The sequence below is a fragment of the Rhinatrema bivittatum genome, chromosome 4 (genome assembly GCF_901001135.1).
Source record: "Rhinatrema bivittatum chromosome 4, aRhiBiv1.1, whole genome shotgun sequence".
Classification (NCBI taxonomy): domain Eukaryota; kingdom Metazoa; phylum Chordata; class Amphibia; order Gymnophiona; family Rhinatrematidae; genus Rhinatrema; species Rhinatrema bivittatum.
In genome coordinates, this window is record NC_042618.1 from 164,291,538 (window position 1) to 164,363,360 (window position 71,823).

Sequence of the window (71,823 nt, forward strand, 5' to 3'; positions counted from 1 at the left end):
TGGGAGATTAAGTGGAAAGCTATGGAGAGAGATAGAACCGAGGTAATTCAGAATTTCTTAGTTTCTTCTTGTTGCTGTTAGACTGACGTGGCTCCCACTTTGGAAGATTTGTGAAATCCAGGAATCTATGGTGTTATCTTTGAATTTACTGGTGGGGTATTTGTATGAGACTACATATTACACTTGAATAGGCCAAGATAGCATGGCTTCCTTATCTCATTCTAAGGAGATTTTGACAGGTCTTCAGAAACAGGAGACTGGAACATTGACTAATGATACAAGAAATGGAACAGGATAAAGAAACCTTTTTTTGGGAAAATCACTTGTGAAATTCTCTTTAGAACAGGACAGTAGGACTTCCAGTGATGTCATGGACCTGAGAAGTTGCAAGACAGAGGAGCTCCAGCTGGGCCTATTCTTTGAATCTTTTTTTTTTTTTTTTTTTTTTTGTGGGCTTTCTGCGATATCATGGGTTGTAGATATATCTTGTTCAACACCCTCTTTCTGGTCCAAACGTGATGACTACAAAAATGCCTAGATCAGATAGAGAAAAAGGACAAATAGGAGAACCCAAGATAGTGTCCAAAATAAAAAAGGTGATCCAGGAGTTGAAAACTGACCTTATCTGAGATCTCTAAGAATGGATCGGTGGCACTAGAAGATAAACTAAATAAACTACAACATCCATCGATAACCTGAAAGATGGGATGGAAACACGCTCAAACCAAGTTGATGGTTTGGAGAATAGAGTACTCTCTCAAGAAATGGTGACATATCTGGAATCTGAATTAATGGCTCTTAAGAAAGAAAATGATACTTCAGGAACATTTAGAAGATCAGGAGAACAGAAACAGAGGCAACAATCTTTGGCTAATGAGCATTTTTTAGTCTGTCAAGGATTCTGATTTACTTCACCTGGCTCAAGTTTGGCTCCCGGAAGCTCTAGGGCTATCTTTGAAAAAAGAACCAATAATGATGGAACGTATTCACCATGTGGGCTGACCAGGGCACGCTAATAAGCTGAGACCAGTGGTTGTGAAGGTATTACATTTCGTGGATAAGACCAGATTGCTTACCGTGTATAAGAAGCAACAAACCTCTCCAATATGACGGTGCACAGTTGCTGCTTTTTAATGACTTCAGTCAAGTGTTGGAAAGCAGGCGGGCTTTCTCTCGGATCTGCATGGAGCCTTTCCACAAAGGTATTACATTTGTGCTGCAATATCTAGCTAAGTTCAAGATGTTCCACGAAGGTAAGACATTCACAGTGCTGATGGTTGAACAAGCGACCAAGTTCCTGGAGGAACTCTCAGCTTGACCATCATAACGCAGATAGTTTTAAGAGGACGTTTAGTTTTATATTGAGCAAATGTTGAGCGACACGGTCTCGACTTTTGACTATTCAGGCAAATCACAAATTGCAGATTTTTCTTTTCTGAGCTGCAAATCACCTGTATAAATCTTATAGAAGGCACTTTGGTTCCACCTTTTGTATATTTTTTTTTCTTTCTTTTGTGGGTGAGGAAGATGGTGTACAATGTCTTCCTTTGTTGAATTCTTTTATACCCTGTTCCGGTTGAGTATACCAAATAGGTCTTTACATATCTGAGTGTGGTCATTAAAGTATCTGTTCTGGAGTAAGGGGAAGACTCTAATCAGAGATGTGTTTTTTATTTCTCAATGATTTATTTTGGTATCTTTTTTTTCTTGCTTTAATGGTATGGATATTCCCCATTTTTTCTTCTTTTTTTCTGGAACATAAAGCGTTAAAAGCGGTGTTTTTCATTAACCACTAACATCTTCCTGTTTGAAATCTGTGATGCAGTAAGATATTTGGAGTAATTTGACTTTCATATTCTGTATTCAGCTGGCAGTAAGGTTTCTCACTGCTTGACCCACATATATTTTCTATCAATATCTGCAATAGTTTACTCTGGGAGTTTTTCTTACATTAGTTGAGTAGAGGAGGTTTTTTCTTTTCTCCTCTTTTCTTTCTTTCTCTACTCTGCTATTCTGTTGGCTTTGACTGTGCTAAGCATCATAGAGAAGACCCTATGTATGATGATGATCATTTTTGAATTGACTCAAGGTCATCAATATCTCCTCCTTACAATAACTGTTGATAGATCGGGCAGATGAGCAGAAAAACTAGTACTATGTTATAGGCCCGCTGGGCATATCTTCAAGAGAAGAGAAAATAAGACAACAAATGAAGATACGATCCCTAAGAGCTAAAGGAGCAGGTTTGCTGTTGGAGATTGGGTTGAATGTGGTCACTAATGTGTGTTGGTTGATTGTGTGGTATGGGTCTAATGCGATACATTGGATGTATTATACTAAAACTCTATTGTATTTGTGGGTGAATGTTTGAGAGGGAAGCTGTTTTGTAATTGGGATGTGGGGATGGTCAGATTTCTAAAGATGTTTCTTTACTACATGGATGAATTTGGGATGATAAGGCTGGGTGACATCCAAACCTCTATGTTGATTCTGTATTTTCTATATGCATACTTACTATGGTGGATTAAGTATGGTTAATCTAAAGGTGGTATCTCTCTTAATGTGGATGGAGTCCACTCTCTTATTAAGAGGAAACAAATCTTATACCTTTTCAAGAAAGAAAAGACATATTGTATGTCTGCAGGAGATTCATCTAAATGACACCGAGCATGGAAAGTTGAAGCAAGATTGGGTTGGGCAGTGCCACTATGCTTCCTACTCTAGTAGGCAATGAGAGGTGGCGATATTTATTCATAAGCAATGCCCTTTTATACTGGAGGAAAAGATAATAGACAAAGAGGCTCGCTATATTGTTTTGAGAGGATCAATAGTGCACTGTAAAGTGGTCTTATGTAAGATCTATGCCACTAACATATTTTCTCAAGCATTTTTTTCCATTTTGGTGGGTGTATTAGATCAAAATAAATTGATTGTTTATGGTGACTTTAACTCACCAGCATTTCTAGATCTTGATACTAGACCTATTTAGAATTAAGCTGGCTCACAAACCACAAGAGGGTTTTTTTTTCTTCAAACAGAACTCCAGCTGATGGATATTTGGCGTATGCTCCATCCCACAGAATTAGATTTTATTTTTCACTCCAAAGTACACAACTCTTTTTTGAGGATAGATTACTTTTGGATATCTTAGAAGCCTCATGAAAGGCTTCTAAGAGAACTAAAAAGTCATGGGATAAGAGGCGATGTCCTTTCGTGGATTACAAACTAGTTAAAAGACAGGAAACAGAGAGTAGGATTAAATGGTCAATTTTCTCAGTGGAAAAGGGTAAACAGTGGAGTGCCTTACGGATCTGTACTTGGACCGGTGCTTTTCAATATATTTATAAATGACCTATTAGTGAAAATTTGTAACCTATCATTAAAATCATCCATTGTACCTGAAGACTGGAGGGTGGCTAATATAACCCCAATATTTAAAAAGGGCTCCAGGGGTGATCTGGGAAACTACAGACCAGTTAGCCTGATTTCAGTGCCAGGAAAAATAGTGGACTAAATATCAAAATAATATAGAAAGACATGGTATAATGGAACAAAGTCAGCATGGCTTTACCCAAGGCAAGTCTTGCCTTACAAATCTGCTTCACTTTTTTTGAAGGAGTTAATAAACATGTGGATAAAGTTGAACCGGTAGATGTAGTGTATTTGGATTTTCAGAAGGCGTTTGACAAAATTCCTCATGAGAGGCTTCTAGGAAAAGTAAAAAGTCATGGGATAGGTGGTGATGTCCTTTCGTGGATTACAAACTGGCTAAAAGACAGGAAACAGAGAGTAGGATTAAATGGACAATTTTCTCGGTGAAAGGGAGTGGACAGTGGAGTGCCTCAGGGATCTGTATTGGGACCCTTACTGTTCAATATATTTATAAATGATCTGGAAAGAAATACGACGAGTGAGATAATCAAATTTGCAGATGATACAAAATTGTTCAGAGTAGTTAAATCGCAAGCAGATTGTGATAAGTTGCAGGAAGAACTTGTGAGACTGGAAAATTGGACATCCCAATGGCAGATGAAATTTAATGTGGATAAGTGCAAGGTGATGCATATAGGGAAAAATAATGCATGCTATAGTTACTGTTGCAACCATCCCTTCCCGTTGGCTTCATTCCGCCTACCTTTCTTTCTCTGCTCCTTCTCTTGCTGTGGATGGATGCCTGGCTGCCGCGGCGTCTGCCTGCCATCCTCTCCGGCGTCCCCGGACCGGCTTGGGTGCTGCCTCCCACCATGCTCCACTTGTACCTTAGAGCGCGCGCGCCACGCGGCCCTCAGTTTTATTTCCTACTTGGTGCGAACCTCAGGGGCGTCCCCCTGTGATGATGTCACACTGCTCGGATATTTAAAGCCTACACTGTTTGCTAGCCTTTGAGTTAGCAAGGGGATTCTTTACGGATGGGATCCGCTCTCCGTACCCAGCTACTCTGCCTCCAATCTCTATTGGACTCTTTTTCTCTAAGTAACTACCTGCCCTGGGGGGAACGCTGCAGGCATCATCTTGGCCATCTGAAGTCCTGGCCATTGGACTGCTTGGGGGCCTTTAAATTGTGGCGTGCAGCGGCAAATCGCCGCCAATGCACCTAAACCGCATGTGCAAGGGGCACGATTTTTCTCTCCATTGAAATGAGGAAGAAAAGAAAGGGAAAGTTCCAACTACTACATGGACCAGCATGTTTAAGGTTCAATTCAACACTGCAGGATCCTCAGAGTACAGAGTTGGACAATGTACCCTTAAGTCCGGTGGTAAGATCTCCACTAGGTCCCTTGGGCGAACTATCTCGTGAGAACTCCCCTGCAGGAAGTTTGACGATAGCTCTATTAGGAAATGAAGAGAAGCAGAACCTATTTCAGTACTCTGAGAATGTTTATAGAACCCTCTATGGACATCAGGAGCAGCTGTCTCCTTATGTGCTATCCCAGAACCTGTTCAACCTCCAGCTGCTTATGACACTGGGCCCCTACTTTTATGATCTGGGGTACTGATACGCCAACACTGGGGATAAAGCTTCTATGGCCAAGTCCAAAAGCAAAGAATGTTCAAGCAGGATTGTCTGAATGATCAGGAAGGCTGCTCACCAGGTAAAAATGTTGCAGTAATTTTGTTATGGAGTTTGACAGTTGCTTGGTTTTGCTTGCATTTACCATGCTTAACATAAGGGCTGGAGGTACCCTGCATGGAGTGGCAGTTACTACCCTTAGCAGACAGTTACTGCCCTTGGTGGACACTGAGGGGTAACCTGCATGGAGCGGCAATTGCTGCCAGGGGAAGCTGGCTGGGCAGACTGGATGGACCATTTGCTATTTTTCTGACAACAATACATTGTTACTGTGTTATTATGAAGGAGACAATTTGGTTATTTGGCTGCTTCTAGTGAGCCAGCTGAGATACCATTAAAAGAGATTTGGAGAATTGTCACTCCTCTTGAGACTTCTGTCTCAAAATTCGTTTCACAGCTTTGTCAATTTTGCATCAGCTGTGTCTGTCAAACTAACAGAGGTGGATAAAAGACTGGGACTAATAGAAACCAATTTAGGAGGTCAGTCTGAAGTTATGACTAACATACAATCTTCATTAGCCTCAGGAATTAAAGACAATTTGAGTCTTCATAAATGTAATTATATTTTAGTGTGTTTGTTGCTGATGTGTTTTGCTATTGTTTGTGCTTAGATAATTGCACCTATATTTTTACTTTGTGAACCACTCTGTTTTTCCCCATAGGAACCAGAATGGTATACAAGTTTGTGAAGGGGGTAGGGGAGAAGAGCGTTGCTGACTTTCAGAGAACGGCTGTTTGATACCGCGCTTGATGGAGGGCTTTATTTCGAGGTAACAGTCTATGGCAGGTTTCAGTATCTAAACGGAGGGCAGCTTCTCTATTAATGGAACGGAACCTCCTACCACATGGAGTGAAAAACCTAACTTCTAGCATTTTTTTGTTTTGTTTTCACTGCCAGGTTTGAGGCTTGCTTCTCTCTCTGAGGGGGTACCTAACCTCCAGGGACTTGGGATCGCAGTGCACTGAGGGGGCAGCGTCAGGAGCCGAGTTCTGTTGGCGGGAAGAGAGGAGAGCACGGGCGCCGAGTGCAGCCTCCAGCCCCCGGGAGAAGGGAGAGCCCGGACCCAGCCGCCTCCAGCGCGGGAGATGAGATCGGGGCCGGAGGCTGGCAGAGCCCGGCCCCGGCGCCTGCCGGGGGCAGCGGGGCTGGGGATGCTGCTGCCGCTGCCCCGGCTCAACGTGAGGCTGGTCTTCCTGCTCGCCAGGCTCTGCGGCGTGCTCAGCTTCTCCTTCCTGGCGGCGGCGATCGGCACGGATTACTGGTACATCCTGGAGGTGGTGGAGGGGAGCTCCGGCAACGCTAGCGGAGGGCCCCCAGGGGACCTGAACTCGCACTCGGGCCTTTGGAGGATCTGTGAAGGTGAATCTGTGTCCCCCCCCCCATTTAATAACGGAGAACCGCGTCGCATTGTAGGGGATGCATCGGTCTGGGCTTCCGTGCATCTAGGGATCCAGGGGTCTTTCTGAGTGTGAGCGGGGTGTGCCTGGATAAGAGGGGCGAGGAAGAGTGCACACGCAGAGACCGCCGGGGACGGGTGTGCTTGTATATTGGGGGGGAGGGGCTGGGGGAAGATTGCACATTCAGAGATCGCAGGGGATGGGTGGACCTGCATACACAGGGACTTCGGGGAGGGGGGGGGGTGCATATGTTGCACGGGTATAGGGACCGCACGGCTCCCCATCAGCCTCCGGCAACCTGCATCACTCTTTCCCTATATCCTCTCCACCCCTCCCCCATCCTTTGTTTTAGAGTGTAGCCCCTGTCTGAGTTTTCCAGGAAAGATGTCTGAGCCTATTGGCAGCGCTGCGCGCTATCTTCAGCGCTTTGGTTGAATGTTGCTGCCGTCTGCGCTTGCACCGCGCGTCAGAAAGCCAGAGGCAATGTCAGAGGATCCCGGAGTCCAGCGATCCTAACGTGGGGAGGCTGGGCACAGTGCACCCTCGGCAAAGACCTCTGACACCTTACTTGGGAGCATTATTTAAAAGAATTGATTACTTTTGTTGCGGTTCCTTTCGATCTCAGCATATGATGCCTATTGGCTGGAGGGGCACAGGGGAAATCTTATGGAGAGAAGAACATCAAAGAGTTGGGGTGGGCAACTGAGAATCAGAGAGAGGACATCGGGGTGCATTTTAGGAGAGACATGGCTGGGGGTCAGCAAGAACCTGGGGAGGTACAATGCCGCTCTTCATGCAAAAATGAAAGATTTGAATGGTGCAGAGTAGACTTCAAGGCATTTGGGCAGGTGTAAGCAGAAGGGTAGAAGGCTCAAAGCTTGGCTGGGATGAGGGGCGGGAATTCTGCCCGTCAGGCTCAGTTGCAATGAGAGAGATTTGGCAGTCACTCTTTGATGATCTTTGATCAGACCTCTGTACTGCAATGTTTAACCAGAACCCAAGACAAACGGTAATATGCAACACAATCGTACTGTTAAGTCGGTGGTTTTAAAATTCTTTCAGCAGCTGCCCTGAAAATTTCCCTGAAGTGCAGGCAGCAGCCCTGTTAGGAAGAATTGCAGTCCTCATGCTTGCCGCATCAGATTGGTCCGTGCTTGCAATAACATTACACATTCTTATTTTATTTTATGTAGTCACCCATTTCTAGCCTGTTTTTCTTAATTGTGTATTCTCTTTCTGTCTGCATAAAATTGTATGGCTGCCGTGTTAGTACACTTAAATGCACGAAAATAAAGATTAACACAAACAATATAAGATGACCCCTTTTTAATAATCTAACAATATATTTCTCGCTGGACTTTCAGGACTGACATTCTGTTCCTCTGATCTGAACAGGATGAGCAAAAGATAACATTGCCAAAAAAGTACAAGTGATAGATGATCAGTTGTCGTCAGGCAGTGACATTTAATCGCTGTGAGAGTTTGTCAGGTTCTTTCTAGGAGGACTGATGGCAAGTTTTTCTTGATGGGGGAGGGAGAACAGGATTGGGGCTTATTTGCTCTGCCTCTATTGGTCTCTGGTGAATGAGGCCACCAACTACCCAGGGTTACTCACCCCTAGCACCTTGTGTGCTCTTTGCTGTCCCCACACCTGTCCAGATAGTCTTCCCCGAGAGGCCAGGAACCCTTTGTCATCTAGAGGGGGTGCCTCTTCCAACCAGTGCTGCAGGTTTGCTAGTAAGGTCCTCCAACCAGCGTAACAGCAGCAGTCTTTCCTTCCTCTTTCTCTGTCTCCCAGGCTTGAGCCTGCTGCCTCCACAGTGCACCCAGGCCCGACTGACATCTGGGAGTATCTGCCCTATTTCCCAATTTTTAACTCCCCACCACCTGCCTAGCCAATCAATTGGAGCACCAGTCCTTGACCAGAGCCAGCAACATGTGCACCCAAGGCTGGCTATTAAGTGTTGTCCATTGCATGATGGTTGAGATTCCTTCCATCTCTGGGGGTGGGTGAGTGGGAGGCAACTACTGATTTCTGCCTCCAGAACAGCATGAAGAATTTCAAAACTATCTGTAATACAGACTTGTAAATACCTGATTTAAAAATGCACAAGAAACACACCTTTTCTGATGGAAAGGAAGCATAGGATTAGGAGTTATTATATGAAATGCCAGGGTGGTTTGCAAGAACAATGTCAGGAATTATTTTTTATTCAAACTATTTATTAAACATATAACAACAATACAACATACGCGGCGAGCAGATGCTCCAACGCCCGCCACACATAATAAAAGACACAATGAAATTTGATTACATTCATTATGTAAAGCACCCCTCTGAACCCTTAATGTGTCCAAAATCCCAGCAACACTGGGTCTGTTCTGCCACCGGCCCCCGGGGTGCCGACAGCAATGCTGGGCCTGTTCTTTGTTGCCGCGCCAGCTCCAGAAACTTTATTTATTTATTTATTTATTTATAAACTTTTTTATACTGACATTCGTGGGAAACATCACGCCGGTTTACAAGTAACTTTGAAAGATTAGAAAATACAATGAACAAGGAGGGGGGAAGGTGGTGCAGGCTGACGAAAAAGGAGGCGGCAGCTGGGAATTCAAGAGAGACAGTGGAGAAACAGATAGAAACAGTACCATTACAAGGTACAGATGGTAAGTAACCTTAACAAGTGATCAAAGTGAAACCATGGAGTATGTACAAGATTATCATGAGATATGTACAATAATAATCATTTTACAAAACTGTCATAATTTGGGGGAGCAAGGTAAGCACCATACAATGGGGGGTACAGTAGTCAATTTACACACTATGTATTATAAAGGCTGTGGGGAAAGAATTAAATTAAACATCGGCAGAAATTCTGTGTTATTCTGAGGGAACAAAGTGAGCACCGTATGATGGGGGGACAGGTAGGAAAGGGAATATGCTAAAGGATGGTATGCGGGGCTGTATGTAATAGAATATCTGGCTAGGTTTGGTTTGAGTCTGGGTAAGCTTGTTTGAAAAGCCAGGTCTTGAGTCCTAGTGAGGGAACCCAGCCCCGGGCGGCTAAACGCGCTACAGTAAATAAGGGGACGGAGCCTATTCAGCCTAAGCGTCCTCTCCGCACTGGGGTTCTGCAGGGGAATACAGACTCCTCGGAACTGAATTCAGATCCTGAAGATCCGAATGATCATCCCCAGATCCCGCAGGATGCGGATGACCTGGAGCCAGATCTACCACTGGCGGACAGGGGTTCTCAGGCGGCTGAGGGTGATGATCCCAAGGTAGTTCGCCTCTTTCGTAGAGACGAGTTGGCACCTCTTATTCCTCCTATCCTCTCTGAGCTAGGCATTGACCGCCCTCCCGAGGAATCCAAGCTCGGGAAGATGGACCCTGTCTTGTTGGGCCCGAGAGGTCCTGCTATTGCTTTTCCCTTTCATTTTTCTGCGTCAGACTTATTGTTTAGGGAATGGGATACCCCAGAGCTCGGTCTAAAAGTTAGTAAAACCATGGATAAGCTCTATCCTCTGCCAGAGGACGCCTTGGAGCTTCTGCGAGTACCAAAAGTGGACTCTGCATTGTCGGCTGTCACTAAGAAAACTACGATTCCTGTCACAGGAACAACGGCGCTCAAGGATCTGCAGGATAGGAAGTTAGAGGTGCAGCTCAAAAGGATTTTCGAGGTCTCGGCCATGGGAGTCTGGGCGGCTATTTGTAGTAATTTTGCTATGCGAGCCGGGCTCTGCTGGGTGCAGCAATTACAAGCCAATGAAGATTTCTCGGCCAAGGAGGCGGCTCAGGCGAACTGTTCGGAATCCTCAGTGGCTTATTGTGCCGATGACCTTCATGACCTCCTCAGGACGTCCGCCAGGTCCATGGTGTCGGCGGTTGCGGCTCGCTGGCTCTTGTGGTTGCGCAATTGGTCGGCGGATGTGTCTTCTAAGGCCCAACTGGGGTCCTTGCCCTTTAAGGGTAAGTTACTTTTTGGTAAAATCTTGGATGACATGATTCAGTCGCTGGGAGAGAATAAGGTGCATCGCCTGCCAGAAGACAGACCTCGGTCACGCAGTTCCTTCTCTTCTCGAGCCAGATTTAGAGGTAATCGGAGGTATTGCCCTTCTAAACTGCCCGCTTCGTCCTTTTGTTCGGCTCCGGCGAAGCCACAGACCTATACCCAGTCCTTTCGGGGCCGAAGATTTGGCAGACCGGGGGCAGCTCTCCCTTCCTCAGGTGCGAAATCCTCCCAATGAAAGACTGCTGGTCCACTCCTCACTTCCAGAAGTAGGGGGCAGGCTGACCCTATTCTTCGAGGAGTGGACCAAGGTAACCACGGATCAGTGGGTCCTGTCCGTGATAAAACAAGGCTACACTTTAGATTTTGCCCCGAGATCAGTTTCTCATCTTTCCCTGCGGGTATGCCGCCAAACGAGCGGCAGTTCGGGACACATTGCAGCGGCTGCTACAATTAAGGGCCATAGTTCCCGTTCCTCCAGAACAGCAAGGCATGGGTCGGTATTCAATATACTTTGTCGTACCGAAGAAGGAAGGATCATTCCGTCCCAACATAGACCTCAAGGAGGTCAACAAGTGTCTAAAGATCCCTCGATTCCGCATGGAAACTCTCTAGTCGGTCATTACCTCGGTAAGGCAGGGAGAGTTCCTAGCTTCACTAGATCTCACGGAGGCTTACTTCCACATAGGGATTCGTCAGGATCACCAGAGGTTTCTGTGGTTCTGTATCCTGGGACAGCATTTTCAGTTTCGAGCTCTTCCCTTTGGCCTGGCGACTGCGCCATGGACTTTCACCAAAGTATTGGTGGTAGTAGCAGCTCACCTCCGGAAGAAAGGTCTCCTAGTGCATCCCTACTTGGACGACTGGCTGATTCGCACAAAGTCAGAAGCTTTAGCCACAGATGCCATTCACAGAGTTCTGCAGTTTCTTCAGTCACTGGGTTGGGTGATCAATCTATCCAAGAGCAAACTTGTTCCATCTCAGTCCCTGGAGTATTTGGGAGCTCTCTTTGATACCCAGAGGGGCCAAGTGTTTCTCACTATGGATCGCATCCTCAAATTACAAGCACAAGTGCGAAGTCTGCTACTCCAGACTTCTCCCAGGGTTCAAGAATACCTACAGGTTCTTGAGTCCATGGCGTCAACTTTAGAGCTGGTGCCATGGGCATTTGCTCATATGCAGCCCTTGCAGTATGCGTTACTGTCCCGTTAGAACCCAGTATCCGAACAATTTTTTCTTCCATTGCCACTTACTCAAGTGGCGAGAAACAGCCTAGCGTGATGGCTAGTGATGGACAATCTCTCCAGGGGAGTTCCCCTGGAGATTCCCGAATGGACAGTGGTCACCACGGATGCCAGTCTCTCCGGCTGGGGAGCGGTGTGCCAGAGGAAGTCTGTACAGGGCCTCTGGTCCCACGAGGAGTCCCTGTGGTCGATCAATCGGTTGGAGACCCGGGCTGTACGGTAGGGATGTGAATCGTTTTTTGACGATTTAAAATATCGTCCGATATATTTTAAATCGTCAAAAAATCGTTAGGGCCACAATACAATACCAATTCCCCCGATTTATCGTTAAAAATTCGTAAATCGGGGGAAGGGGGAGGGCAGGAAAACCGGCACACTAAAACCCCCTAAAACCCACCCCCGACCCTTTAAATTAAATCCCCCACCCTCCCGAACCCCCCCCCCAATGCTTTAAATTACCTGGGGATCCGGCGGTGGTCCAGAACGGCGGCGGTCCGGAACGGCCCCCTCAATAGAATCGTGTTGTCTTCAGCCGGCCCCATTTTTCAAAATGGCCGCCGCAAAATGGCGGCGGCCATAGACAAAAACGATTCGACGGAGGAGGTTGTTCCGGACCCCCGCTGGACTTTTGGCAAGTCTTGTGGGGGTCAGGAGGCCCCCCCAAGCTGGCCAAAAGTTTCCTGGGAGTCCAGCGGGGTTCCGGGAGCGATTTCTCGCCGCGAATCGTTTTCGTACGGAAAATGGCGCCGGCAGGAGATCGACTGCAGGAGGTCGTTCAGCGGGGGTTCCGGACCGCCGCTGAATGACCTCCTGCACTCGATCTCCTGCCGGCGCCATTTTCCGTACGAAAACGATTCGCGGCGAGAAATCGCTCCCGGAACCCCGCTGGACTCCCAGGAAACTTTTGGCCAGCTTGGGGGGGCCTCCTGACCCCCACAAGACTTGCCAAAAGTCCAGCGGGGATCCGGAATGACCTCCTCCGTCGAATCGTTTTTGTCTATGGCCGCCGCCATTTTGCGGCGGCCATTTTGAAAAATGGCGCCGGCTGAAGACAACACGATTCTATTGAGGGGGCCGTTCCGGACCGCCGCCGTTCTGGACCACTGCCAGATCCCCAGGTAATTTAAAGCATTTGGGGGGGGTTCGGGAGGGTGGGGGATTTAATTTAAAGGGTCGGGGTGGGTTTTAGGGGGGTTTAGTGTGCCGGCTCATGATTTTAACGATTTTTCACGATAGTTTACACACCCAAACGGCAACAATACGATTCCCTCCCCCTCCCAGCCGAAATCGATCGTTAAGACGATCGAGGACACGATTCACATCTCTACTGTACGGTTAGCATTACAAGCCTTTGCCCCTCTCCTACAGGGGAGAGCAGTCCGGGTGTTATCGGACAATGCGACCATGGTGGCATACATCAACCGGCAAGGAGGGACTCAGAGTCATCCTGTGGCAGAGGAAGTGGCTTAGTTGTTCAGCTGGGCAGAACATCTCCTGCTCTGCATCGCAGCATCTCATATTGCCGGAGTGGACAACATACAAGTGGATTTCCTCAGTCGACACCACCTCCATCCCAGAGAATGGGAATTGTCAGAGGACGCGTTTCACCGCATATGCCTTGCATGGGGTACACCCAGCATGGATCTCATAGCGATGTTTCAGAATGCCAAAGAGAACCTTCGGGAGAAAGGTTGTTCTCACGCCGTCGAGAGCCGGGAGTGGAAGGGGTAGATGCTCTAGCTCTACCCTGGCCCATAGACATTCTTCTGTACGTGTTTCCACCCTGGTTGTTCTCACGCTGTCAAGAGCCGGGAGTGGAAGGGGTAGATGCTCTAGCTCTACCCTGGCCCATAGACGTTCTTCTGTACGTGTTTCCACCCTGGCCATTAATTGGCAGAGTGCCCTGTCGGATAGAGCGACACGCAGCGCGGGTGATTTTGGTGGCACCGGAATGGCCGAGATGTCCTTGGTTTGCAGACCTCCTCAACCTTGCGTCGGCGGGTCCCATTCGGTTTCCAGGGATTCCGGATTTGCTTCATCAAGGACCCGTTTGTTTGGAAGAAGCTGATCGCTTCTGTCTTGCGGCATGGCTTTTGAGCGGCTCTTTCTTGCAGGGAACCTTTCTTGCAGATTTCTGATTCTGGTGTTTCCATCCGATGGTTCCTTCCTTTCTCCCGAAGGTGGTATCTTCTTTTCATGTCAATCAATCAGTGGAGCTTCCAGCCTTTGGGGATCTGGATCCTCTGTCCCATGATTTGAGGAAGCTGGATGTTCGTAGAGCTCTTCTACGCTACTTGGAAGTCACCAATGATTTTCGCATGTCGGACCATCTTTTTGTACTCTGGAATGGTCCCCGGTGGGGTCACATGGCTTCAAAAACTACTATTGCTCGTTGGATGAAGGAAGCTATCAGCTCCGCTTACTTGCTAAAGGGCCGGGTTCTTCCGGTGGGCCTCTGGGCTCATTCTACTCGGTCCCAAGCAGAGTCTTGGGCGGAGGCTCATTTCATGTCTCCACAAGAGATCTGTCGGGCGGCGATGTGGAAATCACTGCATACTTTCACGGGTCATTATCGGTTGGATGTGCAGGCTACTAATTCGGACGGATTCGGAGAAGGTGTGCTTCAAGCGTGCCTCTCTGGATTCCACCCCGGACAGGTATAGCTCTGGTACATCCCAGCAGTCTGGACTGATCCGGGTACGTACAGGGAAAGGAAAATTAGTTTCTTACCTGATAATTTTCGTTCCTGTAGTACCACGGATCAGTCCAGACGCCCGCCCTGTCAGAGTGGATCAAATGGGGAGAGAGTCCGCTCACTTTCCCATTCTTTTCTGCAGATTTTTTGAAATCTTTTTTTTGACCTGCGTGGTTCTATAGGTTCAGATCTTACTGGGGTTCGGTGACCCGTTTTGGTAACTTTTTCTTGTTCAGGTGTTAGTGTATATAGTTATGGTATCTTATGGGAGCCATCTTGCTTTGTCATTACGAACTACTGGCGGACTGTAGGTGGCACTCTCCTATATAAGGCGGAGCTTTGTTTTTAAAACATCTCTGTCTCTATCTGCTAGAGTTGGGGGGGGGGGGGGGGGGGCAAAACGTAGCAGTCTGGACTGATCCGTGGTACTACAAGAACGAAAATTATCAGGTAAGAAACTAATTTTCCTGTTTTTCTGGTTGGCACCTCAGCAGTGCATGTAAATATACATATTGTGATATTTTATCTCAGAAGACTGTACTTCAAATACTCTTTTTCATGTAAAAATCTGTATGTCCTGGGGCTTTGAAAAAGGGGCGGGGAGGGGGCATGGGCATGGTGCCGATCCAGGGGCGGTCCGGGGACGGTCCTGAGTTCTCCGGCACAGCAGCCGTGCCGGAGGTTCGCGCGCCAGCAGCCGGCCGGTGCGCGCAAGTTACGCCTGCCTCAGCAGGTGTAACTTAGAGAACAAAGGTGGGGGGGAATTAGGTAGGGCTGGGGATGGGTTAGAAAGAGGAAGGGAGGGGAAGGTGGGGGGGGGGGGGGGGGGAGCGAAAGGAAAGTTCCCTCCGAGGCTGCTCCGATTTGGAAAAATACAATTTTTTCAAATAAAATACAATTTTTCAAAAGTATTGTTAAATACATCAAGTAGAGTTAATTATAGTTTTATTTGAGTGAAGTACGTTGATTTGGACACATGTTATTGATTGACCAAGGTGACCATTATTAATTGTCAAGCTGGTAGATTGTCATCTTGTTGCAGCATTGTTTTGTGCCAGGGTTTGGTGGTTCTGCAATGTATATAGGATAGTTTCACCTAAAGCTCAAATTCTGGGCCCATCTTTTCTGACTACAGCAGAGTGCTGTGTGTGTAGCAGAAATGCTTTCCCATACAGATGCAGCCTTCTGCCCTCTGACAGTAACATAATCCCATAATTGGTGATGGCAGATCATGCCCATGAATATGTAGGTATGACTTGACCACTTTTGTTCAGGCACTGGTGTTGTTCTAACGTGATTATTCTAACAGTGTTATCTGGAATTACCTAAATAACATTTTGCATGCTTTTCATGTTATTCAGAATAATGATGCAAGGTTGATAAATGGCTTTCATAAATGTGAGGATGCAACTCTGCTGCTGGTGGACCTTCATTGGCTGTCTGTATCATTATGCATCAGAAAATAGCTAAATGTGCCAAGGGGGTGTGAAGGGAGGGAAAGATGAATGTGCCATAGGGTGTGGGAGAGAGGGAAGGGAAGGTGGTGCCAGAGAGGTGAGGGAAAGGAAGGTAGTGATGGCAGGGGGGTGGGAAAGAGGGAAGATGGTGCTGACAAAGGCTAGAGGGCCTGGGGGGTTGGACAAGGAAGGTGATGATATACCAGAGGAATAGAAGGAGAGGGAAGGGAAGAACATGATAATGCCAGGGGAGAGAGAGACGATTAAGATAATGATGGTGCTGGAGGAAAGGGATGAGAAAGTGGGGATGATTTCAGGGGGTGGAGGGAGAAGGTAACGATGCCAGGGGTGGAGGGAGAGAGAAGGGAAGAAGGGGATGATGCCAGAGGAGAGGGGAGAGAAGGTGGTGATGACGATGCCAGAAGGGTGGAGAGGGAAGAGAAGAGAAAGTGGTGATGATGTCAGGTGGGTGGAGGGAGAAGATGGTGATGATGCCAGGGGATGGAGGGAGAGGGTTTGGGGGGAGAGGGAATGTGATAATGATGCCTGGGGAGGGGGGGGGGGCGGAGAGAGGTGGTGAGGATGTTGCCAGGGGCTGAAGGGAGAGGGAAGAATAAGCGGTGATAATGCCAGTGGGTGAAGGAAACATGGTGATGTCAGGAGAAAGGGAAGAGAAAGTGGTGATGATGCCAGAAGGGTTGAGGGAGAGGGACGATGATGTTGCCAGGGTGTGGGGGGAGAGAGAAGGGAAGAGAAAGTCATGATGTCAGGGGAAAGGAAAAGAAGGTGATGATGATGCCAGGGTGGTGGGAAGAAGGGAAGAAGAAAGGGAGGATAAGGTGATGATGTTGCTAGGGGGGTGGAAGGAAGAGAAGGTGATAATGCCAGAGGTGGGGGCTGACAGGGAAGAGAAGCTGATGATTGTGGAGGTGGTGGTGTGCCACGATGAAATGAACCCTGCGCCGACGAGCCACGACACAAAAAGGTTAGGAATCACTGCGCAGAAGAAAAGAGCCTGAAAATGAACAAATGCATCATTTCTCCTCTGTCCAGCCCTCAAGATATAAGACAGGATTGGTGGTAGGTGAGAGTTGCCTTGTTTTACCCTCTCTGCCTCCTTTTTTTCAGGGAGGAATGGCTGTGTGCCCCTGATAGACCCCTTTGGGACTGACAGCTCTGAGGTTCCACCATCGCTGAACCACTTAATCTGTGAGTCATTCCTAGCATCAGACTCTGTGTCCCTTTCTCCAGCTAGACTATTTATTTATTTGCACTTACTTTTTTTTAAAATTTACATTCCACCTTTTAAACACTTGATTGCCCATTTTCAATTGCGTTGTATGAGCTTGTAGAATAATTTAGAAAATAAAGTGTATCTGACTACGTGAATAAACTCATAGGCGTTGGAATGGGGTAGGCCATGGCATGACCACGTTTTTAACAATCATTTTTTTTATTTATATTCCACCTTTCATGACACTTCAAAGCAGATCACATTCAGGTACTGTATTTCCTCCTTCCCAGAGGGCTTGCCATCTAAGTTTTGATCCCGAGGCCATGGAGAGCGAAGTGGCTTGCCCAAGCTCACAAGAAGCATCAACTGGATTTGAACCCTGGTCTACGCTGGTTCTTATGCTCGAACCACTCAGCTACTCCCCCCACTCCCACCTGCAGAATTACTGCAGGTGGGAGTGGGGGGAGTAGCTGGGGGGGAGTGGGGGGAGTAGCGGGGGAGTAGTGGGGGGAGTAGCGGGGCCGGGTCAGACAGGCAGCGGCTATTTGGTGGCAGGAGGAGGAAAGCAGCGGTGCCTCGGCCCACGTCCTCCACCTCTGCAGTCCTGGGCCCGATTGCTCCTTTTGTAGCGCACAGGACTCTGTACAGTGGCGCCCTTCAAAGCAACAGTTGGGCCAGGGTTACATAGGAGGAGCAGGAAGTGGGCCTGAGGCACCGCTGCTCTTCCTCTCCTGCCGTTGATTTGTGTGGGAAGGGAAGGAGGTTGGTAAAGGAAGATAAAATGAGAAGGGTGAGGGAGAAAAATAGGGTTGGGGAGGGGAAGACAGAGAGGTGACAGAGCTTGATTGTCTTGATGCACCCACCCCCCAAAAAACAAAATGGTGCTCTGCTGTCCATGCATAAACTTATCAGGACTGGATGTGTCAAGACTGTGTCATTTCTCAGGTGGACACCATCCTCTTCCTCTCCTGATCAGTGCTGTCCTCTTCAGCTGGTCTCTCTTCCTCCTTCTCTCTCCTGCCTCTCTCTCTCTGTCTCCTTTATCTCTTGCTCAGCCTTCCCAGTCAAATTCTTTCTGGTTGTCTCCTTTATAGGCATGCATCGGGTGTTTGTGGTTGTCCTGCCCCTCAGCCTCATCCTCCTGGTTTTTGGCTGGATCTGTGGCCTCATCAGCTCCTTGGCTCAGAGCTTTCAGCTGCTGGTTCTGACGGGATCATTCTTCTTATTGGGAGGTGAGTGCATGCCCAGGTGTGAATGCACCTGAGCTAGAAGACTTATCCAGACTCTCCCCCCACTCCTCTCTGGCTCTGCCTCCTGAGCACTCTGTGCCAGAAGTAGAACATTTTAGTTCCCCTCTCCCCCCATCTCTGTTCCCTGAGCTCCTTGTGCCAAAGCTAGAAAACCCTGCTCCCACGCCTTCGTTGTCGTTTCAGGTCACTATGCAAAACTTCTGGTGAGCTTAGAGAGCTACTGTAGAAAAGTTTCAATTCATACTTGGGGTAGATCTGCCTTTCCCCCACTCCCTCATGAAAGAAGGTGAAGAAGAGATATCTTGCTGTCTGCCTGCCTCCCTGATTGTCTGTCTCTGTCAGGTTTCTGTCTGTCTTTCCTTCAGATGTATTCTGCATGGTTAGTATCCAGAGGGGAAAAGAAGAACGGAGAGGGTTCAGGGGAAGCTTTTAAATTCTGAATGCTGGTGCTTCATTTCTATTTGAAGCTTTTTTTTTTTTGGGAGGGGGCAAATTGGCAGTGATCCCAAAGTGTATCCAAAAAGAGTTTAAAATTCCCCAATCATTGAATTCTCAATTAATGTATTAATATACTGATGAAAAGAGGCTGGCGTTGCTCAGGTAGTCTGGTCTACAACAGCTTGTGTGTGTTTGCCTGTGTATGTGTGCATTTAGAGGAGCCTGTATAAGAACATAAGATATGCCACACTGGGTCAGACCAAGGGTCCATCAAGCCCAGTATCCTGTTTCCAACAGAGGCCAAACCAGGCCACAGGATCCTGACAAGTACCCAAACATTAAATAGATCCCAAAGTACTAATGCTGGTAACATACAGTGGCTATTCTTTATTGATTAATAGCAGTTTATAGACTTCTCCTCCAGGAACTTATCCAAACCTTTTTTTAAACCCAACCTTAACCACATCATCTGGCAACAAATTCCAGAGCTTAATTGTGCATTGAGGGAAAAATAATTTTCTCTGATTTGTTTAAAATGTGCTACTTGCTAACTTCATGGAGTGCCCCCTAGTCTTTCTGTTATCTGAAAGAGTAAATAACCAATTCACATTTACCCATTTAAGTCCTTTCATGATTTTGTAGACCTCTAACATATCCCCACTCAGCTTTCTCTTCTCTAAGCGAAATATTCCTAACTTATTTAGCCTTTCCTCATAGGGGAGCTGTTCCCATGCCCTTTATCATTTTGGTCATTCTTCTCTGTATTTTCTCCATTGCAACTATAACATTTTTGAGATGTGGCATGCGGTGACCAGAACTGCACACAGTATTCAAGGTGCGGTCTGACCAGGGGCATACAGAGGCATTATGACACTTTCCATTTTATTCACCATTCCCTTCCTAATAATTCCTAAGATTCTGTTTGCTTTTTTGACTGCCAGAACACACTGAGCTGATGATTTCAATATATTATCCACTATGATGCCTAGATCTCTTTCCTGGGTGGTAGTTCTTAATATGGAACCTAATTCGTGTAACTATAGCAAGGGTTATTTTTCCCTATATGCATCACCTTGCACTTGTCTACATTAAATTTTATCTGCTATTTGGAAGCACAGTCTTCCAATCTCACAAGGTTTTCCTGCAATTTATTACAATCCCCTTGTGATTTAACCACTCTGAATAATTTTGTGTTATCTGTAAATTTGATCACCTCACTTGTACCTCTTTCCAGAACATTTATAAATATGTTAAAAAGCACTGGTCCAAGTAGAGAACCCTGTGGCACTCCACTGTTTACATTTTTCCACTGTGAAAACAGACCTACTCTCTGTTTCCTATTAACCAGTTTGCAAGCCACAAAAGGACATTTCTTCCTATCCCATGACTTTTTAGTTTTCTTAGAAGACTCATGAGGGAATTTGTCAAACACCTTCTGAAAATCCAAATACACCACATCTACCAGTTCACCTTTATCCACTTGCTTATTCACTCCTTCAATAAAATGTAGATTTGTGAGGCAAAACTTTCCTAGGGTAAATCCATGCTGGCTGTGTCCCAATTGATCATGTCTATCTATTTGTTCAGTGATTTTATTTTTTATAACAGTTTCCATGATTTTTAATGGGTACTGAAGTCAGGCTCACTGATCTATAGTTTCCTGGATCACCTTTGAAGCCCTTTTTATATATCAGGATTATATTGGCCACTTTCCAGTCTTCAGGTACAACAGATGATTTTAATGATAGGTTACAAATTACTTGTAATAGGTATGAAATTTCATTTTTTAGTTCTTTCAGAACCCTGGGATGTATCCCATCCAGTCCAGGTGATTTGTTACTCTTCAGTTTGTCGGTCTGGCCTAATACATCTTCCAGGTTTACCATGATTTGGGTCAGTTTATCTGAATAGTCACCTTTGAAAATAGTCTCCAGAACAGGTATTTCCCCAACATCCTCCTCAGTAAACACTGAAGCAAAAAATTAATTTAGTCTTTCTGTGATGGCCTTATCTTCCTTAAGTGCCCCTTTAACCCCTTGATCGTCTAACAGTCCAACCAAATTCCTCACAGGTTTCCTGCTTCAGATATATTTTAAAAGGTTTTTATTATGAGTTTTTGCCTCTACAGCCAACTTCTTTTCTCTGTAGCCATCTTTTTTTCAAATTCTCTTTTAGCCTGACTTAATGTTTTACATTTAACTGTCCAATCATCAAAAAAGCAGTCAACTTAAATTTAAACTTATTTATGATTCATATTTAATAGAAACCATACTTTAAAAGAGAAACAGATGTTGTAAATAATAGGCTGCAAAAAGGACCATCATAATACCTGTACGTACAGGTTACTTTCAGCCCAGGTCATAATTAATCATTGGTCTGTCATTTTAACATGTATAAATTGTCCCTTTGTTCAATTTTTTAGATTTTTTTTTCTGGGAGTTACAGAAAGATACGGATACCGCCTTGAGCACCCCTGATGCAATGTTGGGTGTATTGGGAGCACGTTTTGCTGATGCTGGTACTTCTAATCATTATGGGAAGTGGCTTTTTTAATTTGCATAAAAAAATATCTGAAAAATTGAACGAAGGGACATTTTATACATGTTAAAATGATGGACCAATGATTAATTATGACCCGGGTATTTCGTGCTGAAACTAACCTGCACGTATGGGAGTTATGAAGGTCCTTTTTGCAGCCTATTATTTGCAACATCTGTTTCTCTGTTACAGTATGGTTTCAATTAAATATGAATTATAAATAACTTTACGTTTAGTGCTATTTTGTTGATTGGATTGCTTCTGTTTGCATTCACTTTTTGACTCTCTTTCTTGATATGTGGACTTACATTTAACTTTGCCAATGCTTATGCTTTTTCTTATTTTCTTCAGATGGATTCTTCTTCCAGTTTTTGAAGGAAGATCTTTTAGCTAAAATAACCTCTTTCACCTCACTTTTGGCCTTCCTTCCACCTTTCTTAATGCATGGAATACATCTGGACTGTGCTTCTAGGATGGTATTTTTTAACAATGCCTATGCCTGTTGTACACTCTTAACCTTTGTAGCTGCTCCTTTCAGTTTTTTCTATTTTTCTCATTTTATCAAAAGTTTCCCTTTTGAAAGTTTAATGCTAGAAGCATGATTTACTTATTGTCCCTCTCCCAGTCATTAAGTCAAATCTGATCACGTTATGATCACTTCTGCCAAGAGGCCCCACCACCATTACCTCTCTCACCAAATCCTGCTCTCTACTAAGAATTAGATCTAAAATTGCTCCCCCTCTTGTCAGTTCCTGAACCAATTGTTCCATAAAGCTGTCATTTATTCCATCCAGGAACTTTCTCTCTCTAGCATGTCCTGATGTTACGTTTACCTAGTCAATATTGGGGTAATTGAAATCTCCAATTATTACTGCACTATCAATTTGGTTAGCTTCTCTAATTTCTCTTAGCATTTCATCATCTGTCCCATCATTTTGGCCAGGTGGACGGTAGAATACTCCTATCGCTATACTCTTCTCCAACACACTTTCTATATCTGTGCCTCTGTTTGTGTGTGTGACCTTCTATACATGTATGTGTGGGAGCCTATGTGTGTGGGTCTATTTGCATGTATGTGTGTGTGTTTGCATTTGTGCCTATATGTGTGTGAGCCTGACAGACAGGGATTTGGGGATGGATTGTCTTTGCTCAGTGCACTTTCCACTGTTACAGGTGCCACTTGGTGGCCAAACACAGCCATGACATTGTGATAGAAGTGACACACAAGACTTATGTATATAGATCAAATTTTAAATTAGTGTCATATACTGAAGTATTTTGTGTGCTATATTACTTTGGCACTTCACACATAATTATATACCAATCATATATACCAGTCCATAGTTATTCTCAAATAATTTTATTTAAAAACACTTAATTCATCATGCAAAAATAGCACCACACTTTTATACCTTCACACATAAATTGTAGAGTCTTTGGCTATTGATTTTCAAACTATTCTTCCCAACTACTGTTTGTTTTTTTTTTGATAGAATTATTTGTGGGTTGCATTTGGCTTTCATTTTATTTTGATCAGTGATGTCAAACTGACAGAAGGAGCAGACATGGACATGAACAAGCAGGAAAATGAAATGTTAAAAATAGTTCATGTTACTGCTCTTCCACTGAATTATTTGAGCTCATTGAAATTGGTGAAGCAGAAAAGTATATTCAGTGCCTGAGAGCTGGGAACATTATGTCTGGGAGAAGGGAGAAAAGAAAGAAGGTATCTCGAGTGCAGAAGAAGTGCAAAATGCAGCCTGCGCCCAGGCTGACACCGGCACCCTGCTCTATCATATGCCTGCAGAGTCACAGAGCTGCTAACACGCTTAGGGGCGGATTTTAAAAGGGTTACGCGCGTAATATACGTGTGTAACCCTTTAAAACCCCTCCTGCGCGTGCCAAGCCTATTTTGCATAGGCCCGGCGACGCGCGCAAGCCCCGGGACGCGCGTATGTCCCGGGGCTTGAAAAAGGGGGTGGGGTGGTCCGGGGGCAGGGCAGGAGCCTCCAGGCACAGCGGCCATTTGCCACTGTGCTCGGGATTGTGGGCCGGCCGTTGGCCGGCAGGCGCAACTTCTAAGTTAAAGGTAAGGGGGGGTTAGGGAGGGGAAGGTGGGGGGGGGCGGAGGGAGTGGAGGAAGGTTGCGCGGCTTGGCGCGCGCAAGGTGCACAAGTTGCACATCCTTGCGCGCGCCGACCCTGGATTTTATAAAATGCGCGCGCATGTTATAAAATCGGGCATAGATTTGTGCGTGCTGGGTTGCGCGCACAAATCTATGCCTGCGCCTAATTCTTAAAATCCGGCCCTTAGGTTGATGGATGATCAGATATCCATCAACTTCTTTTTTCAGCTGTTTCTAGATATATCTCTATAGAAAACCCATCTGATGAACATCACTCTGCATCTCTAGCAGTTAAAAAAAAATAAATATATATATATATATATATATATATATATCATTGTAATTAATTTGCTTTCAGTTAATCTCCTTCTTCTTCTCTCCCCTCAACTCCCAGTTTTGCACTTCCCTGTTTTAATGTAACTGCAATTTTCCAACCATGCACGTGTTATAAGTTTTAGTTCTCTGTATAGCTCACACCCTGTTTATTGTAAACCGGCACGATGTGATACCCGTCATGAATGCCGGTATAATAAAAACACTAAATAAATAAATAAATAAATAAATCTCCTTATTCAAAACCTGACGATTGGTTTAAAATCTCTAGGTCAGCACTGATCCTCACAATATGAAACCCTCAGTCATCTTTTACTCTAAACGCTTGCTCAGTTTTCTTTTGAAACGTCTTGTTGCAGCAATGTCTGCCTGAAATGAGTGAAATATTCAGTAATTTCACACTCAGAATAAGCACTTCCTCCCCGCTGAAGCTGGAGAGCAGTGCTTCCTTTGCCTCGCAGTTTGTGCCTTCTCACATGTGCTGTATCTGTACAGTGTGAATCAATCTTCCCTTCGGGCATCGGCTTCCGAGCCCCTTCTTTCTGCACGCTGGCCCCCATCTGTCACTGGGTGGCCCTTTATGCCACAGGTGGGAGCGGGACTGCATTCTAGAACTGAAAGGTTGCCCTTTTTGGGAACGTGAATAGACAGATTTATTTTTGTGAATCTGCCGAGGTGTCGCTGTCCTTCATTGAACTGGAAGTGCTGGCTCGCTCTGTCCTGTGCTGTTTCTGTCCACATGCGAGGCCCAATATAAAAAAAAAAGGAGTGGGTTAAAACTGCGCGCACAGGGGCCAATGCAACAAGACGCACGCTGAAAATGGGCACTCGTATTGAGCGACCATTTTTCTAACGTACACGCAGCCACATCCGCCTGGGAGCTCGATGCAGTATTTAAATGAGGAGCTATGTAAAAAATGGCATGCCAGGGGAGAATTGTGCTCACAATTGCACCAGGTGCTCAATATCTGCATCTGATGTCATCCCACGTCCTCAGGCCAATTTCTTTGTTATTTCCCTGAGGTTGCTGAAGACTTCCAGGGTTAAGGCACCCCTTGCTATGGGCATCTAAATTGTGCAGCCGCAAGTTGTTTTTTTTTAAATCAAGCCAATATACAGTTAAAGCTGTAAAATTAAATGTCACAACAATACTAAGTAGGAGGACACACAGAAGTCCATTTTTTTTTTTTTTTGTGTCTCATGAGCTCTTGACTCACGAATTAACTTTACTCTGCCTCAGGGGCTGCAGTTAAATTTACTGCGTTAAAAAGTGTGCATTGGGTGCCTAGAGACTTCCTGCATCGGGAGGTAATAACTAATAGCCTCATCTACATGGAATTTATATGTGACGGGCGCTATCAGCTACACATTTGTTTGGGCGCTCGTTATTGCGACGGTTGTAATCTAGCGCATCCAAAACGTGCGTCCAACCGCATGTGAACGCGTGTGCTAGGCTGGGCGCACTTTATTGCATCAGCCCCATAGTTTCTTAACGCTCAGGTTAAAACATTTTTAACTCCCGATGTAATAAGCTAATGGTATGATGATGCATCAGGGCAGGGGCTGCTCAAGGCATGAGATGGCACTCCACCCTCAACCAAAGGTGCAGCATAGGTCAAATTATGGAGGGGGCCGGTGGGGGTTCACCCTTGGAGTCTGGCCCTTTCAGTGATTTGGAAGGCTGGTGAAAGGAGAAGGCAGAGGTTAGAGTTCCCAGAGGAGTGGCAGATAGAGTGTCAATGATAATATTTCTAGGGAGCTGGCAACTCCCTATCACCTGCCTCCCACCTGCCTCCCACCTTTTCCCAGCATCTTCCCCCCCCCTAGGGATGTGGGAGATGGGTAAATGGTGGGGATGGTCTGTGTTTGGTGCACTCTTTCAAGACCGGTGCAAGGGTATTAGGCACCCTAGACAAACCTTATAGCCTTGTGCCTGCACTCCCAACTCACAATTACAAATTCTGCATTTATTTTAAAATTTCATATTAAGGGGAAAGGAGGGGGAAGTGGTTAATAAGGTTAAAATTTGTAACCTATCATTAAAATCATCCATTGTACCTGAAGACTGGAAGGTGACCGATGTAACCCCAATATTTAAAAAGGGTTCCAGGGGCGATCCAGGAAACTATAGACCAGTGAGTCTGATATCAATGTTGGGAAAGATAGTGGAAACTATTTTAAAGATCAAAATCACTGAGCATATAGAAAGACATGGTTTAATGGAACACAGTCAGCATGGATTTACCCAAGGCAAGTCTTGCATCACAAATCTGCTTCATTTTTTTGAAGGGGTTAATAAACATGTGGATAAAGGCGAACTGGTAGATGTAGTGTATTTGGATTTTCAGAAGATATTTGACAAAGTCCCTCATGAGAGGCTTCTAAGGAAACTAAAAAGTCATGGGATAAGAGGCAGTGTCCTTTCATGGATTACAAACTGGTTGAAAGACAGGAAACAGAGAGTAGGATTAAATGGTCAATTTTCTCAGTGGAAAAGGGTAAACAGTGGAGTGCCTCAGGGATTTGAACTTGGACCAGTGCTTTTCAATATATTTATAAATGATCTGGAAAGGAATACGATGAGTGAGGTAATCAAATTTTCAAGATGATACAAAATTATTCAGAGTAGTTAAATCCAAGCAGAATGTGAGAACTTGCAGGATCTTGCAAGACTGGAAGATTGGACATCCAGATTGCAGATAAAATTTAATGTGGGAAAATTAATCCATGCTGTAGTTATACCATGTTAAGCTTCATAATAGGAGCTACCACCCAGGAAAAAGATCTAGGCATCATAGTGGATAATACATTGAAAATGTCAGCTCAGTGTGCTGCAGCAGTCAAAAAAGCAAACAAAGTTAGGAATTATTAGGAAGAGAATGGTGAATAAAGTGGAAAATGTCATACAATATAATAAACCTCCTATACCAATTGCCAGCACTTCAACAAAATAACAACCTTACCAATGAAAAGGCAACACTGCAAATGTTTCACCAGGCCCTAAAACACTAATACACCTCCTATTAGTAAAACAGAACACGTCAGATTGCTATAGATCCCTATACAGAAACTATACTCTTGCAAAATACCTCATCTCAGTCACATATATAGAACACAAACAGACCCTCACCAAATACAGAATAAAGAGCAATAATGTATAAATAGAAATGTGTAAACAAAAACTGAACTGGAAACCACCACAAACCAGACTCTGTATGTAGTGCAACAATGCAAAATCAGAAACATAAAACAAAGTCAAGAAATATAAAACATCAACCACAATAGTAAACTGTACTATAAGAAGGAAGTTTGCATGCACCTCCTCCCTCTTGCTAATCCATGACAATCTCAGAATGAGGTATCAGAAGTTCCTAGGAATGGCTAGGAGGAAATTTGATTTATTAATTTAATTATTGGGTGTTATTTGATGTATCTGCTATTATGAAACATTTTATTGGATTCTGGGAAATTCATAAAGTTTGATTTAAAATTTTTTATCCTTATTAGTTTTAGTTATTAGAAGTTATTCCATTCGGCAGCTGTCAGTTATTTTGAAATATTCTCTCATAAACACACACACACGTGCATTTGCACACACACATGCTCATACATATATGCACCCTTTTCACTGTTTTTTTCCTGACTCCCTCTTCCACCTCACTCATGCCCCCTCCCTCCCTTTCCTTCCCTCTCCTCTCATTCACACTCCCCTTTCCTTCTCACTAACCTTCCTTTCCTCTTCTCTTTCCTCTCACATCTCCTTCCTTCCCCTCACACATACCCCCTTCTTTCCCTGCTCGCATCCCATCCTTCCCCCTCACACCCCCTTCCCTTCCCTCTCAGTGACTCATCCCCTTTCCCACTCACTCACACCCTTTTCTTCCTTTCCCTCTCACTCATCCCCTTCCCACTCACCCTGATCCTTTCATTCACTCACCCTCTCACTCACGGTCTTCTTCCCTTACCTCCCATTTGACTCACCCACCACTGGGTTGTCTTCTCCTGGCCAGCTGGGTGCAGGAACCCCACTGGTAGGTCGCCATCGGGCCCATAGTGTGCACTTCTTCAGCAACTTGTTATTGAGTGCCACTGGATGAGTTCTCTTCTTGCTTGCAGGGTGTGGCAACTCGCCAGCACATTTTTAAGTGGCATATGTCGTCCTGCTTGTGGGGTGTAGGAACTCCGCTGACTTTCAATCTAACAGCTGTTTGGATGCAGGTCCAAAAGGCAGTGGGGCAGCTGCCACATGGGGGTTTTGGGGGGGGGGGGGGGGAAACTTGCTGCTGCTCCAAAACTTTACTACTTGAGGCAGCTACCTCATCCTGCCCCTGAATTGGGAGTTAGCAAAGTGCACTGACTGGAAAATGTGTGCACAAACTAGTGTGGGGAGGTTCCTTGTTCGGATTGGTGCATGGGGCTCTATGTGAGTTGGTCCCTTGTTTGGAACGATTGGATAAGGCTGTGTGGGGTAATTGCCAGGTTCTTGTGGCCTGGTTTTTGGCCTCTGTTGGAAACAGGATGCTGGGCTTGATGGATCCTTGGTCTGTCCCAGCATGGCAATTTCTTATGTTCTTATGTGAGTAGGTTCTTTCTTTGGATTAATGGATTGGGTGTTATGTGGCTAGGTTTCTTGTTTGGATTAAAGGATCTGTGTGAGTACATTCTTTGGGGCCAATGCAATACAGTGCGCTCAACCGAGCACACTGTTTTAACCCATGGTTGGATGCGCATTTTGGACGCACATTCACAACCCCTTATGCTCTAAGGAGATTAGCGCATCCAAAACACATGTCCAACCCCCCGCAAAACTAATAGTGCTTATCACATGCAAATGCATGTCAATGAGGCTATTAGCTATTCTCCCCAGATCAAAAAACAAAACAAAAAACGTGTGCCTGACCCGCACATTTTTACGCTCAGAAATTAACGCCTGCACAGAGCAGACGTTAATTTCTGAGCAGCCCAAAAAAGTGGACAGAAAAGCTTTTCTGTACATCCTCCGACTTAGTATTGTGGCGATATTAAGTCTGAGAAACCAAAAGGTTAAAAAAAAAAAGTGTGCCGGCAGTCAGGTTAGGAAAAGGGATGCTCAATTAACGAGCGTCCATTTTCCTAACCCGTGGCTGTGCACAGGTTAGGAAAAGGGACGCTCGTAAAACTGAACATCCATTTTCCTGACCCGCTGACAGCCACCTCTCCTGGGCAAGAAGCCGCTCAGGACACACCTTTGTCCCTAGCACCTCCTTGGCAGTGCGACCCCTCATTTAAATATTCAATCTCGGGACCAGGAGAGGTGGCTGGGCACGCCTTAGGAAAGCAGGCGCTAAAAAATGAGCACCCATTTTCCACCCTGATTTTTTGCATTGGCCTTCTTGTGTGCTAGGAAAGACATTTGCAAGTTTGAATTAATTCTGTGAGCTTTGCTCTGAGAAGATGTAGAGCTGGTTCCTGGATGAGCATTAAGTGGCATTTGATTCTTGCCCTACCCCAATCAGTTTTTGATATATAGACAATTACCCCAATTAGGCATAGCATGTTCTCACACCAAGAGTTAATTAGGGTTTTACATCAACATGTAAATCAACCTAGATTTTTTTAGTAATTGACTCATTCTATTTAACATTTTTTAATTTATTTAAAACATTTCTAGTCTACCATCATTAACATATCATGCCAATATCAAATTTACATTGTTTTAACATACAAACAATGTGAAAATCAGGACTATACAAAAAGACACAATACATTAAAAATATTGCTAAACCATCCACAGGAATGCATACACTAAATTCCTGAGGGCATTTCATGAGGCCAAAGAAAAAGCCTGCTTGAATATGCAAGTTTTCACGTTTTTTTGTAAAAGTTGCCAGGTCAGATTCTCCCTTAGAATCCATTGGCAAGGTGTTCCATAGCATTGGACCAACTACCAAAAAGATTTAATTATGGGTCTTTGGAAAACAAAAATATAAAATAAAAAAAACACACCTTAATTTAATTAAGCATACCCACTCCTTAAACAGCTTTAAATAACATTAACATTAAGATGCAAACAGAGGTCCAGCAGCCAGATGGAGGCTAACCCGATTTTGCACTGACACATGTATTATTATCTACCTGTTGATGAGGTGTCGTATATGTGTACCTGGTGCAAAGAGAATGAGTGCAATCTCTGGAGGAGCTGAGACGGACAGAGAGGTATATAGAGACCTTCAGGGACATAGTGGAGCAATCCTGTCTGGTAGCCCCTGTGCTGCTTTGAAAGAGCAAGGTCACCAGGAAGGAGACCATCTTGTTGTGGCAGGAAGTGATCTTATAGTTAGGACCTGCTCTCCAGTGATGTCTTACCCTCGTGCACTAAGAATGTGTCTCCAGGGGTACGTGCCCAGGAGGGAAGTTTTAGGACTGCTGTTGTGGTTGTAGTTTTATTCATTAGGAATGCAGATTGCTGGGTGGTTAGTGGGCAAGGGGTCACTTGTCTACCTGATGCAAAGGTAACGGACATGAAGTGGCACCTAGATATGATTTTAGAGAGTGCTGGGGAGATGCATGTGGGTATCAACATCATAGAAAGGTGCAGGAGGGAGGTTCTGGAGACTAAATTTATGATTTTAGGGAAGAAATTGAAATCCAGGGTTACATTCTCATGTGCTAGAGGCAGGCTGAACTCCAGAGTCTCGATGTGTGGATAAGAGGATGATGCAGGAAAGAGGGCTTTAGATTTGTTAGGAACTGGAGAAAGAGGAACCTATTCTAATAGGATGGGCTCCATAGTATCCAGGGTGTAACTTGGCTGCTGGTGATAACATATAAAAAGAAGAGAGAGCAGCTTTTAAACTAGATCATGGGAGAAAGCTGACAGTTGCTCGGAAGTGACGAATCTTCTAGGATTCTGGCATAATAGGGAAATTAGAATATCCCCAATACAGAGAGATTATGGGAAAGACAGGAGTAGCAGAGGTTCAATTAAATAAAAAGCCAGCAACTATGAAAGAGTCCAAATTACCTGCATCAACTGCTAATAAGCAGTTTGTGAATTAAAATAAAATACGTACTCTAAATTGTCTGTATATGAATTCCAGAAGTCTAAATATTAAGACTGGGGTTAGTGTATGGCACTTAATGAAGATATAGGCATGAGCAGTAGCGTAGCCACAAGTAGGCCTAGGTGGGCCACAGCCCACCCACTTGGCGCTCAGACCCACTCAATCCCAATCAGAGTTGCCTGGAGCCTGAGAAGAGAGGCCCAGTTACAGGGCCTTCACGGAGCTCATCCTGCACGGCCCGAGAAGAGAGGCCTATTGCAGGGCCGGCACGGAACTCATCCCGCATGGCCCGAGAAGGGGCATTGCAGCATGGAGGCCCGGAAGAGAGGGAGAGGCCCTAAAAGCGTGTGTTTATGAATGAGAAAGAGCATGGGTGTGAGAAGCCTGGATGTGTATGTATCAGACAGCGTGGGAATGAGAAGTCTGGGTGTGTGGGTGTCAATGTATGAGAAAGAGCATGGATGTGAGAAGCCTGTGTGTGTATGTATCAGAGAGAGTATGGGTGTGAGAAGCCTGTGTGTGTATGTATCAGAGAGAGTATGGGTGTGAGAAGCCTGTGTGTGTATGTATCAGAGAGAAAGCGTATGGGTGTGAGAAGCCTGTGTGTGTATGTATCAGAGAGAACCTAGGAGTGAGAAGCCTGTGTGTGAATGTATCAGAGAGAGTATGGGTGTGAGAAGCCTGTGTGTATGTATCAGAAAGAACATAGGAGTGAGAAGTGTGTGTGTGTGTGTGTGTGTGTGTGTATGTATGTGTCTATGCATGAGAGAGCATGGGAGTGAGAAACCTGTGTGCGTTTGTATGTATGAGAGAGCATGGGAGTGAGAAGCCTGTATATGTATATATATGAGAGAGAGCATGGGAGTGAGAAGCCTGTGTGTGTGTGTGTGTATGAGAGAGAGCATGGGAGCGAGAAGTGAGTGTGTGCGTGCGAGAGAATGTATGAGAGCATGGGAGCGAGAAGCGAGTGTGTGCGCGCGAGCAAATGTATGAGAGCATGGGAGCGAGAAGCGCGTGTGCGCGCGAGCGAATGTATGAGAGCATGGGGGCGAGAAGCGCGTGTGCACGCGAGCGAATGTATGAGAGCATGGGGGCGAGAAGTGCGTGTGCGCGCGAGCGAATGTATGAGAGCATGGGAGCGAGAAGCGCGTGTGCGCGCGCGAGCGAATGTATGAGAGCATGGGAGCGAGAAGCGAGTGTGCGCGCGCGAGCGAATGTATGAGAGCATGGGAGCGAGAAGCGCGTGTGCGTGCGAGCGAATGTATGAGAGCATGGAGGCGAGAAGCGCGTGTGCGCGCGAGCGAATGTATGAGAGCATGGGAGCGAGAAGCATGTGTGCGCGCGAGCGAATGTATGAGAGCATGGGAGCGAGAAGCGCGTGTGCGCGCAAATGTATGAGAGCATGGAAGTGAGAAGCTCGTGTGCGCGTGCGAGCAAATGTATGAGAGCATGGAAGTGAAAGCTCATGTGCGCGTGCGAGCGAATGTATGAGAGCATGGAAGTGAGAAGCGTGTGTGTGCATGTGTATGTATGAGAAAGAGCATGGAAAAGAAGCCTGTGTGTCTATGAATCAGAGAGAGCATGGGAGTGAGAAGCCTCTGTGTGTGTGAGTATGTATGAGAGAGCATGGAAGACAAGCCTTTGTGTATATATATGACAGTGAGCATGGGGGTAAGAAGACTGTGTGTATGTATGAGAAACAGCATGGGACTGAGAAGCCTATATGCATGAGAGAGAGAGCCTGTGTGTGTGTGTGAGGAAACATGTGGAATTGGAAGCCTGCAAGTGAGAGAGAGCATGAGAGCCTGTCTGTGTGTGTGTGTGTGGGGGGGGGGGGGGGGGAGTGGAAACCTGCATGTGGGTGGGAACCTAAGAACATATCATACTGGGCTAGACCAAGAGTCATTCAAGCCCAGCATCCTGTTTCCAATAGTGGCCAATCCAGGCCATAAGAATCTGGCAAGTACCCAAAAACTAAGTCTATCCCATGTTACTGAGGCTAGTAATAGCAGTGGCTATTTTCTAAGTCAACTTAATTAATAGCAGGTAATGAACTTCTCCTCCAAGAACTTATCCAAACCTTTTTTAAACCCAGCTACACTAACCACATCCCCTGGCAACAAATTCCAGAGTTTAATTGTGCGTTGAGTGAAAAAGAACTTTCTCCAATTAGTTTTAAATGTGCTACATGCTAACTTCATGCAGTGCCCCCTATCCTTCTATTATCCGAAAGAGTAAAAAAACGATTCACTTTTACTCGTTCTAGACCTCTCATGATTTTAAACACCTCTATCATATCCCCCCTCAGCCGTTTCTTCTCCAAGCTGAATAGTCCTAACCTCTTTAGTCTTTCCTCATAGGGGAGCTGTGTGTGGGAGTGAGAGCTTGGGTAAGAGAGAGCATGTGGGAGACTGTGTGTTTGAGTCAGAGCATGCAAGAATGGGAGCCTATGTGAGAGAAAGCATGTGTGTGAGAGAGAGAGATCTTGAGTGTATGTATATCAGGGAGGAAGGAAAGAAGATAGGAGGAGAGAGAAAAAATAGAAATAATAAAAGAGCCCCTGAAAAAGGAATTAGATAAAGACAGACAAGAGGAGAAAAGGGACTGGGACCAACTGATTAGAAAAAAATATGATCAGACAACAAAAGTAAAAAAAAATAAAATATTTTGACTTTCATCGATTAGAATATATCATCTATGGGAATGAATATTTCTTATATATTTATATTTTCTTTTTCTTCATTATTATACTGTTCACAAGAGACTTGTTTATTGGGCTTTCCATTTCAGTTCTGTCTGCATGTTTGTATCTAATTTGTAGTCCTTTATTCCGTATTAGGCATGGGTCTCTCTGTGATGTGCATGTGTGTTAAAGGTGCAGTATTTTGGCTAGCGTATAGTTTCTTTGTAGGGATTTTTATAGCAGTCCAGCTTGTTGTTTGCCCATTAGGTGGTGTATTAGTGTTCTAGGGCCTGGTGTAATGTTTGCGTTGCTGCCTTTTTGTAGATAAGGCTGCTGCTGTTTGAATCCTGAGAGTTACTGCTGTTATGTATGGTATGGCAAGGTTCTAGGTGCTTTATTTTATTTTATTTTTTTGTAGGGGTTTGCATTACTTCACAAAGTGTTTGGCAGTGGAGAGAATTTATTTTGCTGTTACTGAGGTAACACCAGAATTTGAATATATTGTTTTTGCATCTTGGGTTGTAATATGAACTGTCCTAGTTCCGTTCTGCACTGGTTGCAAATCTTACGTTCTTATGATTATTGTTGTTTTATTGTAGTTATGATATATTCTGCATTTTTGGAAAAAGAATTCATAAAAGAATGCATTGATATTTGTTTTATTACATGATTAGATCTGATGTTTTTGTCGAGTGTTCTTTGTTTATGTTTTACATGATAATGTGCATTTATAAACTACAATACATATAAAATAAATGAATACAGATTACTAAGGCATTTTTAATGTTGGTAAGTGCTTGAAATAATAGAATTAAAATATTTTAAAGTATCACTCATAATGCATGACGGCTGTTGCAGACTGCTTAGAAATCCATTATCAGGTGCACTCTAAGGCATTATTTATCAATAAGAGTACAACTAGTAAGGCCTACACCTGTATGCCTATTGCCCATCCATGTTAACTTTGGCTCCCCCAAAAATTCAGTAGTGAGGTTGATATTCAGCCACTATCTGGCTGATCAAGTTAGCCAGAAAAACATATCCAGTTAGCTTGTCTAGGATATTCAGCAGCGCTGCTGAATATACTCAGCTATATAATAGCTAGCTGAATACGTTTTTCTGGCTAACTTTATAGCCCTGCTCAATAGCAGGCCTAACTTATCTGGATAACTTAACTCGATAAGGCTGAATTCTGGCACTTATCCAGCTAAGTAGCTCCACCCCGGAACGCCACCGTCCCATTCCCTACTTAGCTGGATAGCTATTTAGCTGGACAAATAGTTATCTGGCTAAGTGGCGGCCGCTGGACACAGCCAAATATTTAAACAGCATCACTCAGCTGGAGAAGTCCAAACTTATCCGGCTAAGTGGCACTGAATTTCGATTTCAGAGACCTCTGTACTGATCCAAGATGAGACCACACCTTAAATATTGTGTGCGATTCTGGTCGGCTCATCTCAGAAAGATGTAGCAGAACTAGAAAAAGTGCAGAGAAGACAACGAAAATGATAAAGGAGATGGAACGACTTCCCTATGAAGATAGTCTAAACAGGTTAGGGCTCTTCAGTTTGGAAAAAAGACGGCTATGAGGAGACATGATAGAAGTTTATAAAATATTGAGTGGCATGGAACAGATACATAGGGAATGGTTATTTACCATTTCAAATAGTTCTGAGGCTAGGGGACACTCCATGAAACTAACAGATAGCATATTCTGAACAAAGTGGAGAAAGTATTTTTTCCTCAACGCACTATTAAGCTAGGGAATTTGTTGCCAGAGGACATAGCATAGCTGGGTTTAAAAGAGGTTTGGACAAGTCTCTGGAGGAAAAGTCCATACACAATTATTGAGCAGGTAGATTCAGGGAAAGCCACTGCTCACTCATGAAAATGGGCAACAAAAAAATGGAACTACTCTTTGGGATCTGCCGAGTAACTTGTGATTCAGATCGGCCACTGTCAGAGACAGGATGCTGGGTTCAATGGATCTTTGGTCTGACTGAGCATTGCATCTCTTATGCTTTTATGTTTTGTGTAGATAGGTCCTTTGATGGATAGGGGGGTGGGGGGTTAGGTTCCTGGCACTTATCGGTGGACGGGGCTGTGTGTGGCTGTGGCGCAACTCCTTTTCTTCTGCAGACGTGAGCCCTTCTGCCTATGTCTGCTTGGGGCTGTAAACAATTGTGTACCTCAGCTGTTGCGTTAGACCTCTCTGCTGCATTCTTATTCTGGGAAGGGTACTTGTCCTTCTGCTTACACGAATGCTTCAATTCCCTTTTCTAAATAAAAGCCAGCCTCATCTGTGAAGAGCTGTGAACTCTTGAAAAGCTTGACTGAGCTTGGGCTGCAGCATGGGGGTCTGCTAGTGATGGAGAGATGCAAGGGAGGAGGTCAAGTACCTGAAAACAAAGAAGCATGTGCTAATGCTAGGCTTGATCTTCTGATGGCCTTGGTAGTCAGTGTGGGAGGTGCTCCTGGTCTCTATGAGAGAACAGTCATCAACCTTCCTAAAAAAAAAAAAAAAAAATCAAGGACTGCAAAGATGGCTGCTTAGTTGTCAGTGTCAGCAGAAACCCAAAACTGGCTCAGCTCAGAAAATCACCAGTACCCATCACTTCTTACAAAAAGTTAGGACAAGACATGTGAGCAGAAAGTACAAAAAAGTGTGCGAAGGAACCTTGCACTGCTGCTGCCCCATGCTGTACCTGATATTTGGTGAAGCAGTGTGCACGAGTGAAGCTTGCATTGTTGCTGCCTGTACTGAACCTGTCCTGTGGTGGAGCAGTGTGCACGAGTGAAGCTTGCATTGTTGCTGCCTGTGCTGTACCTGTCCTGTGGTGGAGCAGTGTGCACGAGGGAAGCTTGCATTGTTGCTGCCTGTACTGAACCTGTCCTGTGGTGGAGCAGTGTGCACGAGTGAAGCTTGCATTGTTGCTGCCTGTGCTGTACCTGTCCTGTGGTGGAGCAGTGTGCACGAGGGAAGCTTGCATTGTTGCTGCCTGTGCTGTACCTGTCCTGTGGTGGAGCAGTGTGCACGAGGGAAGCTTTCATTGTTGCTGCCTGTGCTGTACCTGTCCTGTGGTGGAGCAGTGTGCACGAGGGAAGCTTGCATTGTTGCTGCCTGTGCTGTACCTGTCCTGTGGTGGAGCAGTGTGCACGAGGGAAGCTTTCATTGTTGCTGCCTGTGCTGTACCTGTCCTGTGGTGGAGCAGTGTGCACGAGGGAAGCTTGCATTGTTGCTGCCTGTACTGAACCTGTGCTGTGGTGGAGCAGTGTGCACGAGGGAAGCTTGCATTGTTGCTGCCTGTACTGAACCTGTCCTGTGGTGAAGCAGTGTGCACGAGGGAAGCTTGCATTGTTGCTGCCTGTGCTGTACCTGTTCTGTGGTGGAGCAGTGTGCACGAGGGAAGCTTGCATTGTTGCTGCCTGTGCTGAACCTGTCCTGTGGTGAAGCAGTGTGCACGAGGGAAGCTTGCATTGTTGCTGCCTGTGCTGTACCTGTCCTGTGGTGGAGCAGTGTGCACGAAGGAAGCTTACAATGCTGCTGCCCCATGCTGTACCTGATCTGTGGTGGAGCAGTGTGCACGAGGGAAGCTTGCATTATTGCTGCCTGTACTGAACCTGTCTTGTGGTGGAGCAGTGTGCACGAGGGAATCTTGTATTGTTGCTGCCTGTGCTGTACCTGTCCTGTGGTGAAGCAGTGTGCATGAGGGAAGCTTGCATTGTTGCTGCCTGTGCTGTACCTGTTTTGTGTTGGAGCAGTGTGCATGAGGGAAGCTTGCATTGTTGCTGCCTGTGCTGTACCTGTCCTGTGGTGAAGCAGTGTGCACGAGGGAAGCTTGCATTGTTGCTGCTTGTACTGAACCTGTCCTGTGGTGGAGCAGTGTGCACGAGGGAAGCTTGCATTGTTGCTGCCTGTACTGAACCTGTCCTGTGGTGGAGCAGTGTGCATGAGGGAAGCTTGCAATGTTGCTGCCTGTACTGTACCTGTCCTGTGGTGGAGCAGTGTGCACGAGGGAAGCTTTCATTGTTGCTGCCTGTGCTGGACCTGTCCTGTGGTGGAGCAGTGTGCACGAGGGAAGCTTGCATTGTTGCTGCCTGGGCTGGACCTGTTCCGCAGTGGCATCTCTAGACAGAAGTATTTGGGGGAGTGGGAACAAGTTATGTACAGAGGAAGGCAAGCCAAAGTGACATTTCCACATATCATACCCATCCCCAGAGCAGGGCCCCCTGCCTTTAAATCTACTAGATAAGGGAGCCCTGACCGACGTGCCGCAAATGCGCAGTAGAGAGCAGCTCTACCGCACATGCGCGGGCGAGCACGTCGGCCAGAGTGCCAGAAAAAAAAATGGCGCTGGGTTGCTAGGAGCAGGAGCGGCGGTGGCAGCGACGAGCAGGAGCGGGAGGAGCAGTAGCAGCGGCGACGATGAGCAGGAGCGGGAGGAGAGTAGCGGCGGTGGCGCGAGCGAGGGACAGCCCCCGTTATCGGTTGTGGATGAGCTGAAAGGGGAGGGGAGGAGAGAGTGGGGGAGTGAGTGAGCTGAGGGGAGGGGAGGAGAGAGTGAGGGGAGGGGGTAGGGAGGAGAGAGTGAGCTGAGGGGAGGAGAGTGAGGGGGGAGGGAGGAGAGGGTGAGGGGAGGGGGGAAGGTGAGAGGGAGGGAGAATAGAGGGGAGAGATGGGAGGGAGGGAGGAGAGAGTGAGGTGAGGGGAGGGGGAGGGAGACTAGAGGGAGGGAGGGAGAATGAGGGGGAGGGAGTGGGAAGGAAATGGACCGACAATTTTTTTTTAAATGTAGCCCATTGTTACGGGCTTAACGGCTAGTTAGATATAAAAGACACATTAAGAAAAGGTTCCAAGGCCCTTTTGTGCAATTTTTAAAACTCGCCCAGCCAGTTTTAACCTCCTATTAAAATTATTTGTCAGCCTCATTCAACCAATTTTATATTCTTATAAGTGAAGCCTGGAGTCTTAATATAAATTCTGCTACTCCAGGTCTGTAACACATCCACAGAAATTCTCCCAACAATGGACCTTACAGTTAACCCTTACAACTCACCATACAAAAAAAACCAAAAAAACAAGTCAAATTCTGTTGATCATACCATAGCAGCACGAACTCTGAGGATTCAAAACAGCAATAACCCTGCCTTTGGAAAGGCAGCACTGCAAATATTACAGCAGACCCCAACACCAATACACCTCCTACTGGGGAAAGAAAACCAATCGAATTGCTGCAGGAGAAGCCCTCAGCTTAGTCACACATGCAGAACATGGACAGACCCTCACCTGTTACAGAATAAAGGGACACAAATTAGAACCTGAAAAGGAAAACCCAAGAAGCCATGGTCTGTGAGCGGGGCAATACTTGAGAAAAGGAAACAGAAATGCATTTCATCCTGCACTTTGCAAAACAGAAGAGTTGCATCGTTTTCAAAGCTGACATTTTCTCTTTCTTCTCTGTATCTGTCCTTGACATCGAGCTTTCCCTTTCATCTGTTTCTCAATTTCTTACTTCTCTGCCTATCTACTCATACCTGCATTTTACCCGTCATTCTCTCTCCCTCCAGTCCACAGTCTCCATCCTTTCACCTCTCACCTACGTACCAGCTTTCCATCTCCCATCCCTCCCCAATCTCCTATTCCCCGTGTTTAGTCCTCTACTTCCACCCTCCTTACTCACCACCTCCCTAGCACTAATTTACTTTTCTCTCATTCTCAGCCCCATCTCCCTTATTGTCATCCATCCTCTTCTGCCTTCCAGCCTCTCTTCCTTCCTACCCTGCTTTCCATGATCCCTCTTTCACCTCCTCCCCAGTCCTATTTCTACACTCTCACCCCTTCACAGTCCTGAATCGAAACACAGCCCCTCCCAATTCTTCAGGCAATCTATCAGCACTTTTTCCCTTCTCACCCGCTCCCCCCGACTGTTTCTCTCTTCCTGCCTACTCCCTCCCTCGGCTCTTCCCATCTTCTCACCCCTCCACGAGCTTCTCTATAGACCCCTCCATCAGTCCCCCCATTTGTTTCGATCTATCCCCCTCTCCCATCAGTCCCCCCACCAGTTTCCATCTCACTTCTCTCAACTCCGTCAGCCCCCACAAACCAGTTTCTCTCTCTCTATCCCCTCCCCCTTTCAGTTTCTCTCTTCCCCTCATCCTATTGATGCATCGGGCTGGACTGCCACTCATCAGCCGGCTTGTGCTACCGTCCATACCACTTCTCTGGAAACGGGCAGTTCAAGGGTTCAGAACTTGCATCCAGAACATGCTGTGTAGGCTGATCTTGTTCATCGTGAAATGATGCTGGCCGGGAGATGCTGGCCAACGACTTTTGAGCACATTGACCCCCACCAGCTAGACTAAGTGGAGGAGCGGGCACAGCAGCACAGATAACAGCTGCTTCTCTGGCTGGCCCCGGTGCACTGCGTTTAAGCGTTATCTCATTTCCTACTGCCACTGGGGCAGTCTCGCGAACGAGCAGCGTGATCTCGCTGCTCCAATCGCGAGACTGGAGCTGTGGCTGCCCGATAGTGGTGTTTAATTTATTGCACTGCTACTCCTACTGCTGGCTCAAGGGGGGAGGGAGGGGGAGAGTCCGCTTCTAAGCAGTGCATCTGGGTTACCCCTGCCCAATCTGATGGCTGAAAGTGGGGTGGCAAGCCATGCTGTTCTGTAGTGCAGTGCGTGTGTATGGTGACGGAAGCTTGTGCTACCGCGCCGGTGCTGTCTCTCTCCTTTGGTGAGACAGTGTTTGTGTGTGAGGGAAGATTGCATTTCTGCTGCCCATACTGTGTATCTCAATTTACAACTCTGTCCCTTATCATTTCAGCTTTTCTCTCTTCTTGCTGTTTCGTGTGGTAAAAATGGATCTCTCTATGTTCAATGTTTCTCTTCCTCAGTGCATATACAATAGAGGTTCGCTTTTTTGCTGCTAAAACTTCTGTCCCTTTCCCCTTGTATAACTTTCTTTCCACTGATCCTGTATAACGCCCTTTTCTGGTACTATTTTTGATCCTGTGCTTTCCTTTATTTCTCACATAACCATGCTTGGTTGTGTTGTTGTTGTTTTGGTTTGTTTTTTTTAAATTGAACTTTTTGGCCCAGCAGTTTCCTTTTCCTCTTTTGGGCTTTCAGTTCAATCAGAATGGATCGCTGTGGGGTAATGGCACCATGAGCCTTTATAACTACCTGAGCTATTTCCTCTATTTTTATAACCTTACATAGTGACCATCCTTGGTCAGGAGCCACAGAGTGCAATTCCCTCTGGATCCTGGTAGATTTGCATCCTAATTCCTGTTCATAGGTGTCACCACTGAGAAGCTGCCTCTAAAGCATCCCTAGTTCTGGTTGCCCTGAAAGTAAAAGGTGGGTCTGGGAGGAAAAGCCTGGATGAGCTCTTTTCTACTCTTAGCCATTAATTTTTCAATATTCATAAAGTTCACCTTTTATCCACAACTGAATGACATTCCTTTCTCTGTCGGCAAGCAAGGCAGAATTATCCATAACATGTGGGTGATGTCATCTGATGGTGCTGAACAGACCCCTTTCTCTTAGCTCATAGAGCTTTTGCTCACTGAACATGTGCGGGAGTTTCCTGCGTGAGCACTGCCTCGCGAGACCCCTCAGTCTTTTTTTCTCTGAGCTTCTGCACAGACATGTACCCTTTCTCTCTAATTAAATATTTCTCATTATTTTCCAATTTCTTTTAAACTCACTCACTGAAGTTGCCTCACTGTCTCGGCAGCCCTTCAACAGCCCTTTTCAATGCTACCAAGCAAAACAAAAAACCAGGAAAAAAAAAAAGTGAAAATGATGTCCTCCTCAAGACTCAGTATGTCATCAATCAACATACATCTCAGCAATGCCAGATACAGGATTTAGGCACCCATAAGCAGAACTGGAGAGTGGGGGGTGGGGTACAAGACCCTAGAAATCAGATATCAGGTGATGTCCCTCTACCACTACCACTCTCGAGTCCCAAAGTGCCATAGCAGCATCTCTTTGAAGTGGATGACTGGAACAGGCTTCTCCTTGGCATAGTTACATTCCTCTTTGGCCTGGGTAATAGGTGCCTTCAAAATCTGGCACCCTAGGCAATTGCCTATGCCTAAATCTAGGCTTGCAGCTCAGTGATATTGTTGCTTATCAAGTTGAAGTGGATGGCAAACCGATATTCATGCATCCTGGGATCTCAATGTGGTATTGGCACAACTCAAAGTTCTTCACTGGAAAGTGGTATTTCTAGTTGCAATTTTCTAGCTGATGTAGAGTCAGTGATCTTCAGACATTGGATTGTTAATGACTGTACCTACAATTTTTTCACAACAGGATAGTGTTCCACATTCACTCAAAATTTCTGCCAAAAGTGGTTTTGGCTTTTCATCTGAATCAAGTCATTTTGCCTATGTTCTTTCCAAGGGGAGAAGACCCAATATTCTTTTAACTGCAGGAGAGACTTGCCTTATTTGAAGAAAACTAAACCATATTGTCAGTCTTCACAATTTTTTGTTTCTTATAATCCCAATAGCCTGGGACCAGCAGTTGCTAAGTTCCTATTGCCCAATTGGCTAGCAGTCTGTATCACATGTTGCTATGTTCTGGTTTGCTACCAGATCACAGATTCTATCAAAGTTCATTAACTGAGAGCCATGGCTACCTCAATGGCTCATCTGTGAGCTATTGCCTATCGAAGATATTTGCAAAGCTGCAACTTGGTCATTAGTTCACACTTTCATGTCCCACTACTGTCAAAAAGTAACAGTAACCTTTGACAAGTAGTTTTGCATAGCCTTTTCACCCAGTAGTCCACGATCTGGGTGGGCGTGCTTTTTAGTAAGTGCTCTGCTTCAACCCTCAGCATGGGATTCCTCATGTCATGGTTAATTTAGCCCTGCTAAGTTTGCTTACTATAAACAGGGTTCTCTGTAGACAGCAGTGTGAATTAGCCTTGCTAAATACTCACGCTCCTCCCTGAAAAGTCAATTACTGAACTAAATCTAAGCTCTACTTCAACTGAGGGGTTTATGAGGCAGTATGCTTTCGGGAATTTCCACACATGCTCAGTAGAGCAAAAGCTCTGTGAGCTGAGAGAAGGGTCTATTCAGTGCTATCGGATGACGTCATCCATGTGTCGTCATTAATTCATCCTGCTGTCTATAGAGAACTCCATTTATAGTAAGAAAACTTTCTTTCTTCAGGCTCTTTTCACATCCTGTCTAGATTATTCTTGCTGGCTTTCTTGACTCCTTTCTCTTCAAAACTGAGTAGGCTGCTTAGTGCTTAATCTCTCAGCATTCTCCATACATCTCATCTACTTGCTTCCCTGGAATCTCAGTACAATTCAGATACTTATCTGATAATTCAATGCCTGCATGGGCTCGCTCCCTCTTATCTCTCTTCCTTAATAAATTGATACGTTCCTCCTCATGGCTCTGCTATCCACTCTCCCTTGTATCCAGAACTCATCAACTGACTTTTACTTCTGTCTCCTTGCATCTGTAATGTTCTTCCTCATGACATCCAAGAGACAACACAGAGGTCCATATTCAAAAGCCATTTAGATGGATAACATAACATAGTTATCCATCTAAATGGCTTACCTAGCTATATTCAGCCAATAGCCGGCTAATAATTAGGATAAGTTAACAAGCTAATTCCAATATTCAATTAGCCGGATGACTTAACTGGCTAAACCTGGTTGAGTCAAAGAGCTGTCCTAAAAGTAGATGGCTACAGTTAACTGGTTAACTAATTAAGATAGTTGGCTATATTCAATAGTGTGGATGCACTATTGAATATGCCTCCAAAGTTAGCCAGATAAGTTTGTTCAGCTAACTTGGTTATCCGGACTGTATCTAAATATAGACCTCATAGTCCACACATTTCAAAGCAAGCATCAACACTAACTCATCCCCCTTCCCTCCCTCTCCCTTTTGACTGATCTCTCTCCACCGTTCTGTCACACCCTCCACCAAATCTTATTCTTCTTTCCACTGGCATATTATCATTCGGTGCCATCACCACGTCTTCTTCTTACGAGTGGGGTGTGGGAATCCTGGCAGCATGTCACCAACTGGCGCCATCATATTGGGGCTTCCTGTGGGCAGGATGTAGGCACTCTGCTCGTTTTTCATATACTCACACTGCTAGCATTTGGTTGCAAGTGAGGCAGCTGCCATGGGAGTGTTTTGGGACCACCCCAACATTTTGCTGCCTGAAGCGGCTGCCTCATCCTGCCTCATTATAGAGCTGTCCTTGCAGCAGAGTCAAAAGCAAACATGCTGGTGCAACTCTCAAATGCAGTGGGAATTACCTGGAGGTATCTGAGCCCTGGCTATGAATTGATAACTAATTCAAGAGAAAGGAACAAAATGCAGAACTTGTTATCCCCTTAGAGAGGAGCCAATCAACAAGGATCAGATGATCCACTGTATCGAAGGCAGCACTTCTTAAAGATCACGGAGAAGTAGAACTGAATCACTCCCTTATCTGAATTCAGGTATAGATCATCTAAGATTGCTTCCAAAGTTGATTCTATACTATGAAAACACCTGAAGCTAGATTGGTAGGTATTTAAAATACTACATTCATCTATATATTCCTGGACTTGACTAACAACTACCTTTTCCATCCATTTGGAAAGAAAATAAATTCAGCTTCTTCAACACTGGTTTCACTGCTGTAATCTTTTAAGACACGAGGCAATTGTTCTATCCTAACGGATTTATAATCATAAAACCGGAGGGGGTCTTATACACAGATCCTTTCTAATTTTAATTAAACTGGGTGGGCTTGGGCCTATCTGTGAGGTAGTGACCTGCACTGTTTGCATAATGGTAGAAATTCCTTCTCTAAATGATGACAAATCCACCTGTGAGGTTATTAGCATCTGTTAGGTAATACCAATAATTAAATCATCCAGAGAGGACATGACTGCTTCTCAATGCAAATTAACATTTTGCAGTGATAATGCATTATTACAATAATAATGTGTTCTTGAGATGTGCAGTTGAGACGCTGAATCTAACTAGAGCCGATGGAGCCCAGCGTCTGCAGGTCCCTCGTTCTTTGGCTTTCACTTCTGTCTCTGCTCTTGGTTTTAGGTGTGATGACTTTGTCGGGGGTCAGCGTATACATTAGTTATTCGCAGGCAGCATTCAGAGAAATCGTGCGGATGTATGACCAGCAGCATTTACAGCATGTTCATATCAGTTTTGGCTGGTCTATGGCACTGGCCTGGCTTTCCTTTACTACCGAGGTCACCTGTGGCTGCCTCCTCCTCCTCTCTGCACAGATGCTACGCCATCACCCCACCAGGCGTTCTGTAGTTATATGAGCAGTGCTGAGAGGGGTATATGCTAAACCTGGACCCTCCTATGGAGAACATTAGGTCTGATACCACAAGAAGTGTTGCAGCACAGGTCTGGGACAAATCACTTTTCTTCACCATTACAGATTGTGTTGAGACTATCCAGCTATTCACATTTTCTGGCAAGGAGCATTTGCATGTTAAAAGAAATTATCCATAACAGCCTTGGACTCACAGACTGCCTCCAGGAGAGAATTCTCTGTGCTACCATTTGTTGCTAATGGTGGTCGGATAAGGCACCAGATCTTTCTTACTGGTGTGCAAAGATATAACAAATACCCCTGTAAAGTTCTACTTTTTTATTTATTTAATTTATGTTCTGCTTTTTCCTGTTAAAAGCAAAATGTTCTTATCTGATGTTATATGATGTCTCTCCCTTCTTCCATCATGCAGAGTGATATGTTATTGCTTTACCAGACAAAAGAAACAATTCTTTGAAGCATCTTCTCAGCCTGCACCCACCTGAGCATGGATGTGGCCTATTTATAGGGTGTCTTTATTTTCTGCCTGTGACTGTGCTTATCTTTGTATGTTTTAAAAGCAAAGCTGGAAAGAAATTATGCAGCCTCAAAAATCATGTCTGTGCTCTCCTTCACCTTTAACCTCTTGCCTCTAAGGATTACTATGTGTCATGGATTTGCCCCACACTCTTAATGTTCTAGCCCAGATTTTTTTTTCTGTTTCTTAGATACAGCATTCTGTAAATAAATACATGCACCTTCCATTTAGTGAGCAATGGCACAACAGCTGTGTATCTTTGACTTTTTCTCCACTAACCACTGAAATTGAGTGATTGGGCCAGCCAAGTGGCAGGTCCTGGGTTTGAGTCCCACATCAGGTCTTCCATTTTCTGTGCCAGGTGGAGCTGGGGATGCTGTGAGGGCAGCATCTCCAGTCCCTCCCCTCAGGAGAAATAAATCTCTTCATTGTATAGGAATAACAATAGCAATGCTGTATGTAATAGTTTGTTAATTAAGATTTTTTTTTATATTGCTATTTTGTTGATGCTTTAATTATATTTTTATTTAATTGTACAATATTTTTAATTTTTATCTGCTTGAATGGATGTTTCATGGGAGGTGGATAATCAGATTTGCCATTAAAGTCAAGACAAATCTGTATATAGTGGCGACACCTAGTGGCCATATGGGCCTATGACTGCAGAGTCCTGCTGCGTGGCCCCTAGCCGAGGACTGTCACTGCAATGACTGAACTTTGCGAGCTGGGAGGGGGTATAAAATAGGGGGGGAAATGCCCAGGTAGTTATGAATGAAGGCTGATTGAGCTAGAAGAATAAAGGAGGAGAAAGAAATGCCCATTAAAAAAAAATAAAGATACTGAGTGACTGTTTCCTTCAGTCTCATACTCTGTTAATGTGTACACCTTGCATACTCCTTGATATGTTTCTCTTCCATAAAGGGAGGGTCTTTTAAAAAGCCTTTTGGAAAGGAGGATGTTAGCTGCTGTTAGTGTGGAGGGAAGAACAATGGTCCCAACGCTTGGATTTCTGCCCTGCTGATGCTCAAACCCAGCTGTCTCACAAACACTTCTGACATCCCTGTGGAGCTGATGACAACCAGTGTGGAAGGCTGTTACATCGGATAAAATAAGTTAATCTAAAAATTATCTGCTATTGTGTGAAACATTTCCTTCATTACTTTCACTTCGCACTGACTCAGGTTACACACTGTAGACTTATTCCTCTACCGGCTGGCAGATAACGTCTAATATAGATATCTACATTCAACAAGAGCTTGGCATGCTGTTAAAATCTAAGGTGCACATTGCCCATCTCTAAAGTGGGAAGCCAGCCTGCGTCTGAAAAAAGGAGAGAAGAGAAAAATCAGGTTATGTACTTTCTCCTCTGCATCAAATGGCTGCCAATAAACTACATCAGAAACACTCCAAAACATCAGTTTGACTGCTAGATTAGCCAGGGGTATAAAGGGTGGTCAGGGAGGATACAGAAATAATTGAAAAACTAAATTAATTCTTTGCCTCTGTTTTTACTGAGAAGGATGGTTGGGTATACCCACACTGGAAATATTTTTTGATGATAATGACTCGGAGACTAGATGCAATCACTGCCAAATTGGAAGATATAACTCAGATTAACAGACTAAAAATTAACAAATCACTGGGACCAGATGATTCACCCCAGAATTCTACAGAAAATTGTTTCTGGTGATTGCAATCATTTAAAACAGCCACGGTAGCAGAAGACTGGAGGGTGGCCAATGTGACATCAATTTTTAAAAAGGACTCCAGGGGTAATCCGGGAAACTATAGACCAGTAAGCCTGACTTCGGTACCAGGCAAAATGGTAGAAACCATTCTTAAAAACAAAAATACTGGCTTCCTATTAAGTATAGGATAAAATTTAAGATTTTGGTTATAACTTTTAAGGTTTTACATGAAGGCAATCCCAGTTTATTTGCAAGACTGACTACATTGGTATTGTTCTTCAAGGGCATAGCATCAGAACATCAATTTTTACTGGAAACCCCTAGTATTAAGAAGGTTCAATTAAAAGAGATGTGTAATTGCACCTTCTCTAGAGCCACTCCTAGTTTATGGAACAGACTACCCTGAAGTTACGTCAGGAGGTTATCTATAAATCTTTTAGGAAACAGTTAAAAACATGTTTATTTAGGATGGCATTTGAAAGCTGTGATTGACCTTCATATCGAATGTATGATACATAAGCTTGTTTAATATTGTTTCATTTTGCTGTTTTATTATGTTTTAGCTATATTTGTAACTGTCGTGATTTGATGTTTTTGTTATCTGGAATCCATTCAGAACAGGTCCTGGAAATGGGCAGAATACAAGTTAATATAAATATAATAAATAAATAAAATTACTGACCACATAAATGCACATAGTTTAATGGGGGAGAGTCAACATGGTTTTTTCAAAGGGAAGTCTTACCTTACCAATTTACTAGGAGGTCCATATTCAGCTGCTCAACAAGTTATGAAGATAAACATTTGGCTAACTTATCCTATACAATATATTCAGCAGCTGTGCCACTGAATATAACCAACTATCCTAAAGTTAACTTGATACACTTTAGGACAGGGCTACAGGACAACCAGACTTGCGGGCCCATACAGTACAGTACGCTCTGGCGGAACGCACTGTTAACTCGCGTTTGGACGCGCTAGCTTTACCCCTTATTCAGTAAGGGGTAATAGCGCGTCGAAAACGTGCAGCCAACCCCCCCCCCCCCCGAAACTAATAGCGCCCGCAACATGCAAATGCATGTTGATGGCCCTATTAGTTATTCCCGCGCGATTCAGTAAGTAAAATGTGCAGCCAAGCCGCACATTTAACTTTCAGAAATTAGCGCCTACCCAAAGGTAGGCGTTAATTTCTGCCGGCACCAGGAAAGTGCACAGAAAAGCAGTAAAAACTGCTTTTCTGTACACCCTCCGACTTAATATCACGGCGATATTAAGTCGGAGGTCCCAAAAGTAAAAAAAAATAATTTAAAATCAGCCCGCAGCTTGAAAATCGGATGCTCAATTTTGCCGGCTTCTGGTTTCTGAACCCGTGGCTGTCAGCGGGTTTGAGAACCGACGCTGGCAAACTCGCTGACAGCTGCTGCTCCTGTCTAAAAAGAGGCGCTAGGAACGCGCTAGTGTCCCTAGCGCCTCTTTTTACCGCGGGCCCTCATTTGAATACTAAATCGCGTGCACAGGAGAGTGGCACTTGCCCGCTCTCCTGTGACTTTTACTGTATCGGCCCTTTAGTCAGCTAACTCAGCAACTCCCAGTTACGCCCCTAATTTATCTGGCCAAATTTTAGCTGGATTATAAGATATGATGGCTAACATTTAACCGAATAAGTGCCCAAATATTAATTTAGCCGGATAACTTCTGAGTTATCTGGTTAAATGCCTTTGAATATAGACCCATAGATTTTTTGAGGGTGTAAATAAACATGCAGACAAAGCTAAACTGGTTAATATAGTGTATTTGGATTTTCAGAAGGTAGTTGACAAAGTCCTTCATGAGAGACTCCTCAGGAAATTGGAAAGTCATGGGACTGGAGGCAGTGTCCTATTGAAGATTCATAAATGGATTAAAGACAGAAAACAAAGGGTAGAACTAAATGGTCATTTTTCCAAATGCAAAAGTAGAGTTGCTTACCCATAACAAGTGTTCCCCTAGGGCAGCAGGATGTTAGTCCTCTCACATGGGTGACATCATTGGATGGAGCCTGGCACAGAAAACTTATGTCAAAGTTTCTGGAATTTTGACTGTGCACACTGAGCATGCCCAGCATGTCTTATTCCACACTTCCATGCAGGGTTCCTCTTCAGTCTTGTAACAGAATTTATGATTACAAATAAAAAAAGAGAAACTCAACTCTGCAGGGTGGTGGGCGGGTATCTTGAGGACTAACATTGTGATGTAACCTTCTATTACAGGTAAGCAACTCTGCTTTCTCCTAGGACAAGCAGGATGGTAGTCCTCACACATAGGTGAGTCCCTAGCTACAGGTTGCTTCAACACAAAAGAGGACCAACAAGCATCAACCAGGTGCCAATGGGCACAACAACCACAGTGGTGTTGGTAACAGAGGGGAAGACAGCCTGAACCCAAATAATGGGCCCTAGGCAGGGAGAGTTTGATTCTACACCTCAAACAGATTCTGAAGGAAGACTGGCCAAACCTACTATCACGTCGGCTATCCCTATCCAGACAGTAGTGAGATGTGAATGTGTGGAGAGAACTCCAGGTCACAACCTTGCAGATCTCCTCCATAGGAACAGCTCGCAAATGGGCCACCGATGCTGCCATGGCTCTGAGAATGAGCCTTGACATGACCCCCAAGATGCAGTCCTGCCTGGGCATAACAGAAGATGCTGCAGTCTGCTAGCCAATTGGATAGCGTCTGTTTGGAAACAGCAACTCCCAACCTATTCCTGTCAAAACAAATAAAAAGTTGGGTGGACTGTCTATGGACTTCTGTCCACTTCAGATAGAAGGCTAAGGTTTTCTTGCAATCCAAACTGTGTAGTACTCTTTGCCTTGTTGCGAATGGGGCCTGGAAAAGAATGTTGGCAGGATGATTGACTGATTAAGATGGAAATCCGTCACCACCATAGGCAGGAACTTAGGGTGCATATGCAAGACCACCCTGTCGTGATAAACATTTGGCATAAAGTGGGTAAATAACTAAGGCCTGGAACTCGCTGACCCTGCGTGCTGAAATGTCTTCCACCAAAAATATGACCTTCCAGGTCAGGTACTTAGGTCACAGGAGCACAGCGGCTCAAAAGGAGCCTTCATCAGCTGAACTAACACCACCCAAGACACAGCAGGAGATCTTAGGGTAGGCTTCAACTGAAGCAGGCCCCGCATGAAGCATATAACTATCGGCTGTACAAAAATGAGCATTCCATCTACACCTTGGTGGTATACGCTGTTACAGTTTTGGCTGCAGTGCAACCGCCTCACCACCAGGGGTCCCTCTAGTGCTGGCTCTCCTGACAGGCCCCGGCCATCTCCCCTGTCCACTCTATGTTCTGGGTTGGCCCTTATAACCCTGCCTGACAGTTCCCTCGGTGCTTCGGCATCGAGCTCACCTGGGCTCCCTGCTCTAGCCTTGCGCGGCCTTCGGGCCTTTCCTTTCCTTGCCCTGCGCGGCCTTCGGGCCTTTCCTTGCCTTGCGCGGCCTTCGGGCCTTCTTCCTCGCTTTTCTTACCTGGCCTACGGGCCTTCTGATCTGCCTGCTCTGCTTACGGTGTGTGGCCTACGGGCCTTCTGTGTATGTGTGGCCTACGGGCCTTCTGACCTGCCTGCTCTGCTTATGGTGTGTGGCCTACGGGCCTTCTGTGTGTGTGTGTGTGTGGCCTACGGGCCTTCTGACCTGCCTTGCCCTGACTACGGTGTGTGGCCTACGGGCCTTCCGTGTGTATGTGTGGCCTACGGGCCTTCTGACCTGCCTGCTCTGCTTTCGGTGTGTAGCCTATGGGCCTTCTGTGTGTGTGTGTGTGGCCTACGGGCCTTCTGACCTGCCTTGCCCTGCTTACGGTGTGTGGCCTACGGGTCTTCTGTGTGTGTGTGGCCTACGGGCCTTCTCTGCCTTGCCTTGCTTACTGTGTGTGGCCTACGGGCCTTCTGTGTGTGTGTGGCCTACGGGCCTTCTGACCTGCCTTGCCCTGACCCAGCCTGAACCCAGACACTGCTACTTGCCGCCTGCCCTGACCCAGCCTAGACCCAGACACTGCTACTTGCCGCCTGCCCTGACCCAGCCTGAACCCAGACACTGCTACTTGCCGCCTGCCCTGACCCAGCCTGAACCGAGACACTGCTACTTGCTGCCTGCCCTGACCCAGCCTGGAACCAGACACTGTTTCTAGCCATTCCTGTCTCTCTCCACCTGGAGCCACCCTGCTGGGTGGTGTTCACGACTCCTGACCGGAGCCCAAGCGTAACATACGCCAATTGCACTGAGATGAACTCTAACAGAGTTGGTCTTCAAGCCAGTCTCCAATAGGTGTAGAAGATAGTCAAGCAGTTTTTGTATGGGGCAGGAGAAGGGACTAGAGCCTTCTGCTCACACCACATTGAAAACCTCCTCCAATTCAGTCCATAGGACTTTCTAGTGGAAGACTTTCTGGAAGCCACCAGGATCTGAGACAAGTCCTCAGAGAGATAAAGTGTCTGCAGAATTAACCTCTCAACATCCAGACTGTGAGCGACAGGGCCTGGAGGCTGGGATGTCGCAGCCTGGGGAAATCCCCAGAGTGATCAATCTCCAGATGGACAACTCCCAAAGGAGTGGAAACTAGATCTGTCTCAGCCAATGAGGGGCTATGAGGATCATAGTCTCTCAGTGCTCACAAAGCTTCAAGAGAGTCTTTGTCACCAGAGGAATCAGAGAAGAAGACCCCTTCCCCAATGGTGGGCAAAGGCGACCGAGGCTGGTTCACCATCTGACCTGTACAGGGAGCAGAACTGAGTCACCTTCCTATTACAGGAGGATGCAAACAAGTCCACATCTGGGTTTCTCCAGAGGCCGAAGATCCGGTTCGCTACCCCCTGGTCCAGAGACCACTCATGGAGTCTGAAGGCACGACTCAGTCTGTCCCCTATCATGTTCTCCATTCTGGCCAGATACATGGCCCCGAGTACCATCCCGTGGGACAGACCCCAGGACCAGATATGGATCGCTTCCTGATACAGCAAGTACGACCCTGTGCCTCCTTGCTTGTTGACATACCACATCACAATTTGGTTATCTGTTTAGATCAGGACAATTTTGTTGGACAGCCGATCTCTGAAAGTCCATAATGCGTAGCTGATTGCCTGGAGCTCCAATAAGTTGATTTCACACTGTGCTTTCTGGGTGGACCATAGGCCCTGGATGCAGAGCCCCTCTACCCGAGCTCCCCACCTCAAGATGGACGCATCTGAGGTTAAGACAATTTGGGTAGGGGGATTTTGGAAAGATATTCTCCATTCCAAATTCGAGAGAACCCGGAGAGACGGAGTGACTCATATGTGAGTCTGGAGGCTCTGTGTGGCCTGGCACCACTTGGACCTCTTTGTCCATTGGGCTCTGTGCTTGTGTAAGCGTGCCTAGGGTGTAACATGGACAGTTGCAGCCATGTGGCCCAACAGCTTCATCATGTGCCAAGCTGAAACCTGTTGGCTCTGTTGAATCACCGTCGTTATGGACGCCAAGGTGACTGCCCTGGATTGCAGAAGGAAGGCTCTTGCCTGAGCTGTGTCTAGCAGGGCTCCTATGAAGTCCAATCGAGGTGACGGGCTCAGATGGGACTTTGGGTATTGATGACGAACCCTGGTGACTCCAACACCAAGATGGTCAAGCGCAAGGACTGAGTGGTCCCTGTCTGAGAGAGGCTCTTGACCAGCCAATCGTCCAAGCAAGAAAGAACATGCACTCCCAGCCTGCGGACGTGCGCCCCCACCATGGCCAGGTATTTTGTAAAATACTGTAACTGGAACGGAAACTGCACTCAGCAGTATAATAGCATTTGATAGTTTTCATCCTCACCACCTAAAATAAACCATCCCTACTGGCCAGTTTTTGAGACTTCAGCAGCTCTCCTCCACAAAGGAGGAGTATTTAAGAACATAAGAACATGCCATACTGGGTCAGACCAAGGGTCCATCAAGCCCAGCATCCTGTTTCCAACAGTGGCCAATCCAGGCCAAAAGAACCTGGCAAGTACCCAAAAACTAAGTCTATTTCATGTTACCGTTGCTAGTAATAGCAGTGGCTATTTTCTAAGTCAACTTAATTAATAGCAGGTAATGGACTTTTCCTCCAAGAACTTATCCAATCCTTTTTTAAACACAGCTATACTAAATGAACCAACTACGTCCTCTGGTAACAAATTCCAGAGTTTAATTATGCGTTGAGTGAAAAAGAACTTTCTCCGATTAGTTTTAAATTGCCACATGCTAACTTCATGGAGTGCCCCCTAGTCTTTCTATTATCTGAAAGACTAAATAACCGATTCACATCTACCCGTTCTAGATCTCTCATGATTTTAAACACCTCTATCATATCCCCTCTCAGCCATCTCTTCTCCAAGTTGAAAAGTGCGAACCTCTTTAGTCTTTCCTCATAGGGGAGCTGTTCCATTCCCCTTATCATTTTGGTAGCCCTTCTCTGTACCTTCTCCATCGCAATAATATATTTTTTGAGATGCGGCGACCAGAATTGTACACAGTATTCAAGGTGCGGTCTCACCATGGAGCAATACAGAGGCATTATGACATTTTCCGTTTTATTCACCATTCCCTTTCTAATAATTCCCAACATTCTGTTTGCTTTTTTGACTGCCGCAGCACACTGAACCGACGATTTCATTGTTATCCATTATGATGCCTAGATCTCTTTCTTGGGTAGTAGCACCTAATATGGAACCTAACATTGTGTAACTATAGCATGGGTTATATATGCATCACCTTGCACTTGTCCACATTAAATTTCATCTGCCATTTTGATGCCCAATTTTCCAGCCTCACAAGGTCTTCCTGCAATTTATCACAATCTGCTTGTGATTTAACTACTCTGAACAATTTTGTATCATCTGCAAATTTGATTACCTCACTCGTCGTATTTCTTTCCAGATCATTTATAAATATATTGAAAAGTAAGGGTCCCAATACAGATCCCTGAGGCACTTCACTGCCCACTCCCTTCCACTGAGAAAATTGTCCATTTAATCCTACTCTGTTTCCTATCTTTTAGCCAATTTGTAATCCATGAAAGGACATCGCCACCTATACCATGACTTTTTACTTTTCCTAGAAGCCTCTCATGAGGAACTTTATCAAATGCCTTCTGAAAATCCAAGTATACTACATCTACCGGTTCACCTTTATCCACCATTTATATCAAGCTAAGCAGATAATGTCGAGGTTTAGTGAGAGAGTATACCCTTATAAAGTATTAAAGAAGGCTTTTAAACGTGCCCTTTATGTTAACAGGGATCTTTTGTTTTTACCGCAAGACCGGACTCCTTCGACTGCTGGTTTTTTTTTTTTTTAATTTATTCTTTATTAATTTTTTCAATGATTCTATCATGAAAAACATGAAATATATATATCACAACCAATAAAATTTAAGGCAAACATAGAGACCAAACTAAAGATTTATCATTTGATGTGATACAAAATATAATAGGGGGAGAACATCATCCAAATTAAAAATAAGGAAATCTAACATCTATATAGTCCCATTGTTCCCTTAGGGGCTATCACTAGACATCAGCTTAATCTATAATAAAGAGAAGGAGATTTATTTCTTCTATTAAGGACCATTTACCTCTAATATTTCTGCTTCAGATATTGATTTATCCGATAAAAATGTCTCCAAATGAACCGGATCTGTAAACCCAAACTTTTTCCTTCTGTAGTTTACATAACATAAACAAGGAAATTTCAAAAAGAATGTACCACCCAGAGCCACCACATGATGTTTTAATGTCAGGAAAACTCTCCTTGCTTGGGTGGCTCTGGCTACATCCGGAAAAATCTGGATCTTATGTCCGCAAAAGGAGACATCTTTATTAATAAAAAAATTTTTGAACATCCTATCCTTGTCCTGCTCAGATAAAAAAGCAATAAAGAGAGTAGCCCTGTTCTCAATTATATCGAGAGAGTCCTCCAAAAAGGTAGAAATACCTATACTTGGGGGACTTTCCTGACCCTGATTTTGAACATTCCTCTCTTTCTTCTTAGTAAGATAATATATTTTAGATAGATTAGGAAATTCTTCATCTTTATACAATAGTATCTCTCTAAGAAACTTCTTAAACATTTCTAAAGGAGAAAGCAAACGAGTTATTGGAAAATTTACTATTCTCAAATTTTTTAATCTCATTGTATTTTCCATTCGTTCTAATTCTCTATGGATATTTAAACTATCCCACATAAATGTATTTTCAGAAGACTGAACTAATTGAATTTTACTCTTCAAATCGGATAGTTCTTTCTCACATTTCATCATTCTAGACCCTTGCTCATTTATTTTTTCAGCATTAGCATTTATCACGGCGGACAATGATCTGTTCATAATAGTAATGTTATTATCTAATTTAGAAATAATTTTCCACACATCAGATAATGTGACATTGTCTGGGGGAATATCCCCAACATTGCTACCAGTAAGAACTGAAGTAGAATCAATAGGTAAAACAGTAATTACAGGTTTCTCAACCCTTTGGTTTCCTGCTTGTGTCACCAAGCTAGCCTCCAAAGGGTTAAATCCTACCAGTTCAGTCGCCATCTGAGAGGGTAAACTCTTAGTTGGCTGAGGTGGTAAAATAGGTCCTTCTCCTGGACTAATGGAAGCTAAATAAGAGCTTCCCATTACTTCCTCTTCTGGATCAGTCCTTTGCCTCACGACATAACGCGTACCTGATTGCCTGGAGCTCCAGTAAGTTGATTTCACACTGTGCTTCCTGGGTGGACCATAGGCTCTGGATGCAGAGCCCCTCTACACGAGCTCCCCACCCCAAGATGGACGCATCTGTGGTTAAGACAATTTGGGTAGGGGGATTTTGGAAAGATATTCTCCATTCCAAATTCGAGAGAACCCGGAGACACGGAGTGACTCATATGTGAGTCCGGAGGCTGGTGCCCGTGGAGGGGAGTTGCAGGCCTCTGTGTCCTTGATGGAGCTTCCTCCTCCTTGGAACCAGAAACAAGTACCATATCGGTTGGGGGAAGCATCGGAGCCCTGCCAGGCATCGATGGCCTCCCAGGAACCAACCCAACTGGGTTGGTAACACACCAATGAGCACAGTGAGTCATTCCAACAGGGTGAGCGCAGGCACCGGCTCAATGCCCTGCTACTTCCGCTCCACCACCAGCTGGGCTCTGTGCTCCACTCCTCCTCAAAAGTTGTCAAAGCCAAAACCGACTGGGAGGCAGGAGGGTGGCCAAATCTTCCTCAAATCCCAGAAGTGGATCAGCGACTGGCACCAGGACTGGTGGAGACCAATGCAGACCCCTGGCATTGACAGAGGATGGGCACTCTTCTCCACGGGGTCTCTTTGGGGGCATCATGGTATGAGCCGGCGCCTTCCCTAGTCCGGCACTGTGCATCAAAGGCCAATACAGACAGATGGCCACTGTCAGAGACAGAATGCTGAACTCGATGGACCTCAGTCTGACCAACATGGCATTTCTTATGCTCAGCTCACAAAATAAACTCACTGTTCAAACAGCCAGCAAAGGCAAAAATAAATAAAGTCAGAACACCTCATGAAGTTCCCATCAGGGACTGCAAACACCGGCCAATCTGTTTATATCTTGAGTGATTCCAAATGACCCACTAAAGTGACATGACAGCATAAACATCCTTTAGCTACCACATGTCCAAAACTGAAGATGGCAGGCTGAGAAGTCACTGTTGCTCTATTAACACTATGACAATGTTCCACAAATGTACTGTGGGATAGCAGATATGGAGAAGTGGAGGCAACCAGCACTGGGCATTTGATTTACTGACTTTCTGCAATTACAATTTCGATGTAGATGTGGTACAAAGGGATACAATAAGCACAATTTCAGCAATCTTATGGATCCTAGAGAAAATGGGAATCTTTGTGAACTGTGATTTCAATAACTCGTATACAACAAAAATGTATTTTATGTATTAAAACGTGATTACATGCTTCAGGTCTGTACAAACATCAAAGTGTGGTACAGATAAATATAAAACCATAACACCCCCCTCCCTGAGCCCATAATCCATCCAACCCTAATTAACAATAGCTATATAATGAAATACACATTAACAAATTAATTTTCCCATTCAATTTGTTGTACTCATCTTCTTAATCCCAAAACCTATGGTATCCAAAGAAAGTGACTAACAGGGCATTCAACCAGGTTGCGTGAGCAGCCAGGTGATTAACACTGTGCCTGGTATATTCTATGGTTAAAAGACGGTTCTGCTGTCACTGGAATCAAACTGCATATAAACAGGTTGCCGTACATTTGCAGTCTCCCCTGGATGACAGTCCCAAAATATGTAGGAAACATTGGATCTTTGCACAGGAGCGCGCTGTGGTTGTTATTTTCATTATTTGGGTTGGAGTGATGATTTCTTTTTCTTCCACACATCCTCAGAAGTAAACAACCTGGAACTGAAATCCTGGGATGGAGCGTTTGTGTCTTATCGCAAGTCTCTAATTTAATTCTGTTTTATGTAATTGATGATTGTAATTCGCCTTGAGCATTTTTTGATTGGAAAGGCGAATGAGAGATAGATAGATTTGATTATAAAATAAGCTAAAGCCACTGATCAAGCAGGTCTGAGCTTCTGCACAGATGGAGAATATGGGCCTTGTCATCATTAACTGTCATCTTCTAGGTTTCCTTAGTTTAGTGTGTGAAAGAATGGAAGAACATAGCTTGGTTATTCTCAGCTGTGATCTGAGAAAGGCACATATATTCTGTCACATGAGAAAAAAAGCCCTATGGGTGATCACCTGTAAGATATTCTGGACAGATTTTTCACAGCACACAGAATTCTGGTCACATTTAATTGGCGCCAAAAGGAAAGCTCCAGATCCTGGAGCTTTAGCAGAATATTTCATTCTTGACAATTTGCTTGAGTGTGGTAGGGTCAGAAGCCATCGCTGACGAATCACAATGTGGCTCCTGTTTGTGGTCCCGCCTGCCCCATCCTGCATTCTCAAGTGATGGTAAGCTCTTCTCTGTACTTCTGCAACACAAACTGAAGCTTCTGCAGCGCCAGCTCTGTGTCCTCTGCTGAAATACCATCGTACCAGACTGCCCGCAGCGTCCGCTCAGAGAACACCTGCATCAGAACACAAGTCCCGTGTCCAAACTTTGCAATCTCCTCCTCGCTTACACACTGCAGGTGGTCGCAGAACTCCTGGGGAGAGATACGAGGCTCGTCCACGCTGAGGAGCACAATGTTACTCTCCACTGATGCCAGGTCAACGGAACAGAAGGGGGCCGCCTGGTCATGCACACCTAAAGAGAAAGAAAAGTACATGGTTTCATTAAAGATGCAGACCATTCGCCAGCAGAGATGGTTTACAATTAAAACAAAGTGCTTGCAGAAGCTTATAGGACAGAGGTCAGTACTCAGCACTGTTAAATGTGACACTTGAGTTCCACCCCCTGACTCAGGGTCCTGCTGAGGCAGAGCAAAGAGAGTCAAGTACTGCTCTCATGGTAACAGAAGAGCAGCAGAGGAAAGAGCTCTTTCAAATCTGCCTTCCCTCTCAGGCACAATTCAGTCTCTGTACCAGAAAACAAGTTCCCCATCAATCATGTCACATGTAACTGCATTGCTAGGAAAGAAGAGCAGGGAAGGATCTCCACACCACTCCCAGACAGGGTTCAGAACATGGAGGCTCCTTCTCCATCTCGCTACACTTTTCACCGTCTGTTGTTTTCAAGAATTGGTAAAGTACAAACCGATAACTCTTCAAATCTTTATTTTCACCTTGTGCAAACGTCCTGGCCTTGCAATGATCATTCTTCAGCTTCTCCTCTGCCTGCAATAATCCAACAAGTGCAGGGGCTGCCAGGACTCCCACCTGCCGCATCGCTCCCCCCAGCACCTTCCGTACACGCCGAGCTTCCTTAATGAAATGCCTGCGGCCAGCAATCATCGCCCCTACAGGAGCTCCCAGCCCCTGTCAGCATGCAGAGATAAAAGATGAATGCAGTGATAGATGCACTATGATCAAACTCAGGGCACATGAACAAAGAGTTAGAGCACAGAGGCCCTTACCTTGGATAGACACATGGACACGGAGTCACAGTGCTGTGTGATCAGAGCTGGTGCCACGCCCAGTGCCACTGCTGCATTTAGCAGTCGCGCACCATCCATGTGCACAGCCAGCGAGTGGCAGTCAGCGAGTTGGCGAACCTACAGGGGATCAAGAACAATCCAACTTCAGGCTGGTGAAACAATGGCCTGAGGGCCCCCCCCAGCCGAATCTGATCGTTAAGACGATCTGGCACACGATTCACATCTCTAAAACGCATATCCTCTGGGGTCAATGCAGTAAGACCCTCGTTGAAATCGGGCGCTCGTACTGAGTGCCTGTTTTCCTAATGCGCATGCTGTCACATCCCCTGGGTACCCGATGCAGTATTTAAATGAGGGGCTGCATAAAAAAAGATGTGCTGGGGAAAACTGTGCGTCCCTAGAGCTCAAATGCATTGGGTGCCCACAATTGCAATGGGCGCTTAATATAAGCGTCTGTTCTTATCCCGCTTCTTCTGGCTGATTTTGCTGAGGTTGCTAAAGATGCCCATTGCTAAGTGGCCCTTGCTATGGGCATCCAGAAGATTTTCTTTTTTTTTTTAAATCAAGCCAATACACATTTACTTTTCACCATCACAAGCAGTAAACTGAAGCGTCACAACGATACTAAGCAGGAGGATACTAAGCAGAGGACTGTATTTTTTAACTTCTCATGAGCCCCTGACTTGCGGATTGACTTACTGCCAGCTCTGGAAATGGAGTTAAATTTGATGCTTTAAAAAGTGTGCATTGGGTGCTCGGTGATTTTCTGCATCGGGAGGTAATAACTAATAGCCTCAACTACATGGAATTTACATGTGATGGGCGCTATCGGCTACGCATTTGTTTGGGTGCTCGATTGGATGCGCTAATCTCCTTATTGCATCGGGTGCTAGTCTGGCATGCCCAAAACGAGTGTAAAACCTGTGCACTAGGCTGGGCGCTCTTTATTGCACTGGCCCCTCTGTGATATGAGAGCACTTACATCCTGGAGGTAGGAGATTGGCAGGACCCGTCCCCCTGCAGTGCAGTGCGTGTTCTCCAGACAGATGAGCCGTGTGAGGGGGACATGAGGATCTGGGTATTGCTGCTGTATCTTACATTCCAGTTCCTGAAGATCCGGTCTGCCATCTGGGACGTCCCTCACTGTCCGATGGTGAACTCCTGCTATCTTCTCTCAACAAAAAAGACAGAGAGGGAGAAGTGAGGCACCCAGCTTGGTATGTATAGGCAAAGGCAGGGGAGGGGGGCAAGGGGTGGTAGCCGATTGAAAACAAGTTATTATTTAGTGATTTGATTTTATTCTATCGCTTGTTGTACGTTGTGCTGATTTTCCTAGAGCCCTTAAGAATGTAATAAATAAATGCCATTAGAGGGCAGCAGAGCACAAACAGTTCCTAGGATCACCAGCTCAGTGCTCACACCCAGCAGAAGAATCTCACCAAGAACTACTCCCCTCATCCCATGGCAGCTTGTCCCTCCAGAACTAAGGGAAGAGTCATATTTCCATCTATACTCTATCAAAGTCTCATTTAAATTACATGGACTTTCAGGTGCAGCAGCAACACACACACACACCACCACCACGATGCATGCACATTTACAAATTAACCAAACCACTGCGAGGCAGTGCCACAATCACAGGTTCTAAGATGTACACATTATGCTGCCTGTCCTCTACTCCGCCCCTGATTACCTGAGCAACTCCGCCCTGCTCATAGATATGGAGATGGGACGTTGCACCAAGAAGCAGCTCTGCACCTCTGGTCCTGCAGTGACACATCACTGTGAGGGGAAAGCAGAGGAGTGAGGAACCACCAGGGACCCAACAGACAGCACTCAGGGGAGAAGATGCACCCAGAGAAGAAAACTCTCTCAGCCTGTACCCAGCAAAATTAGGAGAAAATCTTTCAACTGCCAAGACAATTACAACCAGAGTACCACAGGGGTTGATATTATCTGCTCTATTACTTAACCTTTACTTGGTCTCTTTAGGCAGCTTGATAGCTTCATTTGGGATTCAATATAATTTTTTTTGTAGCTGTTTATTTAAGAAAACATACAGGTATGCACACACCAAATACAGGTAAAATATACAGAAATAAAGTGGACGTCTCAGAAAAAAAGAAATAACCATCCATAATCACATTCAAATACAATGCATACATTAGAAATATTCAACAATGAACAAAGCAATACATTACTTATCAATTTGAAAAGATACCAATCTCAGAATTTTATCACCCACCGACTACTATGTATTAGGAACTCTGCGACATGCCCCATATCCCTTCATAATTCTCCATCTTATCTCTAAACAAATATGCAAGCTTTTCCATGACAGCAATCTCAGCAAGTACATTATTCCAATAAACGAGTGGCGGAGACGATTTCCAAAACTGAGCAATTGTCATTCAGGCAACATGAAGGATGCAATGTAAATTTTATGCAGATAATATCCAACTTTCTTTTTCTTTGGGCACATCTATCCAAACTGCGTTAGCTTCATTAACTGCCTGTTTACATGCTATTAAATGTTGAATGAACATCAACCAGCTTGTACCGAACACTGAAATAAGTGAAGCGCTTTAGGTGACTCGCTTGCCTATTCCTGATCATACTGTACAATTGCAAATAAAAGGTCAGTCAATTCCTTTTTTGACTCCGGGCATTATTTTCGACTCAAATCTATCTTTTAAACCACAGATTAAGGCAGTTTTAAAGGTTGCATCCAGCTAGATGTTTGAAAAATCTTCTTGACTCAGGACATATCTCAATCAGCAGTGAAAGCATTAATTTCAGCTTCACTCGACTACTGTAATTTCCTTTATTTTGGTTTGCCTGAAAGCACTTAAAGGTGCTCCAAACTGTTCAGCATGCTTCATTTGATAACAGGGTGGTAGCAGAAGGGAGCATGTAACTCCTATACTGAAAAATCTGCATTGGCTTCTGGTAGTCATTAAAAAAATAAGCAAGCTGTTTACTCTCATTTTAAGGCCCTACATAAAGACGGTGCCAAATACTTAAAAAAAAGCCCTCTTGTCACACAGGCGCCTGAGGGGGGATATGATAGAGATTTATAAAATCATGAGTAGAATAGAATGGATAATTGTGAATTATTTACGCTTTCAAATATTTATTTATTTATTTTAATTTCTTATATACCGGCATTCGCGATGGGAGTCGCATCATGCCGGTTTACAAATAACAAGGTGTGACAACAGAATAAATACTTAATAACTTAAAAACATTAACATGTGATAGAAGAATAAGGTAGCAGTTACAATAAAACAGGGATAAAATGCAACTTGGAATGAAGAGAAGGCAAAAGAGAGATTAACACTGAGATAACAAAAGAATGACCAAGGTAAATAGAACCAAGGTAAATAAACCTGCCTCATTAAAAAAGAGAGAACATTATTGAGTTGTCAAAGGTTGTTGATTACTCTGACGGGAGTTCTTAGTTGCTTAAGTTGAGAGTGGGTTCAGTTGGTGTCTGGAAAGGCTTTCAAGAATAGCCAGGTTTTAAGTCTTTTTCTGAAAGTGGGGAGGCAAGGTTCCTGTCTCAGTTCTGGTGGTATAGAATTCCACAAGGTAGGTCCTGCTGTAGAGAAAGCCCTGTCTCTGAGAGTCCTATGGTTAAAGGTTTTTGCAGGAGGCGCCTGTAATGAGTCTCTGTAGGAACAAAAACTAGAGGGCACTCTAGTACAAAAACTAGAGGGCACTCCATGAAGTTAATAAGTAGCACATTTAAAACAAATCGACAAAACCTCTTTTTCACTCAATGCACAATTAAGCTCTGGAATTCTTTGACAGCGGATGCGATAAAGACAGCTAGAGTAGCTGGATTAAAAAAGGTTTGGACAAGTTTTATTTTATTTTTTTTATTTAAAAGTGTTTGTAAACTGTCTTTACAAACAGTGTTTAATCAAAACGGTTTACATAACTAAATAAAAAAAAAAAACCTGCCTTTGAAATTGAGAAGAGATTTCTGTGGGGAAAGCCATGATTCTGAGACCCGCCCCCTCCCCTGACATCATCGCAAACGGATCCGGGCAGTTTGAAAGGTGCCAAGCCAGCAGGCGCTGCGCGCCGAAGGGGTGCGACAAAGGGGCACTCCCCTTTGTGCACCCCTTTGTGTTATTTGTTTAATATGCTCCTTGTTATACCTTTTGCTTAATTGTTAAGAACTTTGATTTTGATGATTTTATTTTTGTAATCTCTTAGCCTCAGGTACAAAAATTTTAGATTGTAAGCCCTTTTAGGGGATAGTGAATTACCTATTGTACCTTATTGTAAACCGATGTGATATCTCTTTTTGAAATGAACATCGATATATAAAAATCACAAATAAATAAATAAAAAAAACCAAACATAAATAAAAATTAAACTTAAAAAAAAAACATAAAATTATAAAAAGCGCATAATTACAAAAATATTCAATAAAAATAAAAAGTATCTAAAACAATAGTTAGTTTACATAAGATAAATCAATATATAATAATGATGTGCCCTGCATGAGAGAAAGAGGTTATGTTATTTAGAGTGTGATATGTGGAAAGCAGATTGAAATAGGTGCGTTTTTAGGGATTTTTTGAAATGTTTGGAGTTGGATATGGATCTTAAAGAGTCTGGTAGTGCATTCCATAAGATTGGTCCAATGACAGAGAATGATCTTTTCCTAGTGATGTCGAGACGGGCCTGTCGTGGTGATAGGATATCTAAAAGGTTTTTGTCCAGTGATCTTAGATGTCTAGCGGGTTTGTATATTTGGAGCATGGAGCATAAAGTAACTGAGTTAGGGGTGTAAATGAGGGAGTGTATAATGGACAGGATCTTGTATTGTATTTTGTATTTAATTGGTAACCAGTGTAATGATTGAAGTATCGGAGTAATGTGATTTTTTATGGATGAGTTTGTTAAGATACGTGCTGCTGCATTTTGGATCAGTTGAAGTGAGTGAAGTGTGTTATCTGGGAGACCTATATAAAGAGAATTACAATAGTCAAGCACCGAAAAGATGAGCGATTGAAGTATAGTCCGAAAATCGTGAAAGAAAAGTAGTTGACGAAGGCGTTTTAGAAGTTGGAGCTTATAAAATGAATTTCTGGTAATTATGGATATGTGTTGTTTTAATGAAAGGTCTGAATTGATAATTATACCTAAGTTTTTTGCAGATTTGGAGATGGGGATAGTGATTCCGTTAAATACAAGTTGGGAGGGGGGACCTATGGATGAGTCTGTAATTGATGAGAGGTGGACTATTTCTGTTTTTTTTGGATTTAATTTCAGTCGATTGTGAGAAAGCCATGTGTCAATAGTTGTGAGATATAAGGATACTAAAGATAATGTATGAGTCCAGAAGGTGTTGTATGGTACCATGAACTGTATGTCATCGGCGTAGATTTTAAATTGTATGTTTAGTGAGGCTAAGATACTGCAGAGAGGTCACAGATAGATATTAAAGAGAATAGGGGATAGAGAAGAACCCTGTGGAACACCCGATGCAATAGAATATGGTTCAGAAGAATGATTGTTTATATTGACTTGTTGAATACGATCGGACAGAAATGAAATAAACCATTGTAATACAACACCCGAGATACCTATAGATTTAAGAATAGAGATGAGGATTTGGTGATCAACAATGTCAAACGCCGCGGAAATATCTAAGAAGACAATGATGTGATCTGTGTAAGAATCGAAAGCCCAAAATATAGTGTCAAATGAAGTCAATAGAAGAGTTTCAGTGGAGTGACCCTTGCGGAATCCATGTTGATTTGTATGTAATATATCATTTTCTGATAGGTAATTTGATAGTTGAGATAACACTACTGATTCGATCAGCTTAGCTAGGGATGTTAGTGTAGCAATGGGTCTAAAATTGTTAAGATCGAAATCTTCCTTTGATTTATTTTTTATAATTGGAAGTATGGAAGTTTTTTTGAGAGAGGATGGAAGGAGACCATTTTCCAGAGATTGATTTACTAATAGTGCTAAAAAATTGCTAGCATGAGGACCTAATGCTTTGAAGAAAGTACCAGAGCACGGATTATCGGGTGAGTTAGAAGGGTTTTGTTTTCTAATAATGGTTTGTATAGTGTTTTCAGAAACTGGTGTAAATTCGGACCATGTATAAGTAGATTCAAGGTTATTATAAGAAGGTAATGATAGCTTGGAGAGTTGTTTTGAAATGTCTGTGACTTTTGATTTGAAATGATTAGCAATTTTATTACATAGAGCCGTGTCAAAAATGGTAGAACATTCTTTTTGAGTAGTTGTTGGAGTTTTTACTATATTGAATAGTATGTTAGGGTTTCCATTGGCTTTGGCAATTTGATTTGCATAGTAAGATTTTTTTGCCAAGTTAATGTTTTTGTTGTATTGACGTAATAAGGAATAGTAAGCATTTTTTGTTTCAGGGGTTTTATTCTTCCTCCATTTGCGTTCCAGTTTTCTAAGTGAGGTTTTTAATGAATGCAGAACTTTTGTATACCAAGGAGCATTTGTTTTATTTTTTTTGTTTGATTGTATTTTTATTGTTTTTAAAGGAGCAATTGAGTTTAATGAAGAAGAAATAACAGAATTCCATTTATCAATGGTTTCCTGAATGTTAGGAGCTAATGTAGTTGGTAAGTTGGGTACTACTGTATCAAGGAAAGAGTCTATGGTAGTGAACTTTCGTTTGCCTATAGATTGCGAATCCTTTTTGTTTAATGTGTTTGTATGGGTGATATTGAGGGAAAAATTGATTAGATAATGGTCTGACCATGGTATTGCAGTGATCTTGTTTTTTTCTGGAATATTGGAGAAAAAGCTGGAATTGATAAAGACCAGGTCTAAGGTTTAACCTTTTGTATGTGTGGGGGACTGAATAAGTTGTTCCCAGCCCAGGCCTGACATGGCGTCCAGAAAGGCATTTACTATGGGTGAGGGGCATGTAATATGTAAATTGAAATCACCTACTATAATAGTTTTACTTAAATCAACTGGAAGAGAGGCTATAAGTTCAATGAAACTTGATAAGTCTGATTGTAGGCATCCTGGTGGAGAGTAAATAATACAGATGTTTAAGAGAAAAGTTGTTATAAGTAGTACTTCATGACGACCTGAAACAGTGAGCTGTTTTTTTTATAGGTGAGAGCGAAGATTTAATAATAGCTAAAATACCACCACCTCTTCTATACAGTCTGGGTTCTGAGAAAGCTGAATAACCTGATGGGCATAGCGAGTTTAGGAGTACTGTGTCGGTTTCTGAAAGCCATGATTCCGTTATAAGAAAAAAGTCAGGGTTATTTTTCAATATTAGATCTGACAGTATTGGAATTTTCTTGCGCACTGATTGTGCATTACACATCATAAATGAATAAGTTATAACAGATACGGTAAACAAGGTTGATAATATATGATAATACAGTAACTAGAGAGTTTCTCATGCAGAGTTTAGAGTTATCTAGGTTGAGAGTCTTAAAGGTACTTCTTGGAGAAGTCCATAAACTGTTATTAATCAGATAGATTTGGGAAAAGCCACTACTTATCCCTGGGGATTGGCAGCATGGGATCTATCTGCTGTTTGGGATCCTGCCACTGTTGGAAACAGATAATGGGCTTGATAGACCCTTGATCTGAATGAGTATGGCAATTTTTATATTTTATCTCGGGCCTTGTGTTCAGCCAATAAGCAGTAACTCGAAAGTCATTCTTTTAAAAGTTATAGGCTACAAACAACAAGTCAGGCCTTTCAACTACTGGCCCACAACTCTGGCACTGCCTTCCTTCTTGCCTCAGATAAAAGTCTGACTTATTGTCATTTTGAAAGAAATTGAATTTTTATTTATGGGAGTTTTAACCTAAATCCTCTTCTGTATTCTTACTATTTCATGGATTTTCTTTTTTTTAATATACTATTGACATATTGGTGTTATTTTAATTGTCTTGGATGGTTTGTGTTATAGAGCAATTTAATCTTACCTGATAATTTCCTTTCCTTGAGTTCAGTCAGACCAGTCCAGACAAATGATTATGCCCACCAACCAGCACATGGAGACAGAGGCTAATAGGGTTCTTGATATCACCCCTTATATGTATCCGGGATGACCTCAGTCTATCAGTATTGCCTGTAACAAGCTAACTTTGGACATTTTAAAGTTTAAATCCCTTAACAACCAGAGGACTTCCAAGAATCAGAAACAAGAAGAAGAATAAACTATGTATAATTCTGCTCTACCACATACCTGTACATCACATGCCGTACAGAATCCATTGCTCTTTACACCTCAAAACTGCAATTAATAGTACGTTTGGCAGTTCTGAATTGGTCTGACTGGACTCAAGGAAAAGAAATCATCAGGGAAGATTTAATTTCTCCTTCTTCGTCCAGTCAGATCAGTCCAAATGAATAGGATGTACCCAACCTACTCTTGATTAGGGCGGGACACTCCCAAACCTTCTCTCAACACCTCTACAGTGAAAGAGGCATCCTCTCTAGCCCACGGCTAAATGATAATGCTTCAAAAAGGAATGGAAGGAAGACCAAGTCACTGTCCTACAAATCTCCTGCGGAGACACCAAACGAAGGTTTGCCCAAGAAGCCGCATGAGCCCTCATAGAATGCGCTCTGAATGACTTGGGCAAGGGCCTAAGCTTATCAATGTAAGTTGCTGTAACTAATTCCTTAATCCAATGAGCAATCAAAGCTTGGATGCTGCCTCACCCTTCCTTGTTCTACTGAAAACACAAACAAATGATCCAATTTCCTAAAATCATTACGGACTTCAAATTTCTCAATAGCATTCTCCTGACACCCAGGAAACGCAGAACATCGTATTCCTTCTGCTCAAGCTGCTTACTGATCAAAGGCAAGAAAGTGTCCTGTTTCAACAGCAGCTTTGTCTGTTTCTGTTGTTAATGCTGTCTTCATGCTTTTATTCTACAGTTTCTTGTTTACTGTTAAACTGTCATCTGGTGGTCAGCCTGCATATTCACAGCTTCTGCTGTATTCAGTGCAGCTGGCTCTAAAGCAGGGGTGGGCAAACTACTGCCCGCAGGCCAAACCCGGTCTGACGAAGATTTTTTCCAGCCCACTGTTGCGTCTGTCGGTTGCAGACGGCTGTGACCGCTCTGCCTTACCTCTTTTCTCCCCTGTTCCTCCTTCTTGGGCAAGATGGCTGCCTCCGGTGGAGATTGTCGAGGGCCTCGGCGTCTCCAGCTCAGCATGGGCATTCCAGTCCGCCACGCTCAATCCCAGGGCCTCCTAGGGCGTGCACGTTGCCTATGCTCAAATACACGTCATGGCGGGAACCTCGGGGGCGTCCCCACTGCGTGACATCAATACCTCCGGGTATTTAAAGCTTCCGCTTTGCTACCACCTTTGAGTTAGCAAGGTCTTCGGTTTAGCTACTCTGACTGGTCTAAGCTGTACGCTTAGATGCCTCTCTACCTCCAGGCCTCGATCCTCACGAAGCTCTAGACACCCGCTGCTTGGGGGTCTCTCACTTCCAACCTCTCTTCGGGACTTCTACTAACTAGACAACCACTCCTTGGGGGTCTCTCTCTGTTCTATTTCAGGATCTCTGGACTACCAGGTACTCGCTCCTCAAGGGCCTATCAGTCTGTGTATCCTGCACCGCGGACTTCGGTCCCTTCATCATTACCAGGAAGACGCTACGCTACGCTCCTGTGAGTACCTCTACGATCCGGTGCTCCAACTCCACCCACCAGGCTCTGCGTTACCCGCACTGCGGGCTCTCACCTACCTTACATCTGGGTGAGGTTCTACATCTGAGACTGTTGAATGTATTGGTACCTCGCAGACTTCAGTGCCTTACCTTCCGCTTCATATCATCTATCTACTGCAGTACAATAAAGCCTTCCATTCACTCTGTGTCTGCTATCTGCGTTTAGCCTATCGCTGTGGTTCCCCACGGGGCCCCTCCCTGTGGGAGGAGTCATCTCCACAGCGACCAAGGGTCCACAATGACACAAACACAACACCCTCCTCCTCCTCCTCAATTTGCCCCATTAGGTCCGGCCCACTGGCACCTTCGATGTCATCAACAATGGCCTGACATTGCAGGCCTTTTTTGATGACTTCGAACTGGATGTCGGCGGCCGCAGGTGACGTCCACCTCAAGAGGGAGCAGCGGGGCAGGAAGAGGAGGCGCAGCACCAAACCGTAAAGTGGCTCATGCCACCAGTGGCGAAGAAAGGAAAAGGCTACCGGTGGATCCTATCCCACCACCGCAAAGAGAAGAGGCTATGCGGCTGCCAGGGGGGTGGCAAAGAGAAGAGGCCCAAATCTTCAGTTAACTCGTATGTCATCTCTGCAGGCCTCGAACAATATTAAAAGCTCACGAGGGCAGCATGTTCTCTGCCTCACAATAAACAAGATCAGCATGGAGGAAATACTACAACTGTGATTTTTCAATACTGCGTGGCCTGCAGAGAGGAGAAGGAGAGTAGAGCAGCTTTGATGATGGATCAGCTCCTCTGTCTGGGGTGTGTGTGTGGGTGCCTGCCTGGGGTCTGTGTAAGAATGAATGGGTGCCTGCCTGGGGGTCTCTGTGTAGGAGTGTTTGGAATATTTTTACAAGTTAACTATTTGATGTTATTCTGTTTGTTAATTATGTTGAACTAATCTTTTTATTGGTATGGTTACTGTTCATGGAGTTTGAAACCCCGCTCATATAGGGTGACTCTGGCCCTTGGCTCTGAAAAGCATCAGTAATGTGGCCCTCTTTAAAAAACGTTTGCCCTTCCCTGCTCTAAAGGGTTAATTTCTGACTGGAAGCAGGGGTGCCTGGGAGGTTTTCCCTCGTGTTTTTGGTCAGTCTGTGTGAATCAGCAGCTAACCTAGTCAACCCTGCAGAATTATTATCATTTTACCTGTCCTTATTTCTGTGACCCAGACTACAGTGGTTGCTGTTATCTCCAATTTATGCTCTGTTATCTGTTTTTCTTGTTAATAAAGTTTGGAGTTGAAGCAACTGCCTCCTCTGTCTGCGAGTTAGGACCAAGTAAAGCTAACTGTTTGAGCTCTGCATAGGATATGCATAGTGGAGACAGAATAGATCCCACCTTCAGAAGAAAGGAGGGCACCATATGAATTTTGACTATATCCCTTGAAATCCACAAATAAGGTTTCCTGCAAGAAAGTGCCTACAACTCCAAAATTCTGCCGGCCGAACAAATTGCCACCATAAAAACTACTTTCAAGGTAAGCAACTTGACAGAAACTGACCTAATGGATTCAAATTGAGAACCTGCCAAGAGGAGACATAATGCTCAGGACCCTGGAAGGGTTGGGGATCGCAAACTGGAGGTCCCTCTCAGGAACCGAGAAATATCCAGATGGGAAGACAAAGGTTCCCCCAACACACGGCCCATATTGCAAGCAATAACTGTGACTTGACTTCTAAGACATTAAGAGCTAATCCCTGTAAGAAAACCCAAATAGAGGGAACTGAGGCCCTGCTAGGCAAAACCTGCTGAGTGGAATACCACTTTTCAAAAATTCTACAAAACCTCACGTAAGCCAAGGAAGTTAAGACTTTCCTGGCCTTTGAAAGTGTATTCATTACTTCATGAGAATAACCTCACTTAACTAAACAAGCCCTACCAAGAGCCAGGTCCTAAGACAAAAAGATCTGGATCCTTGTGAGCAGACCCTTTTACTGCAGAAGCTGTAATAGATTCCTATCCAGCAACCTGATAAGATCTGCATATCAGGGATATCTCGGTCAGTCTGGGGTCACCAGAATCACTAGATCCGGGTATCTCAAAATCCTCTGAACAACTCTCCCTATCAGTGGCAAGGGAGGAACACAGACAAGATCACTCCTGAGAGCCAATGCTGGATCAAGACATCCATTCCTGATGACCCTTTTTCCTTTCTTTGGCTGTAAAACCTTTGAACCTTTGCATTCAAGTTGATCTCCATAAGATCCATCAATGAGACACTCCACCTGCCAATAACCAATCGAACTCCGCCCAAGATAGTAACTGCAGTCAGGGATCGACCATATTGTGGCTGAGAAAATCCACCTGAATGTTCTCCATGCCTGCTATGTGTGAGGCAGATTCCTTTCTGCCCAAAAGAGGAGCAAGTCCAGCTCGTCCGACATTTGAGGGTTCTTGCTGCCCGCCTACCAAAAATTCATATACGCCACAACTGTGGTATTATCAGACATTATTCTGACCATTTGACTCCTGACAAGGGAAATACATTTTAGGAGAGCCAACAGATTTGCCTTAGTTTATTTATTTATTTATTCTTTAATTTAAATTTTATTATTCAACATAGAAAGAAATACAAAATAGCAGGCTACAATGATTGCCCAACTGTAACAGGATTAAGAGACAGCAGCCTATTGCATTTCAATAAAATAAAAGATTCCGCATACATTTTTCTCAGTTTGTGCCACCCTCTATGCCCTAGCTTCTGAACGATTTATACACCAGCTTGCCTCCTCTTCTGACCACTGTCCCTGAGCCACGAGACCTTGACAATGTGCCTCCCAACCTAAAAGGCTGGTGTCCGTTGTCACCATTATCCAGAACAGAGGCTCAGGTTCCAGTCCTCTTTAAATTTTTGGAACTTATCCACCACCACAGACTCTCCTTGACTTGATCTAGCACCAGAAGCTTCA

The 71,823-nt window shown here is 44.5% G+C and overlaps 2 protein-coding genes across 6 annotated transcripts in view; one reads left to right on the forward strand and one right to left on the reverse strand.

Moving 5' to 3' along the window:
* The first annotated feature begins 5,983 nt into the window (after positions 1-5,983).
* On the forward strand, positions 5,984-46,445 carry TMEM235 (transmembrane protein 235). 2 transcript variants are annotated; one of them, XM_029599134.1, is made up of 4 exons: positions 5,984-6,431; positions 17,004-17,084; positions 18,204-18,341; positions 44,622-45,776. In XM_029599134.1, exons 1-4 carry the CDS (start codon positions 6,158-6,160, stop codon positions 44,852-44,854), a joined length of 726 nt encoding a protein of 241 aa, XP_029454994.1. In that variant the 5' UTR covers positions 5,984-6,157; the 3' UTR covers positions 44,855-45,776. The 2 variants fall into 2 exon arrangements, 1 of the variants encoding a protein (XP_029454994.1); XR_003856355.1 differs by lacking the exons at positions 5,984-6,431; positions 44,622-45,776 and adding an exon at positions 46,307-46,445 and having other exon boundaries at positions 17,013-17,084.
* Positions 46,446-56,870: 10,425 nt separating this feature from the next.
* Positions 56,871-71,823, reverse strand: part of LOC115090257 (probable low-specificity L-threonine aldolase 2) — a 22,730-nt gene continuing 7,777 nt past the window's right edge. Inside the window, exons 3-7 of one of the 4 annotated variants that reach the window (XM_029599130.1) lie at positions 60,873-60,961; positions 60,162-60,350; positions 59,159-59,296; positions 58,868-59,060; positions 56,871-58,389 (exon numbers count right to left, since the gene is read on the reverse strand). In XM_029599130.1, the coding sequence (XP_029454990.1) occupies positions 58,085-58,389; positions 58,868-59,060; positions 59,159-59,296; positions 60,162-60,350; positions 60,873-60,961 (914 nt within the window). In that variant the 3' untranslated portion in view covers positions 56,871-58,084. Of the gene's footprint in view, positions 58,390-58,867; positions 59,061-59,158; positions 59,297-60,161; positions 60,353-60,872; positions 60,962-71,823 lie in introns of all 4 variants that reach the window. The other 3 variants (XM_029599131.1, XM_029599133.1, XM_029599132.1) reach the window with 3 other exon arrangements.

Bases quoted from the DNA above. Each gene is read 5' to 3' on its own strand.
- TMEM235 (XM_029599134.1), top strand. From the start codon at position 6,158: ATGAGATCGGGGCCGGAGGCTGGCAGAGCCCGGCCCCGGCGCCTGCCG. The intron at 6,432-17,003 runs GTGAATCTGTGT...CCTTTTTTTCAG, and splicing joins CCTTTGGAGGATCTGTGAAG to GGAGGAATGGCTGTGTGCCC. The intron at 18,342-44,621 runs GTGAGTGCATGC...TCTTGGTTTTAG, and splicing joins ATCATTCTTCTTATTGGGAG to GTGTGATGACTTTGTCGGGG.